This window comes from Gossypium hirsutum, chromosome A09 (genome assembly GCF_007990345.1).
Source record: "Gossypium hirsutum isolate 1008001.06 chromosome A09, Gossypium_hirsutum_v2.1, whole genome shotgun sequence".
Lineage (NCBI taxonomy): Eukaryota > Viridiplantae > Streptophyta > Magnoliopsida > Malvales > Malvaceae > Gossypium > Gossypium hirsutum.
This window is the reverse complement of record NC_053432.1, coordinates 82,600,770-82,667,047: the sequence shown is the minus strand read 5'-3', so window position 1 is coordinate 82,667,047 and position 66,278 is coordinate 82,600,770. Positions and strand designations below refer to the sequence as shown.

General features: G+C 31.1%; 8 protein-coding genes and 1 long non-coding RNA gene across 11 annotated transcripts; 5 read left to right on the top strand and 4 right to left on the bottom strand.

The window, feature by feature from the left end:
• Window positions 1–4,729: 4,729 nt before the first annotated feature.
• On the bottom strand, window positions 4,730–5,029 carry LOC107928480 (putative glycine-rich cell wall structural protein 1). Its single transcript, XM_016859719.1, has one exon. The coding sequence runs from the start codon at window positions 5,027–5,029 to the stop codon at window positions 4,730–4,732; it is 300 nt and encodes a 99-aa protein (XP_016715208.1).
• A 3,272-nt stretch (window positions 5,030–8,301) lies between these two features.
• LOC107928503 (EPIDERMAL PATTERNING FACTOR-like protein 5) lies at window positions 8,302–9,157 on the top strand. The gene is made up of 2 exons (XM_016859745.2): window positions 8,302–8,546; window positions 8,663–9,157. The coding sequence occupies exons 1-2, from the start codon at window positions 8,462–8,464 to the stop codon at window positions 8,908–8,910; spliced, it is 333 nt and encodes a 110-aa protein (XP_016715234.1). The 5' UTR covers window positions 8,302–8,461; the 3' UTR covers window positions 8,911–9,157.
• A 13,850-nt stretch (window positions 9,158–23,007) lies between these two features.
• Window positions 23,008–25,526, bottom strand: LOC107928440 (VAN3-binding protein). Its single transcript, XM_016859679.2, has 7 exons — window positions 25,027–25,526; window positions 24,820–24,948; window positions 24,257–24,707; window positions 23,959–24,174; window positions 23,760–23,809; window positions 23,490–23,547; window positions 23,008–23,320 (listed from the first exon to the last, which is right to left on the bottom strand). Exons 1-7 carry the CDS (start codon window positions 25,354–25,356, stop codon window positions 23,106–23,108), a joined length of 1,449 nt encoding a protein of 482 aa, XP_016715168.1. The 5' UTR covers window positions 25,357–25,526; the 3' UTR covers window positions 23,008–23,105.
• Window positions 25,527–28,297: 2,771 nt separating this feature from the next.
• LOC107928453 (uncharacterized) lies at window positions 28,298–30,620 on the bottom strand. Its single transcript, XM_016859694.2, has 6 exons — window positions 30,233–30,620; window positions 29,912–30,067; window positions 29,315–29,395; window positions 29,101–29,226; window positions 28,912–29,007; window positions 28,298–28,740 (listed from the first exon to the last, which is right to left on the bottom strand). Exons 1-6 carry the CDS (start codon window positions 30,333–30,335, stop codon window positions 28,670–28,672), a joined length of 633 nt encoding a protein of 210 aa, XP_016715183.1. The 5' UTR covers window positions 30,336–30,620; the 3' UTR covers window positions 28,298–28,669.
• Window positions 30,621–33,221: 2,601 nt separating this feature from the next.
• On the top strand, window positions 33,222–40,919 carry LOC107928507 (uncharacterized). 2 transcript variants are annotated; one of them, XR_005901421.1, is made up of 3 exons: window positions 33,223–33,298; window positions 33,807–33,860; window positions 34,863–34,947. It is a non-coding gene; the product is annotated as an uncharacterized lncRNA (long non-coding RNA). The 2 variants fall into 2 exon arrangements; XR_001692624.2 differs by lacking the exons at window positions 33,807–33,860; window positions 34,863–34,947 and adding an exon at window positions 40,661–40,919 and having other exon boundaries at window positions 33,222–33,298.
• A 4,032-nt stretch (window positions 40,920–44,951) lies between these two features.
• On the top strand, window positions 44,952–47,154 carry LOC107928429 (protein IQ-DOMAIN 1). The gene is made up of 4 exons (XM_016859660.2): window positions 44,952–45,109; window positions 45,219–45,603; window positions 45,696–45,935; window positions 46,234–47,154. Exons 2-4 carry the CDS (start codon window positions 45,235–45,237, stop codon window positions 46,837–46,839), a joined length of 1,215 nt encoding a protein of 404 aa, XP_016715149.1. The 5' UTR covers window positions 44,952–45,109; window positions 45,219–45,234; the 3' UTR covers window positions 46,840–47,154.
• A 284-nt stretch (window positions 47,155–47,438) lies between these two features.
• LOC107928496 (40S ribosomal protein S3a) lies at window positions 47,439–49,719 on the top strand. Its single transcript, XM_016859733.2, has 7 exons — window positions 47,439–47,578; window positions 47,680–47,727; window positions 47,838–47,943; window positions 48,656–48,796; window positions 48,898–49,083; window positions 49,181–49,381; window positions 49,484–49,719. Exons 1-7 carry the CDS (start codon window positions 47,568–47,570, stop codon window positions 49,577–49,579), a joined length of 789 nt encoding a protein of 262 aa, XP_016715222.1. The 5' UTR covers window positions 47,439–47,567; the 3' UTR covers window positions 49,580–49,719.
• Window positions 49,720–55,016: 5,297 nt separating this feature from the next.
• Window positions 55,017–57,469, top strand: LOC107928498 (40S ribosomal protein S3a). Its single transcript, XM_016859734.2, has 7 exons — window positions 55,017–55,139; window positions 55,241–55,288; window positions 55,408–55,513; window positions 56,354–56,494; window positions 56,596–56,781; window positions 56,879–57,079; window positions 57,182–57,469. Exons 1-7 carry the CDS (start codon window positions 55,129–55,131, stop codon window positions 57,275–57,277), a joined length of 789 nt encoding a protein of 262 aa, XP_016715223.1. The 5' UTR covers window positions 55,017–55,128; the 3' UTR covers window positions 57,278–57,469.
• Window positions 57,470–57,661: 192 nt separating this feature from the next.
• On the bottom strand, window positions 57,662–64,841 carry LOC107928495 (protein NETWORKED 1A). Of its 2 annotated transcripts, none has more exons than XM_016859732.2 (5): window positions 64,371–64,841; window positions 63,740–63,811; window positions 63,383–63,628; window positions 59,128–63,251; window positions 57,662–59,027 (listed from the first exon to the last, which is right to left on the bottom strand). In XM_016859732.2, the coding sequence occupies exons 3-5, from the start codon at window positions 63,480–63,482 to the stop codon at window positions 57,876–57,878; spliced, it is 5,376 nt and encodes a 1,791-aa protein (XP_016715221.2). In that variant the 5' UTR covers window positions 63,483–63,628; window positions 63,740–63,811; window positions 64,371–64,841; the 3' UTR covers window positions 57,662–57,875. The 2 variants fall into 2 exon arrangements, with proteins under 2 accessions (XP_016715221.2, XP_040933183.1); XM_041077249.1 differs by lacking the exon at window positions 64,371–64,841 and adding an exon at window positions 63,921–64,310.
• Between the last annotated feature and the right edge of the window lie 1,437 nt (window positions 64,842–66,278).

The following is a 66,278-nucleotide window of genomic DNA, read 5'->3' as shown; positions in this document are numbered from 1 at the left end:
CATCACTTTAGAAGGTCCGGGGAAACTGTTAGCAGAGCATTTCATAGTGTTTTAAATGCTGTCATACGCTTACAAGATGTCTTATTTAAAAAGCCGGAGCCAATTACAGCCGATTCTTCTGACACAAGGTGGAAATGGTTTAAGGTATTAGACTGAGTTTTATATATAGCTTGTACGACATTTAGTTGACTAAAAATGACATGATTATTCTAACTCAAGGTTTTATATCATGTGATATAGAATTGCTTAGGTGCTCTTGATGGAACCCACATCAAGATTAGGGTGCCAACAGTTGATAAACCTAGATATCGAACCCGAAAAGGTGACATAGCAACAAATATGCTAGGTGTTTGTACACCTGAGATGCAATTTGTTTATGTTCTTCCTGGTTGGGAAGGTTCAGTTGCCGATGGACGGGTGCTTCGAGATGCCATTAGTAGAAGATATGGACTAAAAGTTCCTCGTGGTACAGTGTATAGTTAGAGGAATTTGAATTATTCATTGAGATCAAACTTTGTTTGCTGAATTAATCATTTTTAAAAAAAATTATTTTATAGGTTGTTATTATCTAGTTGATGCTGGATACACAAATTGTGAGGGATTTCTTGCACCATTTAGAGGACAGCGATATCATTTGAACGAGTGGCGTCAGGGTTATCAGCCAAGTTCTCCGCAAGAGTTTTTTAATATGAAACATGCCTCAGCACGTAATGTCATTGAAAGATGCTTTGGCTTATTAAAACTTAGATGGGGAATACTTAGAAGTCCATCGTTTTATCCTGTAAGGGTGCACAATAGAATTATTATTGCATGTTGTTTGCTCCATAATTTTATTCGAACCCATATGAGTATTGATCCCATTGAAGCGGAGGTGGGAGAAGGATTACCTACTAATGTGGTGGATGACGATGAACCGAATATCACAAATATTCATCCATCAGATGCTTGGGCAACTTGGAGGATGGAACTAGCCAACCAAATGTTCGATGAATGGCAAACATCTAGAAATTAGTTAGGTTTTGGGACAAATTGAGTTTGAATTGATAAGTTGATGTTATTTTATGTACCTAGTTTATGAAACTTTGGTGGTCTTTGATTAAAATTCTGTATTGTACTAAACTTTGTTGAATTATAATCTAATTATCTTTTCATTCAGCATGTGTTATAAATTTAAATTTAGTATTGAACTACCGATATAATATTATAAATTGTTCACCTTTTGATTCATGATATTCAAAATAGTAAATAATGTTAATTTGTTTTTTTTTCTTAAGAACAATATGTCAGGTGTTCCACCAACGGGTGCTTCTTCTCAAGCTTCTCGAGGAAGCAAGAGAAAATGGGTTCCAGAAGAGGATGCAGCCTTGGTTTCTTGCATGGTGGATTTGCACAATGTAGGAACATTTAATGCTGATACCGGATTCAAAGCCGGTTATTTGAACGAGCTAGAGAAAATGCTAGAAAAGGCTTTACCAGGAGCAATGTTGAAGGCGAGACCAAATATTGAATCTCGGATTAGGTGCTTAAAAAGGGAATGGTCAGTCGTCTACGACATGCTTAATGGTCAAAACAACAGCGGTTTTGGTTGGGACAAGCATAGGCAGCTCGTTGTTGCTGAAGATGCAGTTTGGGAATCCTATGTTAAGGTAAAATGTATTTCAAGTATTTATTTGCTTTTTTACAAAACTTATAACTAATATGATTTCCTCGTTTTTTTCAGAGTCACAAAGAAGCCTCTCTCAGTTCAGACATCGTTCTTTCCCTTACTACAACCAGCTTACTGCCATATACGCAAGAGATCGGGCGACTGGGAAAGACGCTCAAACAGCTGTTGATGTTCTTGAAGAAATACATGCTGAGGATGATCGTACTACAGATATGAATGAAGAGAGAAACACATTCTATGACTGTGAAGCTGACGTCTCTTTAGACGACATGGATGTTTCCGGTATGGATCCGCGAGGAGATAGAGATCAAGGGGGTTCCTCATCTTCAAACAAGAGAAAAAAGAAATATGATGCTCGTGATAATGTGTATGCTTCATTTGAGGAGGCTGCCACCTTGTTGGGGGAAAAAATCCAGGCCGTTGGCGATAGAATCAGTATGAGTATTGCCTCCGAGGTGGTAGTTCAGCAGAAGTCTGAAGAAAAGATGGAAGAGAAAGCTTCAAATTTATATTCAGCCTTATGGTCAATTGAAGGTTTAACCGACGATCAGCGGTATGATGCTTTGAGTAAAATTCCCGATCATCCAACTCAAATTATCGTTTTCTTCAGTTTACCTTCTGTTGCCCGATTGGAATGGGTCAGAAGATTTCTTTCTCACCATTAAATATCAGTGTTCAAACTTTTTGATGTTGTAAAACTTTTGAACATATTGATTATGATGTACAATTTCATTTTCATCTAACTTTTTCTTAGTATAAGTTAATTATGTTTATGCAGAATATAATTTTCAAGTTATATATTTAATAATAATTATGTTAATTTATATTTTACAGTATCATATATTATGATTTGAGTAAATTAATATAAGAATATTAATTATTAAGAATTTTTTTAAATTATATAGTTTAATTAAAATATATTTAATAATAATTATGTTAATTTATATTTTACAGTATCATATATTGTGATTTGAGTAAATTAATATAAGAATATTAATTATTAAGAATTTTTTTAAATTATATAGTTTAATTAAAATATATTTAATAATAATTATGTTAATTTATATTTTACAGTATCATATATTGTGATTTGAGTAAATTAATATAAGAATATTAATTATTAAGAATTTTTTAAATTATATAGTTTAATTAAAATATATTTAATAATAATTATGTTAATTTATATTTTACAGTATCATATATTATGATTTGAGTAAATTAATATAAGAATATTAATTATTAAGAATTTTTTAAATTATATAGTTTAATTAAAATATATTTAATAATAATTATGTTAATTTATATTTTACAGTATCATATATTATGATTTGAGTAAATTAATATAAGAATATTAATTATTAAGAATTTTTTTAAATTATATAGTTTAATTAAAATATATTTAATAATAATTATGTTAATTTATATTTTACAGTATCATATATTATGATTTGAGTAAATTAATATAAGAATATTAATTATTAAGAATTTCATTAAATTATATAGTTTAATTAAAATATATTTAATAATAATTATGTTAATTTATATTTTACAGTATCATATATTATGATTTGAGTAATTTAATATAAGAATATTAATTATTAAGAATTTTTTTAAATTATATAGTTTAATTAAAATATATTTAATAATAATTATGTTAATTTATATTTTACAGTATCATATATTATGATTTGAGTAAATTAATATAAGAATATTAATTATTAAGAATTTTATTAAATTATATATTTTAATTAAAATATATTTAATAATAATTATGTTAATTTATATTTTACAGTATCATATATTATGATTTCAGTAAATTAATATAAGAATATTAATTATTAAGAATTTTATTAAATTATATATTTTAATTAAAATATATTTAATAATAATTATGTTTAAATATGATTAAATTATTTATTATTGATAATAAAATCTTATTATAATTTAAATAACAATAACAATAATCATTTAACAAAACAAATTTATGCTAAGGGTATTCTAGTCATTTTAGTTTTTTCTATTATGCTATTACACCTCTATTCCATTCAACCAAACACAAGATTACTATTACGCCTCTATTCCATTACATTCAACCAAACAGTGGATTAGCTATTACACCTCTAATCCAATACACCTCTAATCCCAATACATCTCTAATCCAATACGCCTCTAATTCAATATAGCGAACCAAACGTGCCCTAACTTTCTACCATTCAAAAACAAAATACGCCAAATGGTCTCCATCAAAAAGTTCAAAATAGATTTTTAACTTTTACTGTTTTACAGTTTTAGGAAAATATTGGGAGAGCTATTCATATCCCCAAATATGATGAATATATGTCACGTCAAATTGCACGTGAACAGACACTTTTTTAACTTTTTGGTGCATTTTATATTTGCTTAAAAGATTCCATTATTAGTGCTCTTAAATAATATAAATTATGTATATTGACAGAAAAATATATATAAATTATATGGAATAAGAATTTATTAATATTTAAAATTTCAACTAATATTAGCTTCAGATTCGATTTTTCGATTAGTTTTAGCTTAATAAAAGTAGTATCAAATAAATACTTGTTTAGTGTTATTGATAAATGTTATTATTTTAGTAAAATCTTTTAACTAATTGTATTTTTAGGGAAATAATAGAGACAGATATCATCGGGAAGGACATCAACGGATTGAGGTAAAATAGATAGGGGAATACCAAAAAAGTTTTTTTTTTTTTTTTTAATTTTAAAATGTATGATAATAAATTTAGTTCTCATTATTTGTACATTTTTGTTAATTTGACCATCAATTTTTTTTTATAAACGACAAATTTAATCATTAACTTTTCATAGAAAATTGAGTTACTTTCATAATAAAAATATTTACTAAAATATTAAATTTTAAAACAGGGTAGTAAAATAAATTTTAATGCTTTAGATTTAAAACACTTCAAATAAATTTATATGTTTATTAAAGTTTTCACCATATATAATACTTTATTTTACTGATTCATAAAACCGAGCATAGTTGTGCACAGACAAGTGATAACATGTAAGAGCCTAATGCATTCTAGTAAGAGCCACCACCTCTGCCGCCACTTCCAAACCCAAACCCAAATCCACTTCCGCTGCTAGTCCCTCCGCCGCCACCACCTCCTCCTCCACCGCTGGTTCCACCAGTGCCGCTTCCTGATCCATATCCAGTCCCACCTGATGAACTGCAACCACCACTACCGCCGCCAGTACTAGCACCAGTAGAAGGTGATGGGGAAGGAGACCCCACCTGCAATGGTTGAGCGCTTGCCGATTGGACCCAAGAAGAAAAACATAGAGAAATTAAGAAAAGCCACACCACAAGCAAGCGAGCCATCTCTAGATTACTGTAGTCTTATTAAACAAGTGAATCAGCAATTTATATATAGGTGCGAGAAATGAGATGAAACCATCCTATTTCACGTAACTCGAATGCATGTTTTTCGTGGCAGTTTTAAATGGAAGCTATAAACCTAAAAAATAAACATTAAAAGGGATATGAATAATGCTAAACGAAACCTAGTATTAGAATATGAGGACCCTCAACAATGCGTTATACTTGCTTTTTCTTCCTAAAGAACATTCCTACGGACAGCTTTAACAACTCTTATTTATATTTAAAATATAAAAAATAAAAAACTTTGATAACAAAAGTAATTTAATCGGGCATGCAATTTTTTACTTCTAATAAATATGATAAAAGATTATTAATATAAAATAACAATAATTATAATTATAATTATTTTTAATCATAAGTGTTACAATTATTATCACTTAATTATATAGTGAATAACTTAGGTAATTCAACTAAGGAGATCCACTATTGCCTCATCTTTCTGTACGGTTTCCCAAGACATGTGTGTTTCAGCACTTGTTTGCTTAGACGATTCTTTGTCTATGAATAACTTAGTAGGTAATTCAGCAAGGATATCCACTATTGCCTTATCTAGTGACAAATGTTATATCTTGCCTCTTGAAGAGTGCGGTTACTAAATGAGCCTTTAGATTGATTAAAAAAAATGTCCATCTATAAATTAACTTTTGTTTGCAGAAAAACTTTCTCCATTTTCCTATGCGGATGATAATAGCTTAGAAATTATACTTGACAAGTTCCAACATGCTACGAGAAAAATGGTAAATTTCTCTAAATCATCGGTTTAGTTCTCGCCCAATACCAATGAAGAAATAAGAAAGCAGTTGTTACAGCTATTCCAACTTATGTCATAAATTTCATTTTGAGTAATTTTTTGTGTGGAAATTATAATTGGGTGAGGTGGCTGAAATTAGTTAAATCTAAGAGAAGGAACGGATTGGGTTTTGGATATTTTCAAACCTTTAATAACACACTACTTGCTAAACAAGCTTGGAGGGCTCTCCTTTAACCCTTTTCTATTATGGATGAAACTCTAGAAGGTCTAGTACTTCTCGACAGGGGCGAAGTCAAGAATATGATATTAGGGTTAAAATAAAATTTTAAAAATTTAGCGGCGAAAGTTAAAAAAATAATTTCTTAAACTGAACAATTCATACCTACAATAGACCTTTTAAGTAAAGGGGCAAGTCCACTACCCCATTTGCTACACCTCAACTTCCCAAACAAAGGTATGCTTCAAGCGGAGAAATCTTCAAAAGAATTTTGGGTGTCGCAAAGAATTGAAGTCTTGAATATGAATACTCATTGAAATGTGAGTAAGGGCAAAAATGTTCTCCAAACCAAGGGATAATGTGATTAAAAATATTCTTATTCAAATTTAGTTATAAAATATACTGTGAATAATAAGCATAAAAAAATATCAGCTTAGACAAAAAATTTAAATCGTCACCCAATTCGATGTTCCCCTATTTATAGACATATATACTTCTACGTACGGACTTGAAAGCATTTTAAATTTGGACAGTGCAACCTTAGGATTGCTTTAACTTTTCTTTTTTATATATACAATAAATTTAGATTGGTTTTATAAGGTTATATGGCTAATAATTGAATTATTATTTGATGCTTTTTTAAAAAATATTTTTATATATATTTATGTTCTCTGCCATTTTTTAGATATTTCAACCTTTTTTTTACAACCTTAAAATTTTAGACGACTGCATCACAAATTATTGCACGTGTTACGCTATCAAAGTGACATGTATTTTAGATTTACTGGCGTTAAAAAAATATTAAGGTAACTAAATCATAAATACTAAATTGGGATAAGATATACCAAATTCAAAAGCCAATTGTATAATATATTAACATTTATGTAAATATAAAATATGATATTTAAAATAGACATGTATAATTGGAACACATGCATTATAATATCCTTTTGTAAGGAAATATTCAATATTGTTTGACTCAGATCGAATCGATTGGTTAAGCCAGAAATCGATCAGAATATCAGTTCAAAAAGAGTCTTTAAATTGATTGGCTCGAGAACCGATATAGACGGGATAAAAATAGATTGAATCGGGTAGTTAAATTGGATTTTTTAATTTTTAATTTTTAGAAAAATCAAATCGATTAAACCGGTTAAATTAATTGAATAGATAAATCGATAATATGACCGATTAGACTATCGATCCAATTTAAAAAAAAACATTGAAAATATTAGAAAAGGAAGAATATTAAGAATATTAGGTCAAAAACTTTTAAAACTTGACTTCAATATTTTAATTGAATTAAATCTTTACAAATATATTTAAAAATTAATTAAAATTTTTCATAATATATTTTTAAAAATTTTATCTATAATAATTTTTTTTAAAAGATAAAAGTATAAAGTTGAAAAGAATTAATTATTAAAAGTCAAAATATGACAAATTTATTCAGTATATTTTATATAAATTTTATATTAAAAATTAATATTATTTTACAAATTTTATATTTTTCTAATAATGATAAGTGATATAAACAATAATGTGTGGTTTATTTATTTTTCATTGATGTGAATGTGGGTTTTTAAAAATGTGATAAGTTAATTTTTAAAAGTTTTTGTTTGGGTGAATTTACTAAAGTAACATATAAGAAAGTATATAAGAAATATATTTGTTTTATTATCAGGCTAAATAAGTGGGGCTGCTGCCTGGGTCTACACTGCCCTGAATGATTGTGATGGTGTGTTTTCACACAGTGTTTCATCCCATACTAATGAAAAACCATAAAAAAAATATTAATCCCTTTAAGGTTTAAGATTTGAGTTTTTAATTTTATTAAATTTAATTCTTAATTATAAATACTTTCCAAACATTATGAATAAAATTATAAATTATTTATTTACTTTCATGAATAAGAATATTAAATATTTATAAAATATTAATATTTTTATTTTTTTAACTAATTAATATTTCGTGATATCAATTCAGTTAAAATTTTTTATAATGAGTATAAATATTTATTTATAATATATGCACTTGATTAATATTTTAAAAATAATAAATAAATTTATTATATAATATTTTTTAATTTTTCTTATAAAATTAAATTTCTATCATTAATTTAACAAGAAATATTTTTTTAAATAATTGTAAAATATAAAAAAATTGTAAACTTGAACTTTTTATATAAGTTTTTAAGTTTATATATATATAGATAATTTTTAATTTTGTCTAAAAAATTTTCAGACAATATATATGCCCTCTTCTGAAAATTTTTTTTCTGTGTATTTTCTGTCTTTGACTTGGGACACACTCTCTCACGCAAAACCGAAAAAAGAACCTTCAATAATAGCACTTCGGAGGCGACCTTGATAACCTTTTCTCCCTCCGCCAGCCCCTCCTCGGCATGGGCGTTTCCCGCCTCCGCCTCCGCCACCACATCCTAGTTGCCTTCACCTTTCTCTTATTTGCTTCCACTCTTTCTCAAGTCGGTAACTATCTTCAAAACCCCCTTCCTTTCATTTTTTGAACTTTTTAAACTACTCATGTACGATATAAACCATTAACTCGGTCTGAACTCAGTGCAGTTTCGTGGTTGTTTGTGCAGAAAGTGAGTTCCAGGTGAGAGAAGGGAGCAAGAAGAGAACTGGGTCAGTGGTGTTGAACCGGTTCTTATCCCAAAAACAACTCAGTGGGCCGGGTTCTTCACCACCTTCTTGTAGATCCAACTGTGGGAGCTGCTCGCCTTGTCAACCGGTTCACGTTCCGATTCAACCAGGTTTAGTTATGAAGCCACTCGAGTACTACCCTGAAGCTTGGCGTTGCAAGTGTGGCAACAAGATTTTCATGCCCTAAAAAATCAAAGCAAAAATAGTACACTGAAATCCAAGACTTTTGCTCAAACCAAAAAAAAATAATAAATAAAAAAAATTATGAAAGTATAATAATGTTAGTATTGCTATTTTAGTAAGTTTTTTACAGTGTTGGTTGCTTTCTATCTATGTTTATATAATGAATTTGCATCTTCCTGTGAAAGACAGTAAAAGCTTTGGAAATGTAAGTTATTTTATAATGTGAGATTACCAAGGGGGATCTCTAATCATCTCTCTCTCTTTTTAGTCCTCCTTTTATCTTAATTGCATTGAAACAAGTTTGTAGGAGATAAAATATTTGTGTCTAAATTTTTAATTCATATTACAATTAACATGTAGTAGTGGATTTATGTATTCATATTTGCTATATATTTTTTTCATGTTTTTATTATTTTTAAAATGTTTTATAATAGAATGAATATATACCATGGTTGATGGTATATTCAATTATCGTGTGTTTTATTCTAAATACGTAGACATTTGCTTAATTTTTTATTACAAATAGAGGTAAAGTGCGTTAAATGTCCTTATTTGAGGTCTTTTTGAAAATATTTTGTCTTTATTTTATCATTTTGAAAGTTTTAGCCCTTATACAAGTAGCACCTAAAAATTTTGTGCCAATTCGACTATTTAAATAGAATATTAAACTTGAAATACGAATTTTGGTATACTTTATTTAAGAATAGATAGGATTTAGACTGCAATTTCCATCATTTAATGCTTGAGACCAAATTGACTTATTTTTTAATTTTATAATATTTTTTTATTTTATTTTAAACATTATGTAATTTATATAAAGATTAAATACGTATAATATTATAATATATGTATGTTAAAGTTTTCTATGTTCAAATTTTTAAGAGAAAAAAAAATATATGCATTTTCCGCATCTGTTTGATTTGATTCAATTCAAATGGCTGATTTTGAAATTAAATTTTGGGTAGTAAAATTTTTAAAAATTTTAAGAGTTTAATGAGAATTTAAAAAAAATCTAATTAAAATTTTTGTGAGATTAATGAGAATATTTAAATATTTTAAGTGAACTTAATTAAAAAATTTAAAAGATATAATAAAAAATTTTAAAAATTTAAGAGGATTAATTAAAATTTTCTAAAATTTTCCAAAAAAAAAATCACTCAAAATGTTGGGGGGCCAAGATCCCGGTCTGTTCAATCCATAAATATCTTTAAAAAGCATGTATATATATAATATATGTTTAAATATATTTTATTATCAATCTATTTATTTATGTATCATAATGATGAATTATAATTGTATTGATTGTAATTTCATTTTGTGCTTTATACTATTTATTTTTTATACACTTCCGTTATATCAGATATAAAAACAAGACTTAAATCTTTAATATGTAATTAACCTGTATGACCAGTACCGATACCTCTACAACAGTGTTATTGTGAGAACCATAATTTAAAATGTGTACAAAAAAGGAATCAAAAAGCAAGTGATGGAGGTAGAGGGTTCCATTATTTTCTACTTGGAGTAGGGACTCGGAAGCTACATAGATAAAGAGTGTCAATGGGACATCTTGTTTCTTTCTTCTTTTCCCCCTTCCATCTTTTTTTCTCTACATTCTTTTCCCTATTTAACTCTTTTTCTTTTTCATTCTCCATGATCTCGTTTTATCTACATTCAACATGGGTGAGGTGAAATTACTAAAAAATTAATTAAATATAAATTTTAAGATGGACCAAACATAAACATTTTCTATTTTTTCAATAAAATATAAATTCAATTGTTAATACTAAATTATGGCACACCGATGGAAAAAATTGTATGATATTTTATATAAAAAAAATTACATTAAAATAACTGTGAGGTTGGTTGGAATGATAATTTTGAAATTTTGAAAATCATGATAGTTTGTGTTTATATAAAATGTAAAAAGATAAAAATACCCTTAAAATAATTCAGTATCCGCTTAACTTGTGACACCAATTTAATTAAATACATTATACATAGTATAGATTTAGAATAACTAAAAATAGGATTTACCCATTTAACTAAAGGGGCCGAAGTTCTTACCTCCCCGGTTAAATAGGTAGATTTAGGTTAATAATTCTTTCGTTTGTGCAGTATAATGATTGATTATGATTGTAGTTATATGTATGCATTAATTATTTTAATGTTAATATATATAATAGATATTGTTGTCTTTAAATGTTAAAATTATGTGAAAGAATTAAATTTTAAAATTTCCATAATCTTATATGTTTATTACCTACATATTTTATTGTTACAATATATAAAATTAATAAAACCCAAAATTTCAATTTTAAGTACTTTCATATCTAAAAATTAGTGCATTCACCTAATTGTGAATTATGATTCATATACTACAATATTCCAAGTGAAATATTTCATGTAACACTCAGCACATAATTCGATTGTCGAATCTGAATGCGTAATGTTACATTATGTTACTGAAGTAACTCGAGCTATCTCACTTATATAATCATAAATTTTAGATCAAAATTATTGTTCAAAACAATTTAAATTATCAATCGTACTCACACACATATGCATTCATAGTATTTAGGATTCAAATCATCATGTTTTGGGATTAAGCAGGGTTAAAATTACAGTTAAGACTTGAATTCAAACTTAACTATCAAATTTCAATGTTGTATCTCGAGGTAGAAGACTTCTTGTCTCAATACAGGCCTTATTTTATTTTAGGTAATTTTTCTTTGATGCCAATATGTCTCAAGACACTAGATGTCATGTCTCAAGGCAAGGTCTCTTGTAACGTCCCCCTACCCGAGACCGTTGCCAGAGTCAAGCAGGAGACATTACAAAACTTATCTTAGCACTTAAACAGTTTTCGTAGTAAACTATCCATCTGCGTCACGGTCGCTAAAAAATCATATCTCGAGTTACGAAACTCGAAATCCAATTCCGTAAATTTTCCCTGAAACTAGACTCATATATCTACTTACTAATTTTTTTCTAGAATTTTTGGTCAGGCCAATTAGTACAGTTTATTAGAAAAAGTCTCCCCTGTTTCAGGGTTCGGCTACTCTGACCCTTGTGCACTACGAATCAAATTTCTTCCTGTACAGAAATCCAATGACTATGCCATTTGTTTCAATTAAAAATAGACTCAATAAGGAATCCATACAAATAAATTTTGAGTCCTAATTATTAATACAAAATTTATGGTGAATTTCTAAAGTCAGAACAGGGAATCCAGAAATTGTTCTAACCCTGTTTCACCAAAACGTAAATATCTCATAAAATACAACTCTTTTACCTATTTTGTTTCTTCCATATAAAAATAGATTCATTAAGCTTCAATTAAATATTTTATTCATCATCTAATTCACTTTATACTATTTTTGGTATATTTTCAAAGTTGGACTACTGTTACTGTCCAAATCTGTTTTAGTATAAAATGTTGATAACTAAGTTTATAACATCTTCATTTCTTCTCTCTACAACATTTACCAACAATTCCTCTTATTACTCTTCACTAACATATCAAAACATACCATACTTAAGGTTTTGGTAACATTTACAAAACATACCAAAATATCACTTAACAACTTAGATACTTTCAAAATGACCAAAAGACATCCTAGGTACAATGCCATTTTCCAAAAAGATAGAAACTTCACCAATTTGAGTTCGGGGATCGGCTTGTATGCTGAGTCCTTATACTTTCGTACCTAGCCTGCGCACGGAAACAAACCGTACGTTGAGAATACTCTCAGTGGTATTTCTATAAACAATAGCTTAATCAACTTTAAAACATGGTAATTCAAACACATTATTGCTATTATTCAATATCAATCAGTACTTTAATAACCTTTACTTTATTTACCCTTATTAACATAACTCGGACACTGACGGATACACGGATCCAACCCACACTCCGGGATAAGCACATAGTGCTTCATCGGAATAAATCCGGAACTTTAACATTATAGTACACAAAGTACTTCATCGGAACAAATCCGGAACTTTAACAGTAGTCGACACATAGTGTCTCATCGACTCAATGTCGGAATATCCCAATACTTCCAATTCCTATGACATGTCAACTATATCCGACTAGCCCGACACTGTTAATAGGGTATTCAAAATCACATTCATTTCAATATGGTAAAAATACTTACCTCATTCACATTTTCATACAATATAAATATCAAATATAGCAATAACGATTAAGCTCGGTTTATAGAAATACAAACCACTATTTATCGAATTTAATCGATATCTTCGTTCACTTTCTCTTTTCCCTTCTTTGATGACGTATCCGGTGCTACGTTTGCTACTAACAATCATACAATTAAAAATCATCAATATACTAATTCATAAAACACATTTTCACTTTCTATCAAACTTTTACAAAAATTCCAATTTCGTCCTTTTTCCATTACTAATCTTTTTTTCTTTAACTTAAGCTTCATATTCTCTTTTAATCGACTCATTAACAATTTCTAACTCATAAAATTCATTATAAAACATAAATTTTGAGCTCTATTCAACTTAATCCCTATTTAAACCTAACTTAGAATTCTTTTAATAAATCACTCAATTTTCACTTCTAACTTCAATTCCTATCAATTTAACCCATAAAACCTCAATTTATTCAACTAAATCAATATCTAAAAATTTTCTATTTTTCTTCATTTTAACCTCATACATGTAGAACTTTGAATTAGGCATCCATAAACATAAAAATCATAAAAAAATGAGCTAAAACAACTTACCAATCAAGCTTTAGGGCCTTAATCCTCAAATTTCCCTTTTCTATTTCTTTCTTTCTTTCTTTCTTTCTTTCTCACGTTTGCTCTCTATAACTCTTTCTATGTTTCTTTACTCATTATTCTTTATTCATTATACTATATTATATTATTAACCTATAATAAATATAAAATTAACATGTGTAATAGCTATAACATAAAATATCTTATAGGTATTACACATATATACCAACTATTACACATGTTATATCATACATTCACACACATGGCACTTAGGGTCTAATTGCTAGATTAGTCCCTTTTACTAATCTTTAATCTATAATTAAACTTTTATACCGTATGCAATTTAGTCATTATTCTAAATTCAAGCTACTTAACTTAATCAAACATTAAATAACCATTCAACTATAATTCATAAATATTTCTAATAAATATTCATGAATAAATTTCACAGAAACAGTACTCAAGACTCAATTTCCGATACTGTAACTTTCGGTTCATTACATCTCTTATGTCTTGAGACTGGGCTTCGAGGCCAACCTCCCCTATTTTCTTATTTTAGTTTCGGTGTTTTGATGTCTCGAAATAAGGGGTCATTGTCTAAAAACCTGGAGCAAGGTAAAACTAATGTAGCTTTGAAGTTTATTTGTCTCGAGACTAACATGCCAAGTCTCAAGACATTGAGCATGAAGATCAAAATATAAGGTAAATTTTGTTCTTGTGGTCTTGATACATGATCATACTTTCTCTTGACACAATGGTAAAATTTGCCTTAAATGCACATTTTCAAGGGTTCAAACTAAACCAATGGCACCTTAAGTGTACCTAAACATTACATCAAAGTAACACCATCAATCTAACACATCTAAACACAATCAAACATATCAAATCATAACCACCAACACATCAACATTTAACCATCTATTTCTCATAATCGAACTTATATAAACCTAGTTACCTACTAATTAAAGACTAAAGTTCAACTTATGAAACTTCATAGCCCAAATATCAATATACTAAAATGATCATTTAAACAACATAACCAAAAAAACAATCTAGGTACATATTATTCCAACTTAAACACATATATACATACAAAAAAGGTAGCAAAATGATTCACGAGTTGAGTTGTTGAGAATGGATGCTTTGACACTGCCAACCTATGGAAAACCTTGTTCGAGACCTGCTCACGAAAATAAACAAAATCATACGTTGAATATTGAATACTTAGTGGCACTAATATAATTTAAACACATTTCATTGAGAATGAACTAAAGTAAATATATATACACAATTCAAAAAAATATATAAAAATATCAATTACATTTATATTTACTACTTTAACTTGATATATCATTTTTCCAACTTTCTAATGAACTTCACGTTTCAATATCAATTTTATTGTTTATTCAATTTGATCCCTATTATTTGATGAAAGACATTAGAACAAATACTTGGATCTCTATATCGAATAAGTCCACGTCCCTCCGAAATTAGGGCTATCTTACTTTATCATCCTGGGTTACCCGGCAATGATGACTTTTAGCATGAGATTATTTTACCATTCTGCGTTGTCTGACAATGATGGTTTTAGTATTATTCGTACCATTTATTCAGCCATCTTGGATTGCCTATCAATGATGGCTGGCAAATCACCATATCAGTAACCTTTTGGCATGCCAACTATACTTGGTCTACGTCTAACATCATTAATAGGGCATTAACATCATAATCTCCATTGTAACATATATCATTATAATATCAATGTCCAAATATTCATGATCACATCCAAAATAATTTCAAACACTTATCACTTATTTCAAAAATTACCAATCAGAATCCATTATTCAAAGTTTATAGGGGAAAGATATCATTACCTCGGTGCATTATTATTATTATTTGTATCCCTTGATTGTTTTATTATTATTATTATTTCCATTTCACAAAAGCCATAAGGTTTTAGGTTTTAGGTTTTTGAGCATTTAAGCTTCTAGTCTTATCATCGTTTCCGTATGTTATGTATGAATTTTGCATGAATTTTTTTTATAAATATGTATTTATATTTCTACTATACTTAGTATATTCTATTCATAAAAAAAATACTACCATATAAATTGTAGTAAAAAAATCTTTATAAACTAATCTAAATCTTAGTACCCTCAAAAAATAAATCGCATTTACTCCACTGACATGATAGTATCCACTTGGGTTCGTGTTATGTATATACATATTATTCGTTTTTCAAATTATTTAAAATAATTAATTGACATGGTAAATAAAATATTGAGTTTATTCTGAAAACAGTACCGTTTAATTAGATTAATATAATATAATCAATTATACACAAATTTTGATTTGATGTATAGTAAAATATATAACTTTTGGTTTAATATAATTATATATTTTAAGTTTTTATTTTATTTTATTTGTATAAATAAAAATTTAATTTTGAATTGATCGGTAAAAAAAAAGTCTAATTATTTTTATATCTGTAAATAAAATTAGTTGTTTATGTAATATGTATGGATACAGTAATGCAACATTCATCACAACACAAAATTGAAATTCACGTACCAAATTATAGTTAAATTTACTCATAGGCTAAAAGTAGAGCTAAGGTAGTGCAAATATTACGGTGGGAGGACATACGGTTTACTTTATTATTTAAATGAAAGCATTTTTCTTAAAATTAGGTAACACAGCTGGACACAAGAATTTGAGACACTTTTAACTTTAAAACTGTTGTTTAATTAATTTAACAACGAGGCGTTAATTTAAGGTTTAATTTATAAATTGGTATTTAAATCTTTTTCATTTTATTTTTTTACATAATTTCACTCTCTTTTTTTTCTTTTATAATATTTGGTAATACCAACAATACTCAAAATTTACTTCATCATTTACTTACTCGACTTGATGGGATAGAAGAAGTTCTTTCATTGATCAAAATTAGTGTTTTCAAAACCAAACCAGGTTGTTCGGTTGGAATAAGAGTCGATTGGGGTACCTATTTGGAGATAGGAGTTGAATTATTTGACCTGCGAATTGATACATATTAATTAAACTGAGCTTAAAAAAATTAGCTAAACCATTTGAATCAATTTTCTCTATTTTAAAATATTTTATTTTTAATTTTTATAATTTTTAAATATATAAAGAAAATAATATTTATTGGATATTTTTAATTGATTATTTTTTTAAAAAATAGAATTAACGGTTTTACTAATGATTGAACTAACTAAGGTATCAAGTTGGGGAAAAAAGCAGTTTAGTTACCCTTTATGGGTAAAAAAAATATGTGGATACTAACATGAGAAAATGACATAGCTTAGATACCAATTTATGGATTAAAACTTTTTTAAAACAGACTTAACGGTTTGAATAGTGGTTTGATTAAAAGAAATACCAACTTGAGAAAAAAATTCAAGTACCAATAAGAAAAAGAATGTATTATTATAGATTAAACCTTAATTTAACAATAAAATTTATCCAGCAATATTTACTAAATATATTTAATTGTTTTATGCATTTGAGATAAAAACAAAATATTTTAAACATATGTAAACTTTATATGATAAAAAAATTTAACAATCATTTCATTCCTTAAAGCTTTTGATAAAAAAAACTAATTACTATATTGTATTAAAATAAAACTATAGTTACTAAAAAAATTATAGATTTTAATTATACAATACATAACAGTATAAATCATAAGTAAGTTTAAAGAGATGGTAAAAATCTACAGGTGCTGGCAATCGACTTGGTCCCTTAAAATAGGATACTCAATTTTTCCTTATTTTTGTTTTAAAAATAATAAAATTTTAATTTAATTTTTTAAAAATTATAAAAATGTAAGTCAATAAAATTATAAAATTTTATTTTAATTCTTATAAAATTATATAACTTAATTTTACCCCTTAAATTCTTTTTTACTTCTCCGGTGGTAAAATTTAAACAGTTATGGATAAAAAAAACCATAATTAAGTTATAAAATAAAAGTGAAATAAATTAAATAAATACCCAAAAATATTCAAGTGCCTAAAATTAAATAAATAATAAAAAAATCAAACATAAAAATAAAATCTATTAAATAATACTAAAAGCTGTTTTTTATGATTTTTTAAATAAATTTTGCATGAATGAAATTGTCTTGCTAATGCGTTTATTTATTGTGTTAAATAATTTTTGCTTTAATTCATTCGCATATAATTAAGTGATAAAAAATTAAAATAATAAATATAAATTAATTTGAATCTAATGTTTAATTAAGTTATGAATTAAATATAGTTAAAAGTATTTTATATTTTTTATAAAGAACTTTTTTAAAATAATTATAATAACTATTATTTTGTATAAATGTATATACCATTAGATTACTTTTAAATCCATCGTTTAATAATTAGAAATATATGTAAAATTTATTTATCATTTATGTAAGAATTTTTATTATTTATCTATCTAATTATATTTAATGAATTAATATTTTTTATTGTTGTCTTAAAATTATATTAATTATTATTTTAACCAATTTAGTAATATAAAAATATTTTGAAAATATTAAAAATTGTGCTTTTTATTTATAATAATTGAAATCCCAAAGGAGAGTGCGTTTACTGTTAAGTCAGTTTGGCCATATCTCCTTCGACAATCTCTCAGACCTTACATCAAATTTGGATGTGATGTGATGTTTGATTTGACAAATTATTGTGTTTGATAATATTTTTGTATAAAGATATTTTAATCAAATTATTTTATTTATTTTAACCAAAATAATATTGCTAATTTTTTTATATTTTATTTTAATTTTATAATTTATGTTCTGGATATAAAGATGTCTTTTTCATAATGACTTATTTTAGGTATAAATATACTCTCTTTTATTAATAACATAATATATTTTACTATTACACCTAATATTTATTTATTTATTTTTTTAACAAAAATGAGTTTTCATTTTTAATTACCAGTTCAAACTTTAATCAACTTCTCTTTTTCCCAACTTTGTACTGAAAAGAAAAATATATATTTTACATTTCAAAAATATCTATACTTACTATATAAAAGTAATGTCCATTCCTATTTCTTATTGTACACCTGTCAACTCAATTGCCATTTTTTTCACTGCCATTTGCAGTTTTTAATTTCTTTATTAATGGTTAATTTTCACTTCTGGTACTTATTTTATGTTTCAATTTAAGATGTAATCTTTATGTTTTATATTTTACATAATTTAGTATTTCAATTTTATAATATCATTAGTTAGTTTAAATATTTTTATTTTGATTAAAATAATGAATTATTTGTTAAATTGAAGTTCAATATAATATCATTTTCCATTACATGAATAAAGTAAGTATTTTTTTTTATTCTACATGTCACACCAACAAATTAATAGAATAATTTTAACAGTGTTAACAATTGGGTATAAATTTTTAAAACTAAAAAAAATATAGGGGATTAATTCATGAATCAGATACCTCGAGTTGAGTCCAACCTTCTCTTAGATTATATATCAATGGTCAAATTTTAGTTTTGGTCTCTATACTATGTCCAAAATTAAAATTTAGTCTCTTTGCTTCCATTTTTTTACATAATTTCGTATATAAACTTTTACAATATCATTAGTTAGTGTAAATATTTTATTTTGAGTAAAATATTGATGTACATTTTAAGGATTGTTAACATCATTAAAATTCGTTTGTTAAATTCAAATCATTACAATATTATCTTTTTGTCATTGCTACCCTAAAATGGATTTTTTTTCTTTTAGGCCCTTTAATAATTTACTAATTCTAAAATAGTAATGATAAAATTGTACTTTGACCCTCAAGAATGATAAAAACTTGAAAATTTTGTGTATAGTAAAAGTATTCAATTTAATTTCGACCCACTAAAAATATTTCTAATTTCGCCCGTGACCATATATATCTTTTATCTAAAACTATAGAAAATAATATAAAATATTATATTAATAAAATTAAAAAATAAAATTATCTTTTTAAATCAACATTTACATTTATCATACAACATAATTACATTTAATACTTATATTTACTAATTTATCAAAAAAATAATATAAATTCAAGAATGAATATCACTCGTGAGTTGTGACCATCTCATCATTGTTAGGTAAATATTTTTTGCTTTTAAGAATTTAATTTTAGGTTTAGACCATCTTTATTTTTGGAATTATTATGGTGTTGGGGATGGTTTTATTTTTATATAAAATTAATAAAAAAATGTCCATATAATAATATTTAATTTTATAATTTTAAATAAAGCTTATATATAAATTTTTAGGTAATTTTTTCATCCACATCGCATGTGTGTTATGATTTAATTTTAATAAATAAGATATTTATATAAAATTAAATATTTTCCATATGTTTTTTAATTTTAGTAGATTTATATTTTAATAAATCTTATTAAAAATATCATTTTTTTAGTTAACGAGATGTATAATCTATAATTTTTAATAATGTTTCGTTTTCATCCATATTTGTAAATATAAGCTTAATTCGCTCAATTTTTTTAGGTTAAGTCATATTTTTAAAATATATATATGTTATTTATTTACTTTTTAATAATATATATTTTCTCTACCCTTATATATATTCCTTTGACTAAAATATAATATTTGTTTTTAGAATTTACATTTTAGTATAACATATTTATTTTTTACATGATAAAGATTACATATTTATAATATAACATATTCCCTAAACATAAACTATAAAAAAGATTGGACCAAACTTGGGCTTTGAATATTTGAGCATGCCTCATATTTTAAATGGACATAACGTTTTTATCTAAAATTATTGTTCGAGCTTAATATTTTCATTCAAACCCTTCCAAATACTAAAATGAAATATTTATAAACGTCATGGATAATGTTTAATGTAAAGTTTTAAAGATAGTGGATGAAAATGAAATATTAATAAAAACCTATGGATCATCCATAATATATTTAAAATATTCATATATAAATCCTGGTTTAGGATCAGTCCAATAATAAAAACGGTCCAAATTACAGCCCAACCTAGGTTGAGCCGATGAAAGTTAAATGACGAATATATTCCGGATTTGGATACTTTGAGTTAAGAGTTATTTTGCATTTACACCGTTGGAGTTAATTTTTGAGTTTTGAAACACAACTTCAATTATCATATGATAATTTAAATGTGAAATTTGATTTCGAACATTCTAATTATATCCTCAAAACAATAATTTTATTAAATCGATTTCGAGTAAAGCAAAACATGATCGTTAAATTTATATCTAAAGTATATATACGTTCAGTTTGATAAAGCTAATCACATTTTGCAAGTTAACTGTAGATATGATCAATTTTTATTTTTGTATATATTTAAAATATTAAATTTTTGGTATTTAAGTATGTTTCTTTGATTTATATATGAATATTTTAAAAACGAAAAATTAGAATTGAGCTACATGGGATATGAGAGTTTTTGGAGCAATTGGTGAAAAAACAAAATGTTTCTAGTAGAGGTTAGCATGATAACTTGATGAGCGGGGGTGGTGGTGAAGGCGCCACCTATGCCGACGGCGGAAATGGCCTTTGCAATACTGACATTGGGCATGATTGTAGTTTTACTTTTACAGCAATTGGGCTTTTAACTATCGGACTAGCGTATATATAAAATAACTTAATTTTATTTTACCCCCAGAGTCATGGGCTAAAATCAAGATTTATACCACTTCAAGTGTTGACTTTAAACTTGTTCATGGGTCAAATTATTCATCTAAGTTTAAAAATCTGTCTGAAATTTAGGAGGGTTAGTCAGAAAATAAATTTGTACAACCCGATTTTTAGGTTTATAATGTTTTATATCATGTAATTTATAACACAAATTGAATGTAGTAATATATAATTATTTTTTATACAGAGTAACATATAAATCTACTATAATATAAACATGACTATATATATTAAATATTAAAATAAAATAAAAAGTATATATTTAAAAAATTTTAAAATAATATAGACAGGTTTAAAATGAGCTTGGGTTAACCATTTACAAATATAGGTAAGCTTGAGCAAAGTTTTAGTGCTCATATTTTGAGCTGAGCTGAGTTTGGGCAAACATAAAGTGTGTTAATATTAAGTTTAGACCCAGCCCGAACCCAACTTGACCTAGCTTATGAACACTTCTAGTTCAAATCAACAAAATGAATAAAGGCTTAAGATATCATTTAGTATTTGTATTTGATAAAAGTTACATATTTTGATATCCAAGAGTAATAATGTTAATTTTAATATTTAATTCCAGTTTTATGATTAATTTGGTGAAAGTTATTAATATTATCATATTTGAATTTTTCACAATTTGGTTAAAAGAATAAATTTAGTGTTAATTGTGAATTTATTTAATTTGACAAAATACAATCTAATGAATATGATTTAATTCAAATTTCAAGGTTAATTTGATTATGAATTTTCATCAATTTAATTTTAAAAACCCAAAGTAAATAAAAAAAAAGTAACAATGTTACCTTAAATCACCAAAATATATCATTTTTATTAATGTACGAGTTTAATACTGAGTCAAAAAATAACCCGTATCATTTTAAAAAAGAAATATCAAACTCAAAGATGAAATTATGTATTAAACCAAGAATAAACTAAAACCCAGCACTGCGGTGTGACCAAAGGTAACTTTGTAGAAGGGTGAAACTAGAAAAATAATTTTTTTAAGAAAGTCAAAATTAAATTGTAATTTTTATAATAGTAAAAATATAATTTCACTATTTTAATGACTTATATTTATATCTTTATAATTTTTAAATAATTAAATCAAATTTTTATATTTTTAAAAATTATCAAACTGCAAATTTACTAACTTAAAATTCTAAAAATTTTAAAGAACTTAAATAAAATTTTTTCCATTTTACGGACCTAGCTTTGTATAAAACTGAAGATTAAAATTATAAAGTTTAAATATTAAAAATTAAAAATCACATTTTAAAACGAAATTATTAAATTTACAAAAGAGAAAAGAATGAGGTAATACGAATAATAAACCTTGGGAGTCAAGTCAAGTCACAATATGGGCAATCCTTTTCCCCGCTTGAGTTCCAAGTGATGAAAGTGAAAGATCCTCCGCTCCATATAACACATGAAAAGTAGACCCACCATAAGGCATAAACAAGACCTAAATCCAAGAGCCGAAAAGCAAATTTAAAAACTAGACCCCTCACATGAAATGATAAAGCCAAGGTTGGGTCTCTTTAAATCCTTTTTATCATATCCCATACTTATTCCTTCATCTAATTGGCCTCTTTTTGACCATCCCTTAGTCCAACACAGTGAAAAAGAACAATCAAACATAGATCGCAATATGGATGAAATAAATATTCACAAAAACATTTTACACTTTCCAGTTCAAAATTAGTTCACAAAATGATCCACCCACTCAAACCCCTAACATCAGATTCTATATCTATTGTTCTTCTCAGCAGCTACGGAGAGTAGCCTTAACACACCCAGAGTCCAAACATCATGCTCTCTTTGGTTCTTGCACTCGAACTCAACGACCCCACGCATTGCCGTTTTCAACCCAAAGTACCTCCGGTTCTCTCCACCTTCAAGCAAGTGACGACCGGGCCATGCTGGCATATCTTTAATCACTTCTATCACAACATCTACAGCAAAATTCCCAAAAAGAACATTTAAAGTTAACAATGACCCAATCCCTTTTGATACTTTTCTCAAATCCCCAAATGGAACAAAGACCCACAAATTCATTTCTACACTTTCTTTTTTACACAGTTTTATTACAGAGAAGACAAAAAAAGAATAATAATCACTTACTCTTTTTCTTTTTTGTAATGGTCCCAGCAACATGTCTACTCTTCATCTTCAACATAACCTATATACAAAGACACAAATTTCCATGTCCAAAAAGAATGTATATAAAGGAGAAACAAAGCAAACAGATCACAGTTTATGTCATCAGCTTTCTTTTCTTTTTTTAGATTCTTTGCTTTTGTTTAGGACTTAACATTATCTGAACCTCCATTGATTCCCCAATAATTGAGTAAATACGATATATTTTCCTAATTATGAGCAATGCACCCTTACCTGGTTCATTCTGTTTATATAAACAGAGACTATCTTCCAATGAAGATCACCTGAGAAACAATGATTTCAATGGTTTTTAAGCGAATTTTTCAACATAATTTGAAGCTAAAATGGATTAATTTTGAAAACACTCGAATTAAACAAAACTGGAAGAGTTTTGTCTACGGGCTTTGCATGGAATATGGATGAAATTATATACCTTTTCTAGTGCGTTTGAGAAGTTCACAACCTTTAGCAAGCAATTCTCTGTTGCAAATCCCTAAGAAATTCTCTTCAGGGGGAAGTTCACCGCTAAAGCCGCCATTATTGCTGCCGTTGCTGCCATTGCCACCACTTTTTTCCATAGGGATAACAGCTGCTATGTTCCATACCTCCTTTAATGCCCTTGCTTTCAATATGGCTGCTCCTCTCAATGCTAAATAATGAAACCCCCAGTAAAATTAAACAAAGTTCATTGTGTTCTAGATGTTGGATTAATGGTTATCTTTTATATATACCTGTTGCTGCACCGGCGTTTAAGGTCATTATGTCTTCGGAGGTCCGTACATTGACGGCGGAGCTGATTACGGAGGCTAAATGTTCACGTTCGGCTCCTATGGCTTCAGCCGCCTCGACGCACTGTGCAGCAACGAGGGTGGCGGCTGATGCCACCGCCCGTTCCGTCTTCGCCATCTGTTCGTCTTTCCTGGCACCCGATGAAGCTGCCGTCCCCGCCACGATAGCTGCCACAGCTGCCGCAACCCCGGCAACTGAAATAGCAGCGTGTAGCTGAGCGTTATGAGCCCGTGTTTCCTCCTTTTTCTTCTCTTTCCTATCCTTCAGCCATCGTCCCACCGTCTTTCCACCACCAACCGCCACGGAAGTCGTAGGAGGGACAGCCACCGTCGCCGGAATAGCCGAGGTTGTACGAAACTGCGTGTTGACAGAGTTACCGGCGCGGCAAAATTGCTGTAAATAAAGGGTAAAGGTCACATTAAACTAATAAAAAAGCTTATTATTTTCATCATCATTAAGTACCACCATTAAAACACCACCAAAAATCAAATTTAAATGTACGAACCTTAACATCATCAATCTCTGAAGGTGAAATTGGGGGGCTATCAGTTAATGAACCACAGCTTTGAGCACCAGTTAATGGTTCACTGCTATGAGATGGCCTCCCTGAAGTTCTTGGAGATACTTCTTGTTGCTAATAAAGACAAAATTTAACGTTATAAGAAATAACAAACAACCTTAAAAGAAAACCCCATTGTTCTACAACACTTACAGACTGTGACATGATTCTTTCCATGACCATTTGAGAAGTTTCAGAAGAAGCAAAAGTAAAAGGGTTGCTTGAAACTAAGCCAATGTCTTCAATCTCGCCGGAAATGTCTTCTTTTATAACGCCGTTACCACTCGAAGAGCCTTTTAAACACGTTTGTTGAGAACTGACGGGTTGGGTTGACGATGAAGATGATAAAGCTCTTGAAACTTCTAGAGCTGAAACACTCCAGGAACGTGATAAAAACTCCATTGGTTCACGTACTATCTCCCGGGGCCGGAACGGTACCGTCATTGCCTTCGGCATCCACTGTTCGACGACGGGTTTCTCCATTTTCTTTGTTGTTCTCTCTTTTGGGAAGGAAAGCTTTTTCGGGACAAAAGGAACTGAGTTGAGTTTTATGTAATGTGACAGTAGTGAGGAAATGGCCGTACTTTTTATTGGGAGATGTTAATAGTTGTAATTTTGTTTAACGAGGGGAGGATAAAATTGGTAATACGGATTTCCCTTTGTGTGTCGAGCGCTGGATGATTTAAGTAGAAAAGGTACTAACTAGAAGGGGATAATAAGAACACAAATAGGGTTAAAGCAACGTTAAGTCCCTGAATTCGGTAAATTTTTCTGTTTGATCCTTGAATTTTTTTGGTTATATTAGTGTGACAATTATTATTAATTTGGTAGAGTCGTGTGATTACTTGATATTTTGAAATTTTACCACATAATCACTTAAAGTTTAAAAATTATAAAATTAGGTAATAAGATAGTATAAAATTAGGTAATAAGATAATATAATATTAAAGTGTTACATCATCAAATGAATTGATGTTTAAGGATAAAATTGAGAAAAATTACTAAATTTTGAGAATAATGTCGATAAAAATTAAGAACAAAACTGAAAAAATTACAAGTTTAAAAACTAAATATTATTTTATATTATTAAATATAAAATTGCTCTTAAATTATACCATATTTTCACATAAATATTTAATTTTTTTAAATAGTACTTAAACTATCAATAACATTTTTATTTTATTTTACCTTAAAACAATACATCAACCAATAAAAACATGACATACAACATGCTTTTATTGAATGTCTTATACTTTTTAAGTAAAATTGGACTAAATTGATATCTAAACATAAATATACCTAAATGTAAAAATAGAACAATTTAAGGGTTAATTTTGGAAATAAGACTTACTTTTAATCTCATCAGAATCATCTTACGTAAAAGCTAATTCCTAGCGGGAAAATTGGGTGTGGGCGAGGTTGGCTGGCGTCATCATCACCTCTTTTGATTTTATATTCTGACCAAAAGGCTTGAAAGTATGTTTTTTCTTTTTCTTTTTTAAATAAAAAAAGCATTTCTTTACTTCAAAAAGAAAAGCATTTATTTTATATGTAATTATTTTGAATTTTATAATCAATCGTATTATTAATAAATTAGTATAAAACTTTTTAAAATATATAAAAATTACTATAAATTCTAACTATTTTTCCTTTCTTTTATGTTCTCTTTTGACACCCTGTTTCTTTGACCTACTAATTTTATAAATTTAAGATATTTATTTACATGTACACAAATTAAGTGACCAAATATAGGGTATTTACTATAACTATTAGTCTTATTTTTATGTTCGATTATTATAGCATATTACACCTACTGTAAAAAAAAACTTTACACCTAATTGCTGTCCAAAAAAATATTTATTTACATAATTAATTAAAAGAGAGACAAATTGTGACATTAGATGTGAGAGTGAAGAGATGGAGAAGGGTGATTGGCGGCTCCAATTTCCAAAGACTAAATTCAATGAACTCAATTTCCCTTTACTCATAAGTTTAGCAAGCACTGTCAACTCTCCTCTCGGAATTTCGTGAAAGTAAACAATGGTATGAAAATTTTGAAAAAGGAAAACAAACTTACGTTTTATAAATTAATTTAAAATAAAAAGTTAAAAAAACCATCATTAAAATATCTAAAGTGTTTATTTAAATAATTGAATTGTTAAAATTATTGTATGATTTTTTTATTCACATTATTTGTATTAATTGAAAATTCTTATTCTCCATCTCTTTTACAATTTGTTTCTTTTAATTAAATAATTTTAAACGTTATGAATTTATGAATTAAAATTTAATTTTTTTAATATTTAACAATGATCATCAAATTGACTTGAATTTAAAATTATTAATCATTGATAGAGTTTGATCTTAGAATCGTCGTCGAGGCATCGTTAGCCAAACTTTTAGAAAAAATAAATCAGTGATTTAAATAAAATTTTTTGAGTTTTAAATAGTATAGTAGCATAAATGAAAACTTTTATATAATTCAAAATTTATTTTTGTAATTTTTTAGATTTGGGTGATTAAAATATTAATTTATTAATAAGATTTATTTTTAATTAAAAAACAAATATACCCATAATTAATGCCAACACGTAAAATGAGAAAGGGCAAAATTAGATTTAATAATCAAATAAAGTATGTTGTATTAACTATTTCGGTACACTGAAATTATGATATAATAAAAAATTAAATGTTTTAATTTGTGAATTGATAGGAGATTTGATGGGATTGAAGAGTTGAAGATGAATGACAAGGTGCAGGGATACTAGTAATTAGGGTTTTGTGACAGATTGGGATGTTTTTTCAGTCTGCTGTCCTAATTCATTACTTCTCCAATCAATCATCCCAAAAGTTTCTTTAAAATAATTTAATATTAAGAAAAAAAAAGTTAACATATCTAAATTTTGTTCAATTTAATTTTTTTTAATTAAGTACTTAAATTTAAGTTTAACTTTCAATTCGATACTTAAATTAAATTATTTTTTTGTGACTGATAAACATTTTAATATATTTACTCTTATAGATATTTAATTGGGACAAACATTTTAATGATTATTAAATTTTAAATTAAAAAATAAAAATACTATATCAAATATCAAAATTAAACTCAGTATATTATCCTTAAAAAATACAAATGGGCACAAATATAGTCTGATTGAGAGACACGGCCATAATACAATAGACTAGCCAATGGGCCGAATTGAGACACGGCCCTGTTCAAAAAATTTCTATTATTAATGTTTAGACCAAAATTAAACCCATCTCGTCCGACGGTCCATTTTTATACCGTAATATATATTATAATAATATTTTCTAATTCTTTAGCTTGAATTCAGTTCAGACCTGATATCCGAAGTCAAAAGTATCTTATCCAAAACCCAATTTGTGGAACCATCTAACCCGTGAATAGGTCGATTACCCAATATACAACAAGATTTTACCCTTTAAATCAAGAAATCCCAAGTGTAACTTAATTGATTTATACAGTCAACCTTAAAAATGATATTCAAAAAAAAAAATCCTTGGATCCTTAGCTATAAATTACAAAAAAAAAAACAATTAAAAATGTCATAAATGCCATAATAAGAAAAAATACAACCCTATATGGAAATCCATCTACAAATTTCCTATAACATAAAGGCAAAATTACTAACTATAAAAAATTCCTTCTTCCTAAAATGGCTAATTTATTGATATGATATGAAAATTTACATACAAATATTGCGTCGTCTTCATGCTCGAATTGCGCTATCCATGGAACACGAAACTCCGAGCATCGGCTTTATATAGATACAAATCAAACTACCATAACCAGCAACAATACCAATATTATCACCAATTGACAATTCTCTAGCAGCTTCGACCCAGCTGAGAGAAGAAATAGAAAGATGTTATTTTCTTTCATGATACGAGTACTTTAAGAAAAATGAAAGCCAGAGTAATATCGGTTTTTTTTTTTCATGTTGACAATGTCATAACATGCTGTTTTTTCTTTAGTCAAACCAAAGAAGGACATAGATTTATGTGCTCGGTTTTTACCTCTATTCGCATTGTTTTGGGACGATGATGGTGTTGCGGAAGTAGATTTATTCGACGTGGTGATCCCAAGGTTTGCACAATCCAGTCCGATCGCACCTTAAAGTTCACAAAGTTCAAACTTATTTAGCATATACTACTTAACCACCATTATCGATGCTACACTAAAACTGGGAGCCTATGTGTCCTTACATTCTCTGTAGCACGGGAAGACAGAGACATTAAGAAGATTAAAATAACCCTCTGAACATTTGCAATCATACGTAAACGGTGATGTCTTGTTGCACGATCCACCACCGCAATTAGTCCAACGGCAGACTGTTAAACCATGAACAAGTGCATTAACATTAAGAAGAAAAGAACATAAAATGACCAAATCCAAAGCTTAAAATAGTACAAAGCTTACTATCAAAAATAGATCGATTTGCTTTGGCTTCCTTTTCTTGCACAGGAGAAGGAGCAGCTGCACAAGAAGTATCAAGCGTACCTGAAATCCGCAAATTAATCGATCACAACCCCATACCAACAATCCAACTATCAATAGTTCCAATCAAAATCAATCATTAAGAGCTCTAAATTGAACTATCCTATGCATAATTTTGAACACGGCGACTAGAACATGAGCGCTCAATGCCTTGCTAACACAACCAAGGTCTCATTGGCTTCTAAATCAAAAACTACTGCTACCAAAAAGGCTTAAAAACAACAACACAACCAGCTTCACATGATGTAGGCGGGATTAAAAAATGGTTCAATTTAGTCTAATAGAGTTCCCAATACTACCCCAAAGACCACTTTGTAATTTCCACAAATTATCAAGATTTCACTTGCATAACATCATCAAATTAATGCCAAAGCCGGCGAGGATTCATGATTTGATATTATATACATAGAAAGCATAACCAATACATAAATAACTTGTACGAACTAAAACAGGTAACAATTAAAGGTGACGATTAGGCTTAAAAAAGTAAAGAGAAAAGCAAGCAGAGGGTTTATTTACAATTGGGAAAAATGCAAGGGAGAAACTTGGGATGATCATCATGATCAGCAGCTGTTTGTTTCCAACCAATATCGCATTCACAAGTATAAGGGAGTGATCCATTTGATGAAGGCTTGCATTTTCCTTTTCCACAATGCACTTCTTTGCATACATCATCTGCAACAAAAAGGGAAGAACAAAAAAAACCCAAATACATGATTAAATCTCACTAGAAAATCTTAATTAAGAAAAAACCCAAGTTATGAAAAGACCCAAGGATCTCAGAAATCAATCAGAAAAAGAAAAAAAGGATTAAAAATTGAAAAAAGGGAAGTGACGAACCAGAGATAGGTGGGAAAAGGGGTGATAAAAAGTCGGATTTAGCAATGCTCAGATGAAGAACAAGGAAGATTGCAATGAAGGGAAGGGAATTGAGAGAAGCCATGAGTGGAATGTTGGAGGACTAACGGTGGTTTTTTGATTAAGTGTTGTGTTTTTATTGAGTTGGAGGAACCTGGAAGAGTCGAAGAGTTTGAAAAAACAAGGCGGCGAAGGGGGGCCTTGTCAATAAATGGACGGAGATTTTGACTGGTGGGAGCATTAACGTGGAGTGGACTTCGGCTTACAAGTCGTTGATAGCTGGAAGTTAAGGCTGAGTTTAATTGCTGTTGTTGTTTTTTTTGTTTTTTTTAAGTCGTACGGGTTTCACCAAAAAAAAGAAAAAAAAGTCGTATGTGTTGATTTTTATGTGTTTTGATATATGGGTAGGTACGCATTCCGTGTTAGTCGAGATGAATTAATACAGTTAAAATTAAGGATGTAAATCACTTATCAATATTTAATTATTGTTGATATGAGTTATTTGTCACAAGTGAAGAATCGATTTTAGGAAGGAGTGGAGGATGGTAGAGGGGAATACCAATTGACCTGTGACAAACAAAAAATCGATGTTAAGAGGGAAGGGCAATGAAGATAGTGTCAGTCACCTGTGACAAGTGGAGAGCCAATGTTATAAGGAGAAGAAAAATGCTCTAGTGTTGTCGTGTAGAATTGCTAAGGAAATGGGGTAATCCCTAGTTCCTCATGCACCTAGGATTATATATGGGGTCACCTCTTATCTTGTAATGCCACGTAGCTAATAGTATAATGCTCTATATGATTGTGAAGGTTAACCAAGTGGCAAGGCAGTTGCAGATCAGTTGTCTCCATGGAATATAATGTGCGGTCCTAATTTGACATTCTCATCATTAGGGTAGTAAAAGGCAATTATGATTTGATGGTCTCAGTGATGGGTTTGTAGCGAACTGCCTTTAGATTAACTCAAACAAAATTTGTGAAGAGTTGCTTGCAGACCATTCCTAATGGAGGGTTGTATGCGGACTATTCCACGCAGAGGGTCATTTGTGAATTGTCCAATAGCTTGCCACGTGATGTGTTGTGGTGGGGGTATAATAGTAATTATCAAGCTAAGTTTAAGCTCAAACAAACCGCATACCAATTGAGTTAGATTTAAACTTAATAATACTTGACTTAAATAGTTCATGGATCTTATTGAGCTATTCATTTTTAAATTATGTTACTCAATACCTTAATATAATATTATTAACCTTAAGTTTAATTATCAAGTCGAATTTGAGATTGAACTTGAATACTAATTATTAAGTCGAATTTGAGATTGAACTTGAATACATACAAGTTTAATTGAACTCAACTTCTGGCTTAAATACATAAGTTGATATACAAGCTTAATCGAACTTGAGATCGAGTACTTAAAAATAAATATTCAATCGAACTCAAATTGAATCTTATACTTCAAATTTCAAATTAAACTCAATATTGAACTCCACTCAATTAAATCCCTATTCAAAACACATCGAAATTTTGATAGGGATGAAGCATTACTTTAGAACAATATGGAATATAGCCGACAACAATACCATATTGACATCTATGGTTATAATTATTGATAATATTGTTATTCGTATTAAATTTAAGAAGTGAAAAGTCTAAGTTAAAATAGTGTTAAGTTGTATAAACTTTTTCATGGATAGATGTAGATTTAGGGATTCAAAAACAATAAGTTCAAGAAAAAACAAAATAAAATTATTTCTTGTAGTTGGATTTTAACGATTGAGGTAGTTAGTATTATACAGGTGGATATATATCACTTTTCTATTGATACAAGTATGTATTGATAATGATTTATTTTAGTGTATCGTTTTGTAATTATAGCTATTTTTTTAAAACCATTTGATATATGTATATAAAAATATTTACAAATAATAAATAATAAGATTAAATAAATCTCAAATTTAAAATATTTATCAATTATATAAAATATTTTTTAATAAGCTTCACAAATATAAATCATTATACAAACTCAAAATAAACAAAAAAAATCATAAATTAAACAATAAGATCATCTCATTCTATGCATATAATAATCCATGATACAACAAATCCATAATAAATAATAAATAAATTTGTTATACCCCTACCCTGATTTGGACACGTGGCATCACGAGAAGCAACCTATAAAAACTTACACACGGCCCTTCGATTTACACTGCATCATGACCAGCCACCCGCTAAATAATAAACCCTCCTTTAGGCCACTCACTTTTTAGCGAGTATGTACTTATTTCCCAATAGGGTACCACTAAGGCCTATAACCTCATATTACCCCCAACAAAGGGAATGTCAAAGCAGCAATTTATAACGACCTCTCTATTTGTCATATCCCAAAGTTGTTGGCGATGTTGCACTACCAAACAAGGGGATTTTCCCCTATGTATACCAAACCACATGATGATAAGGAGAGCTTCTCTCCCCCTTCACCAACCTTAAACATTCAACCCAAAACACAATTTCCCTCACCAACATTTAGCTCTCTTCTCTTCACTTCTCCTACTATTGCTCTCCTCCTATATAACAGCCTAAAATTGGGTCTAGTCGGAACAGTGGTTTCGGGACCACAAACCCGACGAGAAAAATTTTATTTTTATTATATTTTTATAGTCTATAAATTTGTGAAAATATTTTGTAAAAATTTTGTTTGAAAATTTTGACGTTTGGGCACTCAATTTAGTCAAAAGGACTAAATTGTAAAAAATGCAAAAGTTGAGTTCTTTATATATGGGGTGCCTAATTGTTATGAGTTTTAAATTGAAAGTCCTTATGTGACAATTATTCCTTTAGTAAGTTAGTGAATGGATATTTGTTTGGTATTTTTGAAATTTGGTTGAAATAAAAAGGGTAATTTTGTAAATTACTTAAAATAACCTAATAAGACAAAAATGATAAAAGCTATCATTTTTTTTCCATTCTTTCTTCTTCAACCGTGGGAAAGAACCGAAAATGGCAGCCATGGATGAGCTCCATTCGGCCAAGCTTCTATGGCTTATATAGGTACGGTTTTTGTCCCGTTTTTAATGATTTTCGTATTTTTGAGATCCCGAAGCTTAAATTTTCTATTTCTACCAATTGATTGAAGAGAAATTAGTTTAAAAAATTACCCATTCATGATATGGTTGTGTTTTGATGATTTATAGTAGATAATGAATGTTTGATGTGTTAAATATGAGTTTTATTCAATGAATTTCGGTAAAAATGTCAAAAAGGGGTTAAATTGTAAAAGTTATAAATTGGTCATAAGTGTGTGAATTAGTGAAAATTTGGAGTTTCCATAGAAGAGAAAAATGTTCAGCATGTCTTAAACCTTATAGATATTGAATACAAAATTATTTTACGAGCCTAGGGGTAAAAGTGTAATTTTTGAAAAGTTAGGGGGCATAATTGTAAATTTTCAAAATTTTGATATATGAATTGAATTGGTTAGTGTGTTGATAGAATGTGTTAAATAAGTGTTATTTGACATGTTAGATCAAGAAAACATGAAATTTTGGATTAAAATCAGGGAAGAACAGAGTTGTGTGCTAAGTCAGAAAAGTTAGCCGTTTCAGCATTTGAGGTAAGTTGGTATGATAATAATACTGCAATAATGTTATTGCCTTGATATTAAATGAGATGTAAGTTTATATGTGTGACAACCCGAATTAGGGTCTAATCGGAATAGTGGTTTCGTGACCACAAATTCGAGATAGAAATAATTGTTTTATAATTATTTGGGGGGTTTATGATATGATTTCATGATTTCGTGAAAATTTCGTGATGAAATTCTGTGCATTGCGCGCTTAAGTTGAGATTAGGGACTAAATCGAATAAATTGTAAAACTCGTGTTTTAGAATTTTTAGTATGAAATTGCTTTGGGATATTAACTAGGAGGTCTTAAATAGCAATTTGACCCATTCCTAAGTTATGGACAAAAGTTGGACATGGAGGGAATTTTTTTGAAAGTTTAGTAGTAAGGGCATTTTGGTCATTTGTATATTAAATGAAATAAAATGGGAAAAATAACACAAAATTAGTTATCATCTTCATTAGTTGCTGCCGAAAATTGCTCTCCTCCATAGCTAGGGTTTCTTCAACTTTCAAGCTTCATAGTAAGTGATTTCAAGCCCCGTTTTTAATGTTCTTTACATTTTTGAAATCCTCGTAGCTCGGTCTACCTATTTCTACCATTATTTCGAGTTAGAATTTATGTTTAAAAATTTACCCATGAATGATGTGCATGTATTTTAGTGTTTGATGGTAGAATATGAATGTTTTAAGTTAGGAGAACGATATTTTCTAAGCGATTTTTAGCAAAAACGAGTAAAACGGCATAATCGGTAAAAATACCTATTGTTCATAACTATGTGTTAGAGTGAAAATTTGATGTTTACATAGAAGGGAAAATTGACTAGCATGTCATAGAACATAAGAATAAGGGCTGAAATTAAATTTTCGAGCCTAGGGGCAAAATCGTAATTTTGTAAAAGTTAGGGGGCAAAAATGTAATTTTTCCATAATGTGACTTTTGAATTGAAATAAATAGTTTGAATGTTAAATGGGCTAAATGTGTTGTTATAGATCAAGAAAGGCGTGGAATCGACCTCGAACGGGGGAAGGAAAAAGTTTTGGACTAAATTGCAAAATTTCCATATTTTGCACCGAGGTAAGTTTGTATGTAAATAAACATTAACTTCATTTATATTTTTATATTTCAGCCTATTATATATATTCTAGCTGATATTGTAACATAAATCGACTATTGGAAGAATAGAAATAAATAATAAAGAGAGGAATCCCGGTTGAACATTCGGAAAGATTGAATAAAATTGATGGAGCGTAGCTAGGTCACATGTATGGTGTTGAGTGCCCATCATGTGTACAAGAGAGCTACGAGATACTATGTAGTAGCTAGGTCACATGTGTGATACGGGACGTATCCCATGTAGACAAGAGAGCTACGTGAGAGATAAATGTAGCTAGGTCGCATGTGTGATTCCAAGTGAAGGACACCATGTAGACAAGAGAGCTACGAGACACATTGGCTAGGTCGCATGAGTGGTACTAAGTGTTCACCATGTGTACAAGAGAGCCGAATTAAATGAAATATGATGGTGGGGCTGTGTGCTGAAACCATCAAGTATCGAGGATTAATCCGAATTGTTCAACGGGATGGATTTGTGGTGACATTGTAGTCATGGGCCTACACTTGTGATGTATGAAATGTGGTGAAAATGATTTGCGGTATATATATGTAAGTTAAAATGAGGTTAGTGCAAAGAATGGGTGAAAGAGTGAAATTAGCATTAAAACTGTTTTGGACAGTAGCAGTGACATGATTTTGAAAAATCACCAAAAATAGAAGGAATTTAATTAGAGGTTGAATAAGATGTGAAATTAAAGCTTAATGAGTCTATTTTCATATAAAAGAAATAGAGCAAGCAAAGGAATTCTATATTTTGAGATATTTACAATTGTGTGTAACTTGCTCAGGATGACTATGTGGTCCCCTGTTCCAACTTTGAAAAATTATTAAAAATTTTACAAAAAAAATTAAAAATATAGTTTATATGTCTAAATTCATTATTGAGTCTAGTTTTAAATGAAACAGGTTTCATGGTTATTTGAATTGTGTACTGAGAGAAATTCAATTCGTAGTGAACAGAGGTCAGATCAATTGAGCTGTGTAACAGGGGAAATTTTAACTAATAAACTGCACTAGTTGGCTGAACCAAAAATTCTAGAAAAAAAATTAGTAAAAATTTTTATGAGTCTAGATTCAGGGAAATTTTACGTATTTGAATTTCGAGTTTCGTAACTCGAGTTATGATTTATTTAGTGATCATGACGCAGGAGGGACAGCTTGATCAAATTGGAGTAAATAGTAAAATTTAAAAATATTATATAATTGAGTTATGTTGTAAACATATTAGATTCCTTATTTTTTATTTATATACTTACTTACTAAGCTATAAGCTTACTTTCTTTTCTCTCAAGATCTGCAATATGGTTCTCAAGTGTTAGGCATGTTCAAACTCGTCCCGAGAATAAATTAGAATGTCATCTATGAACACCACTACAAACTTATCCAAATATGGCCGAAAGATTCGATTCATCAAGTCCATAAATATAGCTGGAGCATTTGTTAAGCCGAAAGGCATCACAAGAAACTCATAATGTCCATACCTTGTCCTAAAGGCGGTTTTCGGCACATCCGACTCCTTAACTCTCAACTGGTAGTAACCAGACCTCAAATCGATCTTTGAAAACACTGTGGCCCCCTTTAACTGATCGAATAAATCATCAATCCTCGGCAATGGGTACTTGTTCTTTATAGTCACCTTATTAAGCTGACGGTAATCAATGCAAAGTCTCATTGAGCCATCCTTCTTCTTTACAAACAATACAGGAGCACCCCAGGGAGAGAAACTCGGTCTCACAAATCCCTTGTCTGTTAACTCTTGCAACTGAGCCTTCAATTCTTTTAATTCAGTCGGAGCCATTCTATATGGAGCAATCGAGATCGGTGCAGTACCCGGTAACAAATCAATGGCAAACTCTATCTCTCTGTTCGGAGGCAACCCAGGCAATTCCTCTGGAAATACATCTGGAAACTCACAGACTATCGGTACTAATTCAAACTTCAGTTGAGGCAACTCAGTATTCATTACATAAGCCAGATAAGCTTCACACCCTTTCCTCATGTATTTCTGTGCAGACATGTGCGAAATCACAATAGGCAATTTATTTGATTCATCTGTTTCAACCCACAGAATTTCTCCATTTTTACATTTCAACTCTAGTGTTTTTTGTTTACAATCTACCTTGGCATCATACAATGTCAACCAGTCCATTCCCAAGATAACGTCAAACTCATCAAATGGTAACAACATCAAATTAGCCGGAAAACAGTGACCTTGAATCATTAATGGGCAATTCTTGCAAACCTTGTCAACTAGCACATATTGGCCTAAGGGGTTCGACACTTTAATCGTAAACTCAGTAAACTCAACAGGTAACTTTTTATTAGATACTAAATTCATGCAAATATAGGAATGAGTGGACCGGGGATCAATCAATGTAATAACAATAGTATCATAAAAGAAAATGTACCAGTAATGACATTGGGAGATGATGCATCTTCTCGGGCACGTATAGTATAAACTCTAGCAGGTGCTCTAGCTTCTGATCTCGCCACTGAATCTTTCATCGCAGTTTTACTGCTAGTCCCACCTCCAGTGTTTCTCGGTGGTCTACTTCTACTAGCGGTGGTATTCTATCTAGCACTCTAAAATCTTTCTTCTTTAACTTTCTCCAGACAGTCTCTAATAAAATGCTCGCGAGAACCGCACCTGAAGCAAGCTCGCTCGGTTCCCTAACACTCACCATAATGTTGCCTGCCACATTGTTGACACTCGGGCTTTCTAGGTCGCACATTACCCACACTTGCCACCGAAGTAGCTTGAGCTTTAGACCCCGAATATGCTCTACCACGATCTCTATGTGAATCCCCAGTTGAAATTGTTATTCGAGGGTTTGTCTCTTTGGACCTCTTTGATTGAGATTGAAATATAGTTTATATGTCTAAATTCATTATTGAGTCTAGTTTTAAATGAAACAGGTTTCATGGTTATTTGAATTGTGTACTGATAGAAATTCGTAGTGAACAGAGGTCAGATCAGTTGAGTTGTGTAACAGGGGAAACTTTAACTAATAAACTGTACTAATTGGCTGAACCAAAAATTCTAGAAAAAAATTAGTAAAAATTTTTATGAGTCTAGATTCAGGGAAATTTTACGGATTTGAATTTCGAGTTTCGTAACTCGAGTTATGATTTATTTAGTGATCATGACGCAGGAGGGACAGCTTGATCAAATTGGAGTAAATAGTAAAATTTAAAAATATGATATAATTGAGTTATGTTGTAAACATATTAGATTCCTTATTTGTTATTTATATACTTACTTACTAAGCTATAAGCTTACTTTCTTTTCTCTCATTTGTCTTATAGTGTCATCCAGCTAGCACATGAGTTAGAGATCGTAGAAGATCCGCCCGCACTATCAATACTCTGGGTATCTGAATTCAACATTTTGAAATATGACATGTATAGCAGACTTAGTTATTTTGTTACGTGTCATAATTGTCTAGGTTTAAATTACTACTTATAGTATCAAACTAATCATTTTGGACGAAGCCTTTGAAATTGGTTTGTATTGTTAATGGCATATGTTATAATGATTCATGATCAAATTGCACGCCATATTTTTGTTGGGTTTTATTTAATAGTATATACTATAATTTGTTAATACCTCGTACCCTGTTCCGACGACGGACACGGGTAAGGGGTGTTACAATATGTAAGTAATACATCAATTTTACTTGTATTATGATATTTTATAATAATATTGGAAATATGTTTGTTGATAATTACTTGATTGGTGAAATTGTTGGAAAAGAGAGAGAAATCCCGGTTGAACCTTCGGAAAGATTGAATGATACAGATGGTATGTAGCTAGGTCACATGTATGGTGCTGAGTGCACATCATGTGTACAAGAGAGCTACGAGACATTATAATGTAGCTAGGTCGCATGGGTGATACTATTTGTACACCATGTAGACAAGAGAGCTACGAGATAAACTGGCTAGGTCACATCGGTGGTACTAAGTGTTCACCATGTGTACAAGAGAGCCGAACTATATAATGGGTGGAGCTATGTGCTGAAACCACCAAGTATCGAGTATTGATATGAAGTGTTCAACAGGAGACTTACTACGTACTGCTTTGTAAGTTTTGTGAGGAATAAGTGCAGGAACTTGGTTATGTGAATGATGTGTTCATTAAGTGACTGGGATGTGGTAAGGTTATAAACAAGTAAGTTCGTACGTATTAAGTCTTATTATATTGAGCATTTAATGCGTTGGAATCATATAAATGGAATATTTATGAGTATTTTAATGATTAATGATTTATCGACCAATCGAACGGCACTTAGTGTGCGAAGTATTGAGGATGGCACTTAGTGTGCAAGACATCCGAAATGGCACTTAGTGTGCGAAGTATAAAGGATGGCACTTAGTGTGCGAAACATCCGGTATAGCACTTAGCGTGCAAGACATCGATTGTGTAGCGACATTTCGTGTAAGTATGATTTTGTTATGGATCGGTACAGGTGTGTACATGTATGTATGAGATTGTTAATAAGCATTATTATAATTGAGATTTAATGCTGTATAATTGAATTGTTGATGATTATGATTGTACGGAAGTATTTTATGAAAATTTGGCATTGGAAATTCCTGTTGAACCTTAGGAATAAATTAGGATACAAAGGGTATGTCATTAAAGTTACATTGATTTGGCTTCGGGCTATGATATTGGCACTTAGTGTGCGACATTCCCGAGTATCCAATTTTTATTCCAAATAGTTCAACGGGTATATCGAAAATATGAATGAGTAATTTAACCTTGACAGATTTGAGTTACTGCAGTAGTGTAACTTTGAAAATACACTGAAAATAGTGGAAAATGAGTTAGAGGTAGAATAAAATATGGGATTAAAACTTAATGAGTCTATTTTCACATGAAAGAAACAGGGGAAGAAAAAGAATTCCATATTGTGTGATATTTGAATTCTTGTGAAACAGGGTCTGAATGAATTCGAGATCCTCTGTTCTGACTTTAGAAATTCACCAAAAATTGTACAAAAATTATTAAGAGTCATACGTTACATGCATGGATTCCTTATTGAGTCTATTTTTAGGGGAAATAAATGGCATGGTCGTTGGAATTCTGTACAGGGAGAAATTCGGTTCGTAGTGCATAGGGGTCAGAGTGGTCATACCCTAAAATAGGGGAGACTTTAACTAATAAAATGTACTAATTGGCCCAACCAAAAATTATAAAAAAAAATTAGTAAGTAGACATATGAGTCTAGTTTCAAGATAAATAGACGAGAACATTATTCAAGTCTTGTACTATGAGATAATTAAACTTTAGTATAGAAGGGTCGGAACTGTCAGATAGTGAATCAGGGGTAACTTTGAGGAATAAACTGTACTATTTGGCTTAACCAAAAATTCTGGAAATTTTATGGAAGAAAGGAAAATAAGTCTAGTTTCATATAAAATTAACGGAACTTAATTCGGAGTTTCGTAGCTCCAGATATAAATAATTTAGTGACTATGATTTAGGAAAACAGCCTTAGCTGATCTTGTGTAAAAAGATGAAATCATGTGATTAATGATTCTATTTTCTTGAGCGTATTCATTGAGGAATGGGATAATATTGTTAATTAAATTGCTTATTATTATTAATATTCCAACTTACTAAGCTTTTAAGCTTACACCATTTTCCCATTTCTCTTAGTGTTATCAGGTTGGCTCGGGGTTGGAGATCGTCGAAAGTATCATCACACTATTAGTTTATCAAATTAGAATAATGATAATTCTTATTTATTGTCAAATAAGTGGCATGTATAGATAATAAGTTATTGATATTAGGTAATATTATGATTTAGCCAAATGTATAGGCTCTTTTTGCTTCATTGTATATAGCCATAAGATTTGGCTCATAATGGTTAAAGTTATGTAAACCTATTTTATGTATGCATAGATAAATATCTTGGTGTGGCTAAGTTAAGAACACAAAAAGGGCTTGGAAAATAGCATATGATACACATAGGCTTGAGACACGGCCGTGTGTCTCAGCCGTGTGAAGAACACGGCCACCACACGGGTGTGTGGTTTAGCCGTGTGAGCAAGTCAGTAGCTAGCTAATTTTTACACGGGGTCTAGACACGGGCGTGTGACCGTGCTTTGGTAAAAAAAATACTAAGTGTCTGAAAGATTTCGGTTTATTTCCAAACCAATTTCAATGATTGTTTTGGGCCTCGTAGGCCCTTTTAAGGGACAAATTATATATGTTTGAAAAGTTTAAAATTTGATGAAATTTTATGTCTTAGTTTTAAATGATTACAAGTACTTAAGTCCGGTAATACCTCGTACCCTGTTCCGGCGTCAGATACGGGTAAGGGGTGTTTCATCCTATCTCTTTTCTTGTTGATTGAGCCATAGTTCATTCTTCGATTGATGTCCTTGTTAACCCAACAAACCCTAATCTGGAGCTTCATTCAAACCAAACACAAACTCAACCACTTACACTAGTTACAAAGAAATCAGCTCTCAATCTTGACCGGATAACACCACACCAATCTCAGCCTCCACCCGGTGCTTCCTCCTCTCTCCCCAGAGACACTCTCCCACCATACTACCAGTACACTCTCCTATTGAAATGGTTAGATAAATTTTATTTTAAGTAAATTTTTATGTAAATCATAAAGATAAATTATGTTATCATAAATTAAAAAAATATATAAACATAAATATTATTTAATTATCATTAGGATAAATATTATTTTTCTTAATATTTAAATTTGTTATTATTTTTAAAATTTATCATTATAAATTAATTTAAATTTAAAATTTATTTTTAATTATTTCATTAAATTTAAAAATTATCATAAAATATATATTGTTTAATTTAAATATAAGATAGCATATATAATTTTTTTTTAATTTTTAAAAATTCTAAAAATTCATATAAATGTTCACAACTATTGTATAATATTATTTTAAAGATTAATATTTTATTTTTTAATTTTTTTTATAATTTCACTCTCAATGTTTTCTATGTGTTATCATTTTTTTTAAAATTATTTAATATTAAATTTAAAATAACTTTATATTTTAATTAGAAAAAAATACTAGTAATTATATATATTGACACCATGCATAAAGTCGGTCCAAATCCTGTGACCCGACCATAATCACGTGTAGATGAAAGTAATTGGTTTTATTAGTGTGAGAGAGAATAATAAGCAATCACATACATTTGCTGGCTACCATGTTTTAGATCTTCTCGTGAGGATTTGACCTTTTTGTTAATTTCAACAAATTATTTCTCCCTCACCTTCCCCACGAGATTGAAAAATAAATATCATTTTTTTTTATTTTACCTTTTTAAAATGCATTTTTATATTTTTTTATCTTTTCTGCATGGAAAGTATTTCGACACATGTCGCTTTAAAATATAGTAAAATAATAAAAAATTTTAACTTTTTATAAAATATGGTAATTATTATTGGCCATGTTTGACAATTAACTGATAGTTGATTGTAGTAGCTGGTTTAATTAACTTATTCTATTAATTGATTTGACTAATTAATTCTATTAAATGTTTATTTAAAAGTGTTTGGTAAAACTTAGTTGAAAGTTGATATATATAAAATGATAAATAAGGGCATGATACGTTTTATTATTAAGTATTTATTTATTTATTTATAATATCTTAGTCTTTGTTTGATGAAATTATTGAAATAAAACACTATTACCAAGAAATTAAAACATCCATTAATGAAATTAATTAGTGAATATTTTTGAAATTTTAAATAAACAAATTTCTTAAGTTGTTTATTTGCAAATATTAACATTGTGGAAATTGATAAATATTAATAGTGTATCAATATATTTGTAAACTATATTCTTAGTGATAATTATGTCTTGTTCTTAATATGTAAATTAGTGATAAATTTGTTAAGTAACATATTTCAATTAATATAAAGTTACATAAGAAATCATTTTACACAAGTAAATTGAAAATAAATTAAGAGTACATAAATATTCAAGAAATAGATACATATTGAAACAAGTAAAAATAAATATATAAGAAACACGATGTTGTCATCTACTGATCTCTTAGCACCCCTATTAGGTTTGAGAACAGATGGCAAAGGGAGTAATTTTTATCTCAATCTCAATCTGCTGTTAAAAACGACGCCCATCATTGCGTTTTTTGTTTTTGAGGTTTTAGCTCAACAAGTTATTACAAACTTCCATTCACCAAACACTATAATTAAAATATTTGACTACCCAATCATTCATTTATACCCAAATCAACTAAAAAAAACTTAAAATTTTGTTTACCAAACATCTTCGTTATTTCAACCTACTTCTTAATTTATAATTTGAGGATACCCTAATATTTCCATGTATACTCAAAGTGATAAAACGATCGCCAATAAGATTTAGGTTTTGCTTTTAACCCATTGTAAGATTAGATACCATTAACTCGGAATTAAGATAATAAAAAAAAACTTCATGAGGGATCATATAAACCTACCATGTGATTGACAGCCAAACCTTGCATTATTAAGTACCAAAAAAATCTGCATTACTACATAGAATAAGATTACGTGAGTGCTCTACTGTCAATAATACATGATAAGTCAAAATAATTATTTATTCATGTGTTAAATCTAATATAAATATATGATATTTTAAATAATAAATACAATTATAATACAGTTATACACTAATAAAGCATTTGATGAGTAGAGGACAAGGGTAGATTTTCGAATTACTGGGCTTCTTGTGTTGCATGGGATTAGAAATTTTGTTGGTGTGTGTTTAAAGGCGGTGAAATTATGTCGTTTACCAAACCACATTATCAAATTAAACAAAATTACTAAATTTTCAACATGTTATTAATATCAGAAACAAAAATCTAAAAGCAATCCATTTATGCATAAGCAAATTAGCTAATTTTGCTAAACCCCTTAATTAAATCGATTATTTTATAATTACTCTAACTTAAATAAATTTAATAGATCCGACAAGAAAATAAGTGAGATAGATATTGTTAAATTCACTATTAATGTACCCTATTATTTGTCTTATTCTCCATAAAGTTAAATATATCTATCCTCATCTCATCTCATGTTGTTTTAATTTAATTTTAAACACATTTTAAAAAAAACTAATTATAAAAAACATGAGATTTCATATAACATATTTCACTTTTTTACTTTTTTTTTATAATTATATATATAAAAGTAAAATAATAATTTTAGGAACGGATCAATGGCGAAGCTAAGAGGTTGGTATGGCCCTGACCCTTAAAATAAATTTTTTTTCCGTTTAAACTCTTTTATAATTTATAAAATTTTAAATCAATAATGATAAAATTACATTTAGTCCTAAAATGTCAAAAAAAATTGATTTAATCATTTAAAAAAAGTATAAAGACATCACCTATTAAAATGGTAAAAATATATTTTTATTATTGTAAAGATACACAACTTAATTTCAAAAAAAAATTTAACCTCACCCTTAAAATAGATTGAAGGTACCATGACTATTTCATACTCATTATCGAAAGAAAATTATCCTACTCGGTGCAATAAATACTCCCCCCTAAAAAAACATAATTTGTTGAAAGTGAGATGATTTGAAATCCATTAATGATTAAATTGTTGACATAAAATTCTGTTAATTATATGATTTAAATTCATAATCACCTTTTTAAATTTATAATCAGTTACTAAATTAACAAAAATTTCCATTTTTACAACCTAAATCGCAGCCTTCAATGGGGGACCATGTCTATTGACAGAAGAAAACTTGGTGCAAAAGACAAGACAATACTGCACACAATCAGCTTTGAAAGAACGAGCATGTGCTTGGTCATAGATCCCAACGACCAATCCCAAAGCTATAACTCAGTAATCTCTAAGTGGATCCCACTATCACCCCCGACAGGGCATTTCCATCTTCGTAATGCCACTCCCCAAATTAATACAACTCAAAAATCAGTAGTATTTTATACGGATTCTCCATCTTCCCTGGTCCCATTTTCACATGGGTTTCTGCTATGTTCCCTTCCAAATCAACCAAAACATTGTTTTGTAATAACCCGATCTAATGAACTCCAACCCGAAATTTTTCTTAAAGAAACATCGAGGATGTCACCATTGATATCTTATTACAGGTAGATGAAGATGTTTAATTAGCTATCATTTAGGGTCCTTACCTAATGCTCATTAGATATATAATATGCCCTACGAGATCTATAAAATCTTCATTTTTGTGAATACTAGAATGGTTTAAACAGCGATGGGGAAGACAGCGAAATGGTTGAAAAGCTTGTTGACTGGTAAGAAAGACAAAAGTAGAAACATAAGTAATAATCAGAATTCTTCAGTTGTCCCTGAGAATCCAACGACGACCGTTTCGATCCCACTGCCACCGACAACTCCTAAAGAGAAACGACGATGGAGTTTCCGGAGATCTTCGGCTTCAGCGACGCCTGTTAGGGAGTTGAATTCTGTAGAACAAGTGGTTACCCCTTCACCTCCACCACCACCGGCTCCGCCGGTTGTGACCGATGTGATCCGGGTAAGTGGTAGTGCTGATGATGAGAAAGTTGATGCAGGTGAAGAGGCGGCTGCTAAGATGATTCAAGCTGTGTTTCGGTCGTACCTGGTATGTTATAATTTGTTAGATTTGATGGCTGAATTATGTATTTATTTGAGACATTTTTTATGAGATCGGAAGTGGGTGCCATTGATGAACAGGCAAGGAAAGCTTTGAAAGCGTTGAAAGGGATAGTGAAGTTACAGGCACTGGTAAGAGGTCACTTGGTGAGAAGACAAGCTAGTGTTACTCTTAAATGCATGCAGGCTTTGGTTACCGCACAAGCCCGAGCTCGAGCTCAGAGGATTCGGATGGTTGAAGATTCCAGGCCTGCTAGCCGAAGACAATCGCCCCATAGAAGGTCCACCACACCAGATCAGCGCCTCCGGCATGGATATCATGTAAGTTTCGATTCATTTCAATGATCCACGTTTTTTCCGCATAATATATTATTATAACTGTAAATTCTGTTCCAATCTCAAAATTTTGATTCATCTAAATCCTAATTCGATATAATTTAATATAATTAAAATAGTTAACAATATTAATCCACTAAACTTGACGAAATGATCCACATAAAAAATTAACCCCTCAATAATTGATCTAAATATTTTATCAACAGAATAATTTCACTCAAATTTACGCAACTCGAAACTAACCCGACCTGTCGAATTTGCACTGTGGTATTTGAGAATGTAGGAGATTGATAGTGGATTGGAGGAAAACATTAAGATTGTGGAGATAGATCATGGTGATTCAAAGGCAAGTTTGCAGAGTAGAAACAGCTATTCAATGGAGCATAGGTTCTCAAATCATCAGGCATCACCGGTAACATCATCATATTTGGCTGATCAAATAAGCCCCGGTGCTTGCAGTGGTCATTTCGAAGACCATTTTTTCACCGTAGCACAAAGCAGTCCCCATTATGCAGAATCCGAGACATTTGAGTACTCGTTCTGCCCCAATTACATGGCTAACACCGAATCATCAAGAGCCAAAGCGAGGTCACAAAGTGCGCCCAAGTCAAGACCGGATTCAATCGAGAGACAACCTAGTGGCCGGCGGAGATCGTCGACGGAAGGCCGGAATCATGTCCCAAAGGCAATGAAAATGAAGCGGTCGTCTTCACATGTTGGAGCTGCCGAAAAGAACTCCCAGTACCAGTATCAGTATCAGTACCCTTGGTCCATCAAACTCGATAGATCATCGGTTTCGCTTATAGACAGTGAGTGCGGTTCCACCAGTACGGTATTGACAAACACCAACTACTGCAGATCCCATTTCGGGTACGATGTAAGAGTATGAAATAACACCAAATGGAATCTCGAAAATGAATTCGCTCTATTCAACTGAGGGAAAGTAATCAGGAGCCAAAAAAAAGTTTGACTTCTATGACTAATGTAGAAGTTTTACTGTGAACAATGACCTGCGAAAATTGCAGGGACTAGTGATGTAGTAACATTGTGTCAATAGAAATTCTCTGTTTGATTTATTTTCTGATGACTAGGTTTTTTATTTTATGTATTTGAAAGATTGTATTTATATACATTTATTTATATTAAAATATAAGTTAGTATGTTCTTAATTAGAATACACATAAGCTTCATTGTTTGCTCAAAAGCTGGAACTTTACTCTCATTTTTTGCTTTTCAATGCAATGTGCCTAAACATTTTACTCTACTTTATGTTCATCTCTTTTGTACTTTTGAAATGATTAAAAAAGAAATATGATGGTGTTAATAATATGAGGTATTAAATTTTTTAAAATAAAAGTACAGGATTAAATTTTGAATTTACAAAGAGTACAGGGACTAACAACAGAATTTAACCTTTATATTAATAGAATTCTAATTGGGCCGGGCCGGATAACGAAACCGGGATTCTCAAACAGTTGGAAATAAGTACAGCTTTGAGACATCCATATATAAGCAACTAAAATTAGGGTTTTAGGTTCCCTCCCCACTCCTACACTTATAAAACTAAGTAGGTGCCGACTGCTCCGTTCTTTGTAGCAAAGCAAAGTTTTGTGAAGCATGGCCGTCGGGTACTCATTTCCTTTTCCTTCATCTTTCTCGTTCTTCAAATGGGCTTTCTTTCTTTTTATTAAACCTGATCTGTTTCTGGGTCTTTCCTTTTGTAATGTAGGAAGAACAAGAGGATTTCCAAGGGAAAGAAGGGAGGAAAGAAGAAGGCGTGAGTACTGTTTGTTATCGATCTAATTTTTAGCTTTAATCGCGCTTTTGGTATTTTACCAACAGATCTGTTCGTTAAATGTTTGATTTTTATTTATTTATTTTGTTTAGAGCGGATCCTTTTGCTAAGAAGGATTGGTACGATATCAAGGCTCCTTCAGTTTTCACTACCAGAAATGTGGGGAAAACTCTCGTCACCCGTACTCAGGGTACCAAGGTTTGTTTTCTTTTAGAAAATTATTTATTTATTATTGTATTCTTTCAACCTTCGAGGAAATTGGGTTTCGTTTAGATTCTTTGTACATTCCATTGCCAAAGCTTGGACCATTTCTTAGCGTTTATTGGAAGTTAATATGGAAGTTTAATGCTATTGTCTATTCATGGTTTTTTCTGGTTTGCTCTGTAAAATGGGAACTGCAGTTTTGAGCTGAGCCTTGCTTGTATTGCTGGTTGTTTTTGCATGACAATGATGTTATTTTTGTTATTTGAAGTGCTGATTTACAATTTCTTTTGAAATACCAATATCTTGTGTTAAGAAAATTGGCTACTGAACGCTTAAGGTTCTCAATTGAGTGAGTAAATTTTGTATCTGTTATCAAACTATAAATTCATTTTGACTCTGCACTTCATGGTTGCTTCTTTGAGAAGGATGCAACAATTGAAGTGGACTTATTTGAGAAACTTGTAATTTATTATTTTTTTACTTGTTTTGGTCTTACATTGGCATTCTTGGTCAGCTTCGGTTATTTAGACCATTAATCACCTTTATGACTTTCTTGTACTTATGGTATGCTGTGGATGTGTGTTCTTGATATATAAGTTTCCGCATAGAAACAGCACAATGAACTTAGATCTGCTCTGTATATTTAACTTATAGTTACTGTTTGAGTTATATGTATGTGGTTTGAACTTGGTTATTTCATTGACAGATTGCTTCTGAAGGACTCAAACACCGTGTGTTTGAGGTTTCCCTGGCTGATCTTCAAGGTGGTGATGAGGATCATGCTTACAGAAAGATTCGTTTGAGAGCTGAAGATGTTCAAGGAAAAAATGTTTTGACCAACTTCTGGGTATGATTAATATAAACTTCCTTTATTTACTATATTATCCCTGCTTTTTTAGCAATAGAAGTTTAAAAATTTTGATCGGTTTTCCTTTTTCAAATTTCCAGGGAATGAATTTTACAACTGACAAACTGAGGTCTTTGGTGCGTAAATGGCAAACCCTGATTGAAGCTCATGTTGACGTGAAGACAACTGACAATTACACTTTGAGAATGTTCTGCATTGGATTCACTAAGAGACGCCCAAACCAGGTTAAAAGGACTTGTTACGCTCAGTCCAGCCAGATTAGACAGGTAAACTACCCCGGTACTTGTGACTGTTTGCAGTGTTTGTGTGCTTTTTGTGAATTTGTCAATCCCATGATGACCAAGTGAAATTAATGTTTTTCAGATACGCCGAAAGATGAGGGAAATAATGACTGCCCAGGCAACATCTTGTGATTTGAAGGAACTGGTTCAAAAGTTCATCCCTGAGATGATTGGAAAAGAAATCGAGAAGGCAACATCTAGCATCTATCCTTTGCAGAATGTGTTTATTCGTAAGGTCAAAATCTTGAAGGCTCCCAAGTTTGATCTTGGGAAGTTGATGGAGGTAAGTTTCTGTCATCTATTCTCATACTTTTCAATAAAATTATTATCCCATGGAGCTTGCCTGGTTAATTTCTTAATTTTGTTGTTTTCTTTATTCATTTAGGTTCATGGTGACTACTCAGAGGATGTTGGTGTGAAACTAGAGAGGCCTGCTGATGAGACAATGGCTGAGGCTCCTGCAGAGGTTGTTGGAGCTTGAACGAAGAACAATAGTCCATGAATGTCTTGTTTTTTTATGCTTCTAGGAGTTTTTGCTGATCATTTTAATTTTGTTGAAAAACTTTTGTAGAGAATTTCTCCATGGTTTTGATTTTAAAAGGATGTGATTTTGCAACTTAATATTTGAGTAGACAATATGTTACGCTTTGGTAAAAAATAAATATGATCTTTACCTTAAAATACTCATAATATGAATGACAAATACATGAATGGCATATAGGTCTACATTTTAAGAAGTTTATACTTCATATGCTTTTCAAATAAAAAAGAATTAGCTTGTAATCTTGCTGTGTTAAAAAAAATCCAACTCAAACTTGAAATACTGAATTGTAGTTATAAATAAATACAGGTTAAAATGGAACTGGATATATAACAAGTTCTACTAGTTTGACATTGTTTACTCAAAATTACTAGATAGAGTGCTGTATACAGCTTATTATTGTTTACATCAAGGCCTAATTCTAGAAGTGACAATTTGCTGTAAAAACAGGTTCTAAGCATATAAATTCCTCAGTCTTAGTTTTTCATTTTCTCATCTTCTCAGCCTCTAACTTCTGGATGTTGACGTCTAATCCTAGACGCATCTTTTCCTCTTCCAATTGTTTTATCTTTTTCTCCAGTTTCGAACTTCTCTTTTCGAAGTCTTGCTTTATGATTTTCAACTCGGACGGGATCACTTGTAGGCGTTTTTTTATTGGTTGAGTGTTTTCTTGATTTGAAACAAGGACATTCTTATTGACTCTTTTATCCCACCACCAATCATATTCGGGGATTTTCATGGAATTTGCGACAAATCTTTTCATTCTGTGGGTTGGTTTCAAGCGTTAGATATTTCACGAACCTTCTTCTTTTAATTATCACCCTTTTATGCAAATTCGCACTGAGCCAACCCTTACATTGCCGATATGAACTACCTTAATCTATACAGCCTCAACACAAGTAGAGGAGCATATCCGATAGCTCTCCATATTCCTAGTAGAGGAACCCAGTCGAAGTCTCCACATCATTACAAAATCTCATCAAGGATCATTTAAGGGATCTTCCATTCAACATCTTTAACTTGGAGATTCAGGAGAATTGTCATCCATGTCTCCTCTGAAATGTTGTTTCGCTTTGGCGTAGCCACGAATTCTTTCAACGGATAATAGTTCTCAGAGAATACTCGGTAAGAGATTTTTTCTACTTTCTAAAATTAACTGTGAAACAACCAGGCTAGCAAAAGTTGCGCATACTCGATAAACCTTCTTTCACCTGCTCTTCGGCATGCACTCAAAGATCTGAAAGTTTCGGCTAAAATTGCAGGGACTGACGTGACCATTTTATTAAGTCAGTTAAATAAATCTGAAAGACATCATCTATATGCCCTAGTACTTTGGGGAAAATAACCAACCCATAAATGCTTAAAGTGAAGATATTGACCCTTTTCTTCATATCCGGATGTGCCAAGATCAAATCTCGTAAACTTTTCCAAAAGATGTATTTACTATCTTCTTCTCTTTTTGATCTGGGCTGCGACCCGTTACTCACTTATCCCCGTGATGCTCATTAACTTCTTTAAGAAAGTCAGGATGTTGGGGGCTTTAGAATGAGTTTTGTCGGCTTGAATCCTCGAGGAACAAAGCAAAGTTGTCTACTCCTCTATCGTAGGCACCAAATCTACATTTCTAAAAGTGAAGCAGCTGTAGGCGGGATTCCAATATTGAGCCAGAGCTCGAAACAAGTGTTTATCCTCCTTGAAATCGAGTAAATAATGCAGATCACTATAGTTACAGTAGAATAGCTGCTTGGTTTCATCATCCCATTGGTCCGACAACTCTTTCAACTCTAGGAGATTATTCCGAGTCACATTGATGCGAGTGAAATCCCACAATCCCTCCATCAGGCTGTCACCCTTCTTTTGTTGTATCTTCTCAAACCATATCCAGATGGTCGTATTGTCTTACACTTTATTAAGAAATCCATTTTCCATGACAAGTTATCTGTTTAGCACTGAATGTGAATTAACACTTTTTCTATAATGAAAATACAATGCAATCACAACCAAAACAAAATTAAACAAGTCAGTACATTTCATATAAATCTAGAATTCAAAGTAAGAAATGAGAAATAGAACACCTAATCGGATGACCACTAGAGGTTCGATATGGTTCTATTTAGGGTAGGCTTTTAGGACTCATTTTATGTGGTTCAATTCTAAAGTAAGGGTATCCTCACCCATTATAGAATTATACAGACTGAGTTTGGTTTAGGATAATACATTTCCCTATGGCTATACGGAGATGAAGATCTTACAAAGACATAGGTACGAATGTATCCTGAAAGTGATCCACTATCTTATACGGAGGTGAAGACCTCACGAAGGAATAGCTTCTCAATCCCACTTAAGAAGGGCAAAATTAAACGATTATGCAATGTAATAAGAGGAAAACACATAAAAAGAAACTTTCGAACCAACAAAAACAGATATACTAGATCGCTATACAACTCGATATATCAAAACATGAAGGATGAAATGCAAAGAAGGGATTGTAAATTTATATCAAATCATCAAATTTTGACAAAAAGACTAAAAGTAACCAACTCGCGGCTTGACTCTCTTATTTGGTCCTCAATGGAGTCGTCAAGCTGTCGAAACTTTTTTTTTAAATTGAAATTTATTTTAAAAAATGATAATGAGAGTCGTTACCAATCACTTTTAGGAGGTGTGATCGGGTCACCTCATAATTTGATCGTTTTAATGAGATGTTTGATTTATTAAAACAATTTTTTTCAGTCTACAAAATTTAGGAAATGGGTTCAGGAGTCGGTTACGCACGAGGAAGGATTAGCACCCTCGCGACGTCCAAAATTCGTACATAGTTGATTACTTGATGTCTTAGTGTCGAAAATTGAAAATTTTAAGGGAGTTTAAAACACGATCCTTTTTTTTTATTGTGGTATTACTAAATTAATTTTCGCAAAAAAAAAGGCTTATTTTAAGTTAATTGAGAAAGAAGGATCATGTCTCGTAAGTTAGGACAAAATGCCTTAAATTCTCGAAATCAAGAATAAATGCCATTTGATCATTACTTGCATCTCGTTCTTATATTTTTGAAATGGATATTCGACTATTTTGGTTTTAGAAAAAAGTCGTATTCCGTAAGTTAGGAACACGACTCTTCTAATTCCAAAAATAATGAACATTTGCCTTGGTTTGAAAATTTTCTTTTTTATGCATCGTGCGAAAAAACAAACGTAACACTTAGAACGACATGCATTTGATTTATTTGGGCATAATATACAAATGGATAAATGCTTAAACCTAATGTGTGATATAGTGACAATTAAATAATTCAAAATGGTCATGTGGGTAGAATGATAAATAATAAGTAAATAAATGAATACTATAATAACAATAATAATCTGATTATAATAATGATAAAATAAACAAGTTAAATTAAAATAAAATGAAAAATGTATGATTAAAGAATGATAAATAAACATGACATGAAAATGCTGAAAAATAATAAAAGAAATAATAAAATAACGAGAATAATAAAAAATTTAAAAATAAAATAATAACTATAATAATGAAAATGCACAAATAAAGGGGTATGAATAATCTATTTTTTAGTGTAAAAGAATAAAGAAATAATAGTAAATAAATAAATAAATAAAATAAATTTTGTGGAAAGGTTGAGATTAAATAGACTAAGGATTAAATCGAAATCAGAATGAAATTAGGGGAATGAAATAAAAAAATAATAAAACAGAATAAAGGATTAAAATGAAACGTGCATAAAAGAATAGAGACTAAATATGTAATTATCCCAAACTCCTTAAACCCACCGTTTCATAGGGACCAAAATGAAAGAAAAATGAAATTACATGGTAAAAATTAAAAAAGAGAATAAAGAAATAGGACTGCATTGAAATGTCATTAAAAAGTGGAAGCACCAAAAGCAGAAATAAGCTATTTTTCAAAAACATGCGGATCCTATTAAAGGATCAAGTCAGATTTCGGGTTTGGCCCCTAAAGAACGTCGTTTTGGGCCTTCTGGATTCCTCCGAAACAGCGTCGTTTCGCTATGGCTATTTACGTTAAATTAAAAAAAAATCATTTCAACCCATAAATAAAAAAAATCCAAAACCCCATTTTTTTTCTCTGCAACAGACACTAAGACCAGCTAATGGTCCGGCAAGCCTTCGTGATGGTCGCCGGTCACCGGTCGCCGATGACGGCTTCGCCGTCTACGGTGGCCGACAAAAGAAAAAAGGGGTATTTTTGATCGTTTTACTACCCTCTACCCCGATGTAAGACCAAAATGCCCAAAAAGCCCACCAAAATTCAAAAAAAATCAAAGTAACCCTTCAATTCTGTCTTCTTCTGTCGTGACCATTCGACAAACCTCGAGATTCCGTCGGTCTTCCAAATGAAAGGAGAAAACGGCGATATAAGTAAATAGGTTTCATTTTTATTATATTTATATATATTTTTTCGAAAATAAAAGATAAAGAATGAAAAAATATAAAAAAAATCACCTTTTGGATTTTTGAATTTTGTTTTCGATTACTCTTTTTTTTTTCGTGTCTAGAATATTACATTAATTGTGGTGGCTTTTATAGCCGATTTACAACATTGTTAAGTATTTTATGTTGCTGTTTCTATTATTGTTTTGCGTCCGTTGCTTGCGCGCGATCTCTGTCATTTTTTTTATTATTTTGCAGGTATCTTTGGAGAGTCAACAACGGGGCAAAAAACATGCCCTTGCCATTTTGGTGAACGGCGGCAGATGAGCGTTAGGCCTCTGGCGGCGTGCCCATTAATTTAGAGGGCAACGACGCTGATAACTTAGGGTGAGCTAGGGTTTCTTGCTAGCTTAAGATAGTGGCCCGTTTGGGCCATTAGGTTTTTATTCATTTTGGGTTATTTGTGATTTTTATTTTGGGTCTGTAATAATTTATTTTTTTATTTATTTGTAAATTGGGCCTGTGCTAAATTAGCCTGTTACAATTAAGTTTTTTATTTTATGTATTTGAAAGATTGTATTTATATACATTTATTTATATTAAAATATAAGTCAGTATGTTCTTAATTAGAATACAAAAAAGCTTCATGGTTTGCTCAAAAGCTGGAACTTTACTCTCATTTTTTGCTTTTCAATGCAATGTGCCTAAACATTTTACTCTACTTTATGTTCATCTCTTTCGAACTTTTAAAATGATTAAAAAAGAAATATGATGGTGTTAACAATATGAGGTATTAAATTCTTAGAAATAAAAGTACAGGACTAAATTTTAAATTTACAAAGAGTACAGGGACTAACAACAGAATTTAACCTTTATATTAATAGAATTCTAATTGGGCCGGGCCGGATAACGAAACCGGGATTCTCAAACAGTTGGAAATAAGTACAGCTTGAGAGAGCCAAGCATCCATATATAAGCAACTAAAATTAGGGTTTTCTATTCCCTCCCCACTCCAACACTTTAAAAACTAATTAGGTGCCGACTGCTCCGTTCTTTGTAGCAAAGCAAAGTTTGCGAAGCATGGCCGTCGGGTACTCATTTCCTTTTCCTTCATCTTTCTTGTTCTTCAAATGGGCTTTCTTTCTTTTTATTAAACCTGATCTATTTCTGGGTCTTTCTTTTTGTAATGTAGGAAGAACAAGAGGATTTCCAAGGGAAAGAAGGGAGGAAAGAAGAAGGCGTGAGTACTGTTTTTTTTTGTTTTCTGGGTCTTTATCGATCTAATTTTTAGCTTTAATCGCGCTTTGGGTATTTTACTAACAGATCTGTTCGTTAAATGTTTGATATTTTTTTGTTTAGAGCGGATCCTTTTGCTAAGAAGGATTGGTACGATATCAAGGCTCCTTCAGTTTTCACTACCAGAAATGTGGGAAAAACTCTCGTCACCCGTACTCAGGGTACCAAGGTTTGTTTTCTTTTATAAAATTATTTATTTTATTTTTCGAAAATATTTGCATTGTATTGTATTCTTTCAACCTTCGAGGAAATTGGGTTTCGTTTATATTCTTTGTACATTCCATTGCCAAAGCTTTGACCTTTTCTTAGCGTTTATTGGAAGTTAATATGTAAGTTTAATGCTATTGTCTTTTCATGGTATTTTCTGGTTTGAACTATAAAATGGGAACTGTAGTTTTGAGCTGAGCCTTGCTTGTATCAGGGATTTAAATAGCGGTCCGATACCGGTATAGGCACTGTCCGAAACCTCTATTGCCGAAACCGAAAATGTAGCCGCGACCACAGTTTAAATCCCTGGCTTGTATTGCTGGTTGTTTTTGCATGAAAATGATGTTATTTTTGTTATTTGAAGTGCTGATTTACCATTTCTTTTGAAATACCAATATCTTGTGTTAAGAAAATTGGCTACTGAACGCGTAAGGTTCTCAATTGAGTGAGTAAATTTTGTATCTGTTATCAAACTATAAATTCATTTTGACTCTGCACTTCATGGTTGCTTCTTTGAGAAGGATGCAACAATTGAAGTGGACTTATTTGAGAAACTTGTAATTTATTATTTGTTTACTTGTTTTGGTCTTACATTGGCATTCTTGGTCAGCTTCGGTTATTTAGACCATTAATCACCTTTATGACTTTCTTGTACTTATGATATGCTGTGGATGTGTGTTCTTGATATATAAGTTTCCAGATAGAAACAGCACAATGAACTTAGATCTGCTCTGTATATTTAACTTATAGTTACTGTTTGAGTTATATGTATGTGGTTTGAACTTGGTTATTTCATTGACAGATTGCTTCTGAAGGACTCAAACACCGTGTGTTTGAGGTTTCCCTGGCTGATCTTCAAGGTGGTGATGAGGATCATGCTTACAGAAAGATTCGTTTGAGAGCTGAAGAGGTTCAAGGAAAAAATGTTTTGACCAACTTCTGGGTATGATTAATATAAACTTCCTTTATTTACTATATTATCCCTGCTTTTTTAGCAATAGAAGTTTAAAAATTTTGATCGGTTTTCCTTTTTCAAATTTCCAGGGAATGAATTTTACAACTGACAAACTGAGGTCTTTGGTTCGTAAATGGCAAACCCTGATTGAAGCTCATGTTGACGTGAAGACAACTGACAATTACACTTTGAGAATGTTCTGCATTGGATTCACTAAGAGACGCCCAAACCAGGTTAAAAGGACTTGTTACGCTCAGTCCAGCCAGATTAGACAGGTAAACTACCCCGGTACTTGTGACTGTTTGCAGTGTTTGTGTGCTTTTTGTGAATTTGTCAATCCCATGATGACCAAGTGAAATTAATGTTTTTCAGATACGCCGAAAGATGAGGGAAATAATGACTGCCCAGGCAACATCTTGTGATTTGAAGGAACTGGTTCAAAAGTTCATCCCTGAGATGATTGGAAAAGAAATCGAGAAGGCAACATCTAGCATCTATCCTTTGCAGAATGTGTTTATTCGTAAGGTCAAAATCTTGAAGGCTCCCAAGTTTGATCTCGGGAAGTTGATGGAGGTAAGTTTCTGTCATCTATTCTCATACTTTTCAATAAAATTATTATCCCATGGAGCTTGTCTGGTTAATTTCTTAATTTTGTTGTTTTCTTTATTCATTTAGGTTCATGGTGACTACTCAGAGGATGTTGGTGTGAAACTAGAGAGGCCTGCTGATGAGACAATGGCTGAGGCTCCTGCAGAGGTTGTTGGAGCTTGAACGAAAAACAATAGTCCATGAATGTCTTTTTTTTTTTATGCTTCTAGGAGTTTTTGCTGATCATTTTAATTTTGTTGAAATACTTCAGTAGAGAACTTCTCCATGGTTTTGATGTTCAAAGGACATGTTTTTGCAACTTAATATTTGAGTACACAATATGTGGTAAAAAATAAATATGATCTTTACCTTAAATATTCTTAATATGAATGACAAATACATGAATGTCATATAGGGTTACATTTTAAGATGTTTATACTTAGAATGTTTTTCAAATAAATATGAATTAGCTTGTAATCTTGCTGTGTTAAAAAAAAACCCAACTTAAACTCGAAAATACCCTGAATTGTAGTTATAAATAAATACTGGTTAAAATGGAACTGGATATATAACAAGTTCTACTAGTTTGACATTGTTTATTCAAAATTACTAGATAGAGTGCTGTATACAGCTTGTTAACTGATTACATCAGGGCCTAATTCTAGAAGTGATAATTTGCTCTAAAAACAGTTTCTAAGCATATAAATTCCTTGAAAATTAGGCATGCTTTGAATCTTATCAAGCAACAACAGGGCCTTTTTTTTTCTGTATATGCTTAGCCTCAGTCTATACTGGAAGAAGGTCTTGCACACCCACAAAAACAACCCTTCTTTCGTCTTCCACCCCGTCTTCCACCATTGTAGATAAAGTCCCTTAAGAGGACACCGGTTCGGGTTTTCCCTTTGTTCTTCCTTTCATCTTCTAGTTTCAGCATAACGTACTCAATGCTCTGCACCTCGAACTGCAACCTTCCGATCTTTTCAGACCCTTTTTGTGCCTGCTCACGTACGTTTTTCAAGTTGCCCTTTCCAGGTCCTTCCAATTCCATTGAGTTTGTTCCGTCTAAAGATGAACTCCCTTCGACATCCTTGGTCAATTCACCATTGACGTTGCACAACTCCTTGATTGCATCCTCCACCTCTTGCAATTGTTCTTTGACTTGTCCGTATTCTAAATCGAATGCCTTCTTCCTCTTCTTGATTTCCATTCTCTTTTTCAGTTGTTTGACAGAGGTTTGAAGAGCCATCAATTTATGAGCATCAGAAGCAAGTCTGTCTAAGACCTTTCGGTTTTTAGCTCGTTTCTTTGGCTCTCTAATGCTGGTAGATATCTCTAACTTATCAACGCTCAACTCTTTCTCCACCAATGCTCCCAAAGAACTCTGGTTTTCCGGTTCTAGATCACTGGACTGATGACAAGCAATGATCTCCCCCGGTACAAAAGCCCGTACCTGCATGTCATTGGTTTTTGAATCAACACCACATTCATGCTCAGCAGACTCCCATAGTTCAAGCATTTGATCATCAGCTGTGCTGGTCTCTTTCTTACTCTTGCTCCTCCTGTATAATGAAGAATCAGAGACATGATCCAGGGGAATATCTTTCAACAATATTCCATTTCTCAATTCAGAAATTTCAGGTTTCATCTTCTTCGACTTGAGTTTTCGAGCAACCTCATCACCAACTTGCATACCTTTCTTCATTTCTGAATTAGAGGGCTTGATGGCTTTAGATGAAGCATCAATATCGTGGCTGTTCTTGTTACTTTTCCGCTTCACAAGCCTATTCATCTCTTGCACCACAGCCTTTTCGACTGCTTTAACCTTAGTGCACATCTCCTGCAAGTCTGAAATCCCAGCTGTCAAAAACGCACTTTGTCCTTCTTCGAGTTTCTCCGAGCTCATCACATAAAGTTCATCAACCATTTCTACATCCTGGTGAAAACAAATAAATAGAACTTTAAATGTAGTACAATGCAAGCATATCTAAATAGTTTCAACCGTAATATTCCCTAAATGTAGAAATTAATTTTACCTTATCTTCGTCCCCGTTTGGAACACAAAGCTTTGGCTGAAGAAGGGCAATTTGCTCGAGGGATATTATACTATCTTTCAATGAAGCTATGACCGGAACATAGGCAGACGTCGAGACCTTCAACCCTCCAATTTCACTTTCCAAGAACTCAACCCTTTCCTTCATCTGTCCTATTTGTGCACTCTTTACAGCACTTTCTTCTTCGAGTGTCTCACAAACTTCAGTAAGTTCGTGCACCTTATTTTCGAGTAGAACTTCACAAACGGCAGAAGCTTGGAAATCAAAGTAAAATGATGCAGCCTCAGCTTCCCACAGCTCGAACTCATTGCTTTTTTCTTGTAGCTCTAGACTCAGGTTTTGTCCATACATCTTTTTTTCTTCGATTTCCTTGTGTAATGTAACAACTTTGGAACCCAAATTGTCATTTGCTTCATGAAGGTGTTTGATTTCCATTTTCTGTTCTTTGTTATCTTCCGATAGTTCAACAATCTGCCTCTCTAAGTTTTCTCTAATCTGTTTAGATTCCTCATATTCCCTCTTCAGTTCCTCGAGAGTCTGGTACAGTTCCGCATTCAAGTTATGTGCGGCCTGAAGCTTTTCATCTGCTTCTGAAAGCTCGATGGTCTTCTGTTTTAGCAAATCATTACTGATAACAATTTGAAAATCTAATTGGTCGTTCAAATCTTTGACACCATCTAGTTCATTGTGTAACTTCTGAACCGTTTCACTCAATTCCGAGATTTCAGCTTCTTTCTTGTTCAACTTCTTCTCCAATTTCTTGATTTCAACGGCTTTTTCGGCACCAAAGGTCTCTAAAATGAGAGAGAGACTACTAAGGGCTACCACTTCTTGTAGGGCAACACTGTTCTCATCTTCAAGAACACACATATCCTCTTTGAGGTCCGAGAATTTCTCGAGCAAAAGTCTGTTTTCTTCGAGCTGCTTGGAATTTTCCTCCTCTAATAACAAGCAAGCTCCATGCATGCTCTTCAACTTTCCACGTTCACTCTCCAATTCTGCGTTTAATATTTCTTTCTCAATCTTTCCGTCACGCACTTCCAACATCAACTGCTGGTTCATCTCTTGAAGCTCCTGCTTGTCTTTCTGCAGCATCGCATTCTGCTTTTCCACAATCTCGAACTTATACTCAAGGGCTCGGTTCTCAGACTCAAGTTCACCGCCCTTGAATTTAAGTTGTCCGATTAAAGTTAACAGCACCGAGTTCTCAACTACCAGTCGTTGCTTCTCTTCCTGGTTTCTCGATAGTGAACTCTTTATGTCTTCAACATTATCCAGAATGCATGAAAGAGGAACTTGATCTGATTCAACTACATCCCGATGTTTGTTAACAGGACCAAACTCAAGAGCTCGGAAAATTAAATAAATCCCGGATCTTAGTTTCTCGATTTCATCCAATAGGAATTCACCTTCTATCTGCTGCTCAAGATTTTCACTCTCCAACTCCCTAATTAGTTTATCCGACAATTTGGACGCCTCGACATGTTTCTGACATTCAATCAACAAAGACAAGTTTTTTTCCTCAAGATCTTTTATGATCTTTTGGAAGATGAAGATCTCAACCTGAGCCTTGACAGCTTTATCAATTTCTTCTTCGAACTCTTTTCTCCGGAACCTACTTTCTTCTTGTAGTAAATGGACATGGTTTTCGAGATCCACTAACCGTGATTCACTTGACTGCACATAACAGGCACGCTCTTGTTGTTCCGCACCGAGGGAATCCCGTAGTTCCTCTACCTGAGAGAGTGTCAAATCTTTCTCCTTCTCCAGGTCAGAATATTTTTCCTCCAGTTTATCAAATCGGAGTTCAAGGATGCATAGCCTCTTTTCAACATCCTCGAGCTTCAAGATCAGGCTGTCTCTTTCACCTGCAAGAACGGATTTCTCGTTTTTGAGATACTGGCAGAATTCTTCTAAGGTCTTTGACTTTAATCTCAAGCCTTCAAGCTCGATATTAGCACCAGAAAGGGAACTTTCCAATGATCTGTTTTTCTCAAAGAGCGTCTGCATATTCTCAGTCATCTTCTGTAACTGAGAAAGAAGAACGGATTTCTCAGCGGCAAGTGAAGATTTTTCTCCCCAAAGAAACTCACTGGACTTCCGTAATTCCCCAACAAGCTCCCTCGACCCTTCCAATTTCCCATTCAATTCCGACACTGAACTTCTCAAAACAGCATTCTTCTCCAGAAGATCATCCATGCTTCTCAGTTTCTTGTAAAGAACTTCGGTCTCCCCTCTTTGCTTGCTGAATTCTTCCTTCAGTTTAGAGTTCTCCTCCCGTAATTCCTTCACTGACAGTTCAAGACATTCGGGATTTAAACCTGCAGACAGCAGCTGTTGAATTAATGCCTGGTATGTGCTACTCAAGACCTCGATTTCATCCTTCAATTTGTCAACTTCTTGCTGGAGGATATTACTTCGTTCCATTTGTACTGCAACCTCACTTTCAAGTTTTTCTTTCAGTTCCTTCAAGCCGAGAATTTCATCTTCTAAATTCTTCATCGAAACAGTGGCAGAACTGTTTAATTCATTGAGGCTCCGGTTTTCACACTGCACTAGATCAATTTCTACCTCCAATTTTTGGTTGCTTGCTTCCAACTCGTTTAACTTTTGAAGCTTATTCAAGAGCTCCGATGTCAAAACTCGCTGCTCCTCTTGAGATTGCGAATTCAACATTTGTAAAGTTTGCAGTGTAGCCTCGACTTGCACAAATCGTAAATGCTCGTCTTGCAATGATGTCTGAAGTTTCTCCAACTCGTTTTGCTTCTCCGAAAGTTCACGATCCTTAATCGCTATTTTCTGCACCAGATTATCGGCCTCTACTAGTAGAGATTGATTCGATTTCTCCAGCAGAGCACGTTGTTCTTCCACGCTTCTCAATTTTTCACCGCTGACTACAATCTCATTGTTTAATCGTTTTGCATCCTCCTGGGCACGAGAAATTTCACTCTCCAACTCGGCAATCGTTACCAAGCACTGCTCATACAGCCGAGCCATAGTATCTTTCTCTTCTTTCAGCTTAGCAATAGCATCTTTGAGCGCTTTAACTTCACTTTCAGCTCTTTCGATTTGCATGTTGAGCATTTTCGCGTTTTCTTCAGCAAGTGAGATTTTATTTTCTAATGATGATATCATATCAAGACACTGCTTGTATCGAACAAGACCAGCTTCCTTTTCAGCTTCTAACCTAGAAAGCTCTATCTTAAGATTCCGAACTTCAATATCTGCTTTGAAAGCCCTCTCGTTAAGCCCTTTTGCTTCCTCTTGGGATTGGGAAATGGTATTCTCCAAGCTGGATATTCTTTCCAAGCACTGATTGTATTGATGAAGACCAGCATCTCGTTCGGCTTCAAGTTTACTTAATGCTTCTTTGAAAACTTTGATCTCGATTTCAGCTTTGCTGGCTCGTTCGTCAAGATTCCCGGCATACATTTGTGCTTCGTTAAGTTCTCTCTCGAGGCTAGATGACTTCTTTAAACTCTGGTGGTAATGAAGAAGGACATCTTCCTTTTCGGCTTGAATCTCGGCAAGAGTTTTCTTCAAGAAATCTGCTTCACTTTCAGCTTTACCTGCACGCTCAGCTTCGGAAAGAACTTGATTCTTCAAATTTTCATTCTCAATCGATAACTGAGATAACCCACTCTGCTCATTTTCCTCGGCTTCACCACCATTCCCCTTCTTCACAGTAATGTTGGCATTTGGAGACACTAATCCCGATTCAAACATCTGATTCAACTGCTTTAAACCCCTTTTGTTTATCCCAGAGCCCTTTTGCAAGTCATCCAAATCAAAGAATGCACGAAAAGGATGTGGGGTTTCTGGTGTGTCAGGCTCAACCTCGGGGCCTGAAGAGCCCAAGGATGATTCATCAGCCAATACGAAAGGAAACTGGTTGGGAAAGGCTTCCGACATGGTTTTATGGGCATGGCGAAGCTCAACAGTTGCATGATCATACCTCTCTGCTAAAGCACGGTAAGCTCTATAGAACTCCTCAACTAATTTCATGAGCTCCGGCCGTTTTTTATAATACATTTCCGCTCGTCTTGCAAAAGAATCCGCATCTTCTTCGATCAGTTTGATCATCGCTTTAACTTTAGAATCCATATCTGTTGAAACAGAAAATCATTGCAACTGTGTAGCATATAGAGATCTAAGTGGCTTATCAACTATATACATATATATACACATATATCATCATAGACCATCGCGGCAAAGTATTTTGAAAGAAAACTCATACCTGTAAGATTTTCCTGAAGCCATTTAGAATTCTTGGGGATATGACTATCCCACCACCAAGAATACAAGCGCCTAGACTCAGAATGTACTGAAGTTGCCATAATTCCACCAACAAGCAATAACACGATGAGTTTCGGCTTTGCAAAAGCCTGGTCTTTACAAAAACTCAAGTAATGGGTCCAGGCCAGAATAACAATCTAATTCTGTTCCACTACTCTAATAGATCTTTATTCTGAATCACTTGCACCTATACACAACCAGAGGTAATCAAGTCAAACTACTTTGAATGCATTTAGAGCAACAAAATTCACACAATCGAATGATTGAAATCCCCGATAATCTATGTAACCTAAGTTACCTATTCAGTCAAAGATCAATGATGTGCAACGGTGAGATTCTATTCCAAGTTTCAAAGCTAACAAGCACTCAACTGAAAAGGGAAAAAAAAGGATTACATCAGATCTTCAATTTGTAAAGAATCAATTAAACAAATAGAAATACCCTGAATTCAAAACAAAGATTCCCAAAAGTTAGCATACAGCATTTGTACTTGCAGTGAAAGTGATTCAATAAAAAAAAAGAAAGCCATAAAAGTTGTTTGGACCCAGTGGTCCAATTACAGAAGGAATTTCATCATACAAATCTACAATTCAAAGAAGCACATGACCCAGTTTTTTTTTTTTTGGTTCTATTTGGGAAAGGATCATGAACTTTTATGTAAGAGTGGTCTCAAAAAAGGAAGAAGAAATGAACCATACGAACAAAACTGGGAAATAATTTTAAGTATTCTTCCCAAAAACCAACATCAAATACTTGCAAAAAGGAACAAAATCTGGAAAAATAAGCTATCTTTTTCAACAAAAAAAAAACATAAAATTTATGCAAACTGCAAGAAAGAAAAAACAAAAAGATGAACTGTAAGCAAATGGGTAATTAAGAAAACAGCAAAAGAACAAGTTTTTAACAAAAGTTTGGATAAAAAAAAATACCAAAAACACAAAAAAAAACCGGGAAATGGGATTTTGATGATCAGCAGCTGTGATAGTAAATCTTCAGCCGCATCTTGTTCAAAGTTACCCCATTGCTCTGTTATCTCTTACAAACTCTTCTGTGATTTTTGTTTTTTTGGTTCTTTCTCTCTCCAAATGAGTATCTTAGCATTATATTCTTAGATTTGACAGAGAGACACAATGAGAGAGAAAGAGAAAGTAAAAAGAAAAGAGCAAAGTAAACAAAGAAAGTTATTTATGAATAAAGATTGGATTTTTTTGCCACACTGTAAATAAGTAAGTAATTTGCATCTAAGGGGAAGACTGAATAAGACATTGGATTGTTCAAATTAAAGTTTTGAAATGCGTCGTTTAATAATTGGGAGAGTTTATGGTATTTGGTCAAATTGGATGCCTTTGGATGTCCTTTCCAAGTTTTTTTCCTAATTGGAAATAAAAATTAGAGGGGTTAAAATATGCCCCTAATTGCTGTATATTTATAAATTTGGAAAAAAAATATTTTAAAAAATTTAGGCTCCGTTTAATTTTAAGAAACAACGGCCATTTTCATTTTTTTGGAAATTAAAAGAAAACATATTTTGTTACAATTTTTAAAAATGATTTTTTTAAACAAAAATAAAAATATGTGAAAATTAAAAAATAGTAAAATTTTATTATCATTTTTTTAATTAAAAATATGTACCAAACATATTTTGATATTGTCCTTATCAAAAATAAATTTTTATTTCTATTTATCAAATGTGTTTTCTCATTTTCAGTAAATAGAAAATAAACATCATTTCCTTAAAATAAAAAATAGAAATTATTTTCAGAAAGCAAATGAAGCCTTAATATTTATTTTTTTCATATTTAAAAATGTAAATATAATTATTAATATTGTTTTTTATTAAATTTAAGTTCATAATAACGTTATTTTTAATTATATAATTATAAAAAATAAGTATTTTTTATTTCAAACTATAATACCAACGAATTTAATAAAAAAATTATTGAGAATTAAAGTTTAATTTCAAAATATATAAAATAAATGGATTAATTATAAAAATAAAAGTAGAGAGCTAAATTGTGAATTTATTAAGAGTATAAACACCTTGAGTAAATATTAACCATGACTATACCCTTGCTTAAGATCACAATCATTCTTGTTTTCTTGGGTTTTGGATTTCCCCATTAATGATGTTTTTGTTGTGTCTTGTGCTTTGCTGAAGAACTCTGAATTTCTACAAATTCTATATTATTTATTCTAACAAAATATTATTTTCAAATAATATAAGTTGAATATATATAGTTTTTTTTAATTTGTGGTTTGTGAATAAAAATAATAAATGTTAAGATTTGATTCTAAATTTACCTAATATTAAATTTTAAAATAATTATATGATTTCATTGATATTTTTTAAGAAAAAATGTTGAAGAAAAGAAAATTAATAGATATTCTAATTTAAATTAAAATAAATCTGAACAAAAATTATTTTGTAATAGTTATCACCTCTCATAATAAGATTGAGTCTTAACTCGATTGGTATCGACAGTTTTAGTGCACTGAAGTGCATTCTCAGAGTTGAAGATGAGCTATGGATAATTCTAAACATTATATCAAAATGAGTAAATATAATAAGAACATATAATAAGATTAATGTTAAAAAAATTTTATAACCAAATACAAAGCATAACGATTAATAACCAAAAATTATATATATTTTATAAATAAAAGAAGGCTATACACTACCTTAAATTAAATTATTCTTAACGATTAATATTCACAATTAATAAGGTATAATCAAAATAAATCTGAAATTTACTATTCATAATATTCACAGTTTTTTCTTTTAACTACTCATATTTTTTTCTTATGGTAAAAATAGAAATCAATCAAAGTAAATATTC

Coding starts and splice junctions, on each gene's coding strand:
- LOC107928480 (XM_016859719.1), bottom strand. CDS start 5,029: ATGGCTCGCTTGCTTGTGGTGTGGCTTTTCTTAATTTCTCTATGTTTT.
- LOC107928503 (XM_016859745.2), top strand. CDS start 8,462: ATGGGCGTTTCCCGCCTCCGCCTCCGCCACCACATCCTAGTTGCCTTC. Junction 8,547..8,662: donor TTCCACTCTTTCTCAAGTCG/GTAACTATCTTC, acceptor TTGTTTGTGCAG/AAAGTGAGTTCCAGGTGAGA.
- LOC107928440 (XM_016859679.2), bottom strand. CDS start 25,356: ATGGAGAAACCCGTCGTCGAACAGTGGATGCCGAAGGCAATGACGGTA. Junction 24,949..25,026: donor AAAGAATCATGTCACAGTCT/GTAAGTGTTGTA, acceptor TGTCTTTATTAG/CAACAAGAAGTATCTCCAAG. Junction 24,708..24,819: donor CAGAGATTGATGATGTTAAG/GTTCGTACATTT, acceptor CTTTATTTACAG/CAATTTTGCCGCGCCGGTAA.
- LOC107928453 (XM_016859694.2), bottom strand. CDS start 30,335: ATGGCTTCTCTCAATTCCCTTCCCTTCATTGCAATCTTCCTTGTTCTT. Junction 29,396..29,911: donor CCCTTGCATTTTTCCCAATT/GTAAATAAACCC, acceptor TGCGGATTTCAG/GTACGCTTGATACTTCTTGT. Junction 28,741..28,911: donor CCAAAACAATGCGAATAGAG/GTAAAAACCGAG, acceptor TTCTTCTCTCAG/CTGGGTCGAAGCTGCTAGAG.
- LOC107928429 (XM_016859660.2), top strand. CDS start 45,235: ATGGGGAAGACAGCGAAATGGTTGAAAAGCTTGTTGACTGGTAAGAAA. Junction 45,604..45,695: donor CTGTGTTTCGGTCGTACCTG/GTATGTTATAAT, acceptor ATTGATGAACAG/GCAAGGAAAGCTTTGAAAGC. Junction 45,936..46,233: donor GCCTCCGGCATGGATATCAT/GTAAGTTTCGAT, acceptor TTGAGAATGTAG/GAGATTGATAGTGGATTGGA.
- LOC107928496 (XM_016859733.2), top strand. Junction 47,728..47,837: donor AAGGGAGGAAAGAAGAAGGC/GTGAGTACTGTT, acceptor TATTTTGTTTAG/AGCGGATCCTTTTGCTAAGA. Junction 48,797..48,897: donor ATGTTTTGACCAACTTCTGG/GTATGATTAATA, acceptor TCAAATTTCCAG/GGAATGAATTTTACAACTGA.
- LOC107928498 (XM_016859734.2), top strand. Junction 56,782..56,878: donor AGTCCAGCCAGATTAGACAG/GTAAACTACCCC, acceptor AATGTTTTTCAG/ATACGCCGAAAGATGAGGGA. Junction 57,080..57,181: donor ATCTCGGGAAGTTGATGGAG/GTAAGTTTCTGT, acceptor TTATTCATTTAG/GTTCATGGTGACTACTCAGA.
- LOC107928495 (XM_016859732.2), bottom strand. CDS start 63,482: ATGGCAACTTCAGTACATTCTGAGTCTAGGCGCTTGTATTCTTGGTGG. Junction 63,252..63,382: donor GCTTCAGGAAAATCTTACAG/GTATGAGTTTTC, acceptor CTGTTTCAACAG/ATATGGATTCTAAAGTTAAA. Junction 59,028..59,127: donor CAAACGGGGACGAAGATAAG/GTAAAATTAATT, acceptor TGTTTTCACCAG/GATGTAGAAATGGTTGATGA.